The sequence below is a fragment of the Sciurus vulgaris genome (genome assembly GCF_902686455.1).
Source record: "Sciurus vulgaris genome assembly, chromosome: 1".
In the NCBI taxonomy this organism is placed as follows: domain Eukaryota; kingdom Metazoa; phylum Chordata; class Mammalia; order Rodentia; family Sciuridae; genus Sciurus; species Sciurus vulgaris.
Genome location: NC_136461.1, coordinates 90,178,148 through 90,250,236, shown reverse-complemented (window position 1 = coordinate 90,250,236; position 72,089 = coordinate 90,178,148). Strand labels below are relative to the sequence as shown.

The 72,089-nt window shown below is 36.5% G+C and overlaps 1 protein-coding gene across 1 annotated transcript; it reads right to left on the bottom strand.

Moving 5' to 3' along the window:
* Positions 1–32,508: 32,508 nt before the first annotated feature.
* VCAM1 (vascular cell adhesion molecule 1) lies at positions 32,509–50,326 on the bottom strand. The gene is made up of 9 exons (XM_079144883.1): positions 50,135–50,326; positions 49,330–49,605; positions 46,803–47,123; positions 45,262–45,528; positions 42,204–42,479; positions 40,024–40,344; positions 38,814–39,080; positions 37,113–37,379; positions 32,509–33,956 (listed from the first exon to the last, which is right to left on the bottom strand). Exons 1-9 carry the CDS (start codon positions 50,196–50,198, stop codon positions 33,796–33,798), a joined length of 2,220 nt encoding a protein of 739 aa, XP_079001009.1. The 5' UTR covers positions 50,199–50,326; the 3' UTR covers positions 32,509–33,795.
* Between the last annotated feature and the right edge of the window lie 21,763 nt (positions 50,327–72,089).

The window sequence follows — 72,089 nt, the reverse complement described above, 5'->3', positions numbered from 1 at the left end:
TACAAGATTTTATTTACTGTCATGTGTTCAAAAGTTCATTTCCTATGATCTTGGCATTAACATATAAATCTGTAGGCCATATGCCTTGATTCTAAATAGTTGGCCACTTTTCAGTCCTTACTTGACTATTTGCAGCATACTGAAACTGGAACCACTCTACCCTTGAAACTTCCTCTCTCTTTAGCTTCTATGAGAATGAACTTATATCTATAAATCTACATAGTTTATAGCTATAAAATTTTAACTCCCTCCTTTCTAGTGGATAACCCCTTCTCAGCTCAAATTTAAGTAGAATTTTAAACTTAACTTCCTTTTCTCATGCAATTGAATGAAGAAAGAAGCCATGTGAAAAGAACCAAAGCTTTAAGTTTCAAGTTCTCAAAGTTTTATACTAATTAAAGAGCTTCCTTTGTTTTGAGCTCAGGTGGAGTGAGTAGTGTTTAATGGGGTTGGCTGTTTCCCGACCTGCTCTGCCACATCCTGGAGTCGGGTATGGTGAGATGGTACATCTTTTTATTGACCATGTTGGCTGCAAACACAGCCAGTTCTGTGATTCCACCCACTGTATGTCTTTTCTCAATCCTGCAGTCCTGATTCCTATCCCCTTAAGGCTATGGCCACTTCCTTCCTATTTTGCACAAAGCCTTCCCTACTGGATCTCTCTCCTCTTGTATCATTACCTATCTATTCCTCACAATGCTAAATGAGTAAGGTTCCAAAGCATATCCCAGCTCAAATGTATTTGTGGGTTTCTTTTTGCCTGTTAGAATAACAACCATGCTTTTTTTAAAAAAATTATTCTCATTAGTTATACAAGACAGTAGGAATGCATATTGACACATCATAAATAAATGGAGTGCAACTTCTTGCTCTTCTGTTGTATGCAATGTAGAATCACACCAGTTGTGTAATCATATAGGCACATAGGGTATTGTCCGATTCATGAATCAGACATCCATACTTCTTAATGTTTTAAGGTATCCATTATCTGTTCCTTACTTAGCAAGTCTTGGTCATTTTAAACACCTGATAATGTCTCAGTGGATCAGGGTGAAGCTGCAAATAATACTAACTCATGTTCATGTGCATGTTTACTCATGCTGAGCACAGTTCATCCTCAATATGGTGATCACAAGATTTGACTGGAAGTAAACTTTGTCCATTATTTTACTTTCCTTTTAGTCCATTCCCCTGGTCTAGTACCCTGATTTTTTGGTTTCAAAGTTACTTCTGCACCTTTTTTTTGGAGTTCTGTTTTCTCATCATCGTGGCATTTTGTCCAGCTTTCCTGTTTGTTAACTAACCCTTTGGTGTCCTCTGGATGCCCTCCTTTGAATTAACCACTGCAGGAAGCCCTACTGGCAGTGTCCCCAGCAATTTGATTTCAACTCTGTTCTTTGTCTTTGACATCAAAGAGATGGGCCTTGGGCATTCCAAACCAGCTTTTCTGATTTATTATAAAATCACAGTAGGGATTTCCTAGAATTTTAGGTTTAAAAGTAATCCTAAACTCTGTAATGGTATAACCCTATGTTCTTTTATTATTTTCCATTCTTATAACAGTACTTAATATTTGAAGGCAAATTTCATACTTCCTTAGTCTTCTCTTTCTAATGTAAACATTTCAGTTCCTTTAATCACTGTTTCTGGCCTGATTGACTTCCTCTATATCAGTGTCATTTAATTATTGCCCTTTTTTACAATGGTTGATGGACAGAGTTTCAAACAATATTCCAATTATGTTCTCACAAGTTTGGACTAGTACAGGCTTATATTACTTGCAGTTAACTTTTGCCGAGCCCTTTCATGATGCAGGTTGAGATCTCTTAATATCCTTTTTTCCCCCTACCTGAAGTCCACATGTTAGGTTACTTCTAGCTTCAGCCTCATCTAAGATCCAAATCATAAACTGGAATCTGAGAAAGCCAGGCTTCTAAACATAAGAACAGAAGTTTGCAATAGTTCTCTGCAGGAATGTACAGATATATAATATAATGCAGTGGATATAGCCACATGCTTTGTGAGCATTTTAAGGTTATGCATGTTTCTTTCTGCATTGTAACTCCTTTTCCTTCTCCCTCATTTACCTAAACTATCTGAATGTCAGTGAGCAAGAGACTTATTAGGGGGAAAATCTTGATCCCATGTTAATTACTTTTCAGTATTATTATCAAAATAGTCCTTATCACATAACAACTGGTTGACTCACATCTCTCTACTCTAGCTGAGATTCCCTCCAATTTAAAACTTCCTTCTAGATAATTTAAAACACATCAAGGGGAGATCCAATATGGCCCAAATAGACGGAGGTCACATTCCTGGCTGCTCTGAGGAGTGAAACAAGGAAGTAGACAGGCAGCTTTACCACAGTGAGGTACTGGAAAGCTTCAGGGACACTATGAGTCCACGGGTTAGGGGAGAACTCTACTGCCTCAGATCCATACTATTAGATGGATAGACACACAAAACAACATGAAAAAGAAAGGGAACAAATCACCCCATGCGAACCAAGATATTCCAATAAGAGAATTCATTGATACCACAGTGGATGAAAGTCAGAGAGAAGGAGTTTAGAATGTACATGGTTAAATGATCTGGGAAGTAAGCGATGATGTAAGAGAGCAAATACAAGTAGCAAAAGATCACTTCAAACACAGAGATAGAGATTCTAAAAAAAAAAAAAAGGCCAGATATTCTTGAAATGAAAGAAATAATAAACCAAATTAAAAAATTCAACAGAAAGCATTACCAACAGACTAGACCACTTGGGAAGACAGAACATCAAACAATGAAGGCAAAATATATAATCTTGAAAGTAGAGTTGACCATGGAGAGAGGATGTAAAAGAACCATGAAAACAACTTCCAAGAACTATGGGATGGGCGATCCAAGATGACGGACTAGAGGGTGACTGCATCTCCTGTCACTCCAGAACCCAGGATTCAAGAAGGGGAGGCATCCAGAGACTCGGACAGGGTGAGTCTCCCCCACTGAGTGAAGTTCGGCCCGGGCACCAGGCCTGGACAGAGGCGGTTTCTCAGAGCAGGGCAGGGCAGACAGAGTCTTCCCCAGGTAGCCCTGCTCCCTCTGGCGGCGGGCTTCTTCCACACAGCCAGCTTCTCTGAGCAAGCCCCCCAGTGAGAGTCTTTCTGCACAGAACCAGCTCCAAGTCCCGGAACCAGCAGCGAGCTCCGGCCCACAGGCAGCTTCAGGAACCAGGACAGGGCAGCCAGGGACTTCCCCAAGCAGCCCTGCTCCCTCCGGAGGCAGGCTCCTTTCATGACCAACTTCTTGGAGTAGACCGCCCAGTGAGAGCCTTTCCACACAGAGCCAGCTCCCAGCCCAGGAACCAGTAGCGGGCTAGGGGCAGCTTTCTTCAGAAGCACTGCATTATCAAATTCCTCCAAGACTTCAGGCTACTGAAGGCTGGGAGGTGATACACTGGAAATCTACAGGGACACTATAAGACAATAGAGGAAATCTGCAATATCTCAGAGTCCCACTGACATCTGACCAATATGAGAAAACAAGGGAAGAAAATGTCCCAAACAAACCTAGATACTATATCAATAAAACCCAATGACAGAACAGCAGAAGAAATGTCAGAAAGGGAGTTCAGAATGTACACAATTAAAACAATCAGGGAAGCAAATGAGGAGATGAAAGAGCAAATGCAGGCATTGAATGATTGCACCAATCAACAGTTAAAGGAGCAAATACGGGAAGCAAGAGATCATTTCAATAAAGAGTTAGAGATACTGAAAGAAAACCAAACAGAAATCCTTGAAATGAAGGAAACAATAAACCAAGTTAAAAACTCGATAGAAAGCATAACCAATAGGATAGAACACCTGGAAGACAGAACCTCAGACATTGAAGACAAAATATTTAATCTTGAAAACAAAGTTGACCAAACACAGAAGATGGTAAGAAATCATGAACAGAATCTACAAGAATTATGGGATATCATGAAAAGGCCAAATTTAAGAATTATTGGGATTGAGGAAGGCTTAGAGAAACAAACCAAAGGAATGAACAATCTATTCAATGAAATAATATCAGAAAATTTCCCAAACCTGAAGAATGAAATGGAAAACCAAGTACAAGAAGCTTATAGGACTCCAAATATACAAAATTACAACAGACCCACACCAAGGCACATTATTATGAAAATATCTAACATACAAAATAAAGACAGAATTTTAAAGACTGCAAGGGAAAAGAATCAAATTACATTCAGGGGGAAACCAATAAGAATATCAGCAGATTTCTCAGCCCAGACCCTAAAAGGTAGAAAGGCCTGGAACAACATTTACCAAGCCCTGAAAGAAAACAGATGCCAACCGAGAATCTTATACCCAGCAAAACTTACTTTCAGATTTGATGACAAAATAAGATCCTTCCATGATAAACAAAAGCTAAAGGGATTTGCAAAAAGAAAGCCGGCATTACAGAACATTCTCAGCAAAATATTCTATGAGGAAGAGATGAAAAACAACGATGTAAATCAGCAACAGAAGGAACTAGCCTAAAGGAATAGCCAAATAAAGGAGAAACCAAATCATGTCAAAAAACAAAAATGAGTCAAATGACTGGGAATACAAATCATATTACAATAATAACTCTGAATGTTAATGGCCTGAACTCATCAATCAAAAGACATAGACTGGCAGATTGGATTAAAAAGAAAAATCCAACAATATGCTGCCTGCAAGAGACTCATCTCATAGAAAGAGATACCCATAGCCTAAAGATGAAAAGACGGGAAAAAACATACCATGCACATGGACACAGCAAAAAATATGGAGTATTCATCATCATTTCAGATAATATGGACTTCAAGCCAAAACTAGTCAGAAGGGATAAAGGACATTACATACTGCTTAAGGAAAGCATAAATCAGCAAGACATAACAATCATAAGTATCTATGCCCCAAACATTGGCTCATCCATGTACGTCAAACAAATCCTTCTTAATTCCACAAATCAAATAGACCACAAAACAATAATACTAGACGATTTTAACACACCTCTCTCACCACTGGATAGATCTGCCAAACAAAAATTGAATAAAGAAACCATAGATCTCAATAACACAATCAACAATTTAAGACTTAACGGACATATATAGAATATACCATCCAACAAAGAATGAATACACTTTCTTCTCAGCAGCATATGAATCCTTCTCTAAAATAGACCATATTTTATGCCACAAAGCTACTATTAGCAAATACAAGAAGATAGAGATATTACCTTGTATTCTATCAGATCATAATGGATTGAAATTAGAAATAAATGACAGAATAAAAAACAGAAACTTCTCCAATACCTGGAGATTAAATAATACGCTATTATATGATGAATGGATAACAGAAGACATCAGGAGGGAAATAAAAAAAATTCTTAGAAGTAAACGAGAACAAAGACACATCATATCAAAATCTCTGGGACACTATGAAAGCAGTACTTAGAAGAAGATTTATTTCATGGGGCACATTCAACAAAAGAAGTAGAAATCAACAAATTAATGACAACACTCAAAGCCCTAGAAAAAGAAGAGCAGACCAACACCAAAATTAGTAGAAGACAGGAAATAGTTAAAAGCAGAGCCGAAATCAACGAAATTGAAACAAAAGAAACAATCGGAAAAATTAACAAAATAAATAGTTGGTTCTTTGAAAAAATACACAAAATTGATAAACCTTTAGCCACACTAACAAAGAGAAAGAGGGAGAAAACTCAAATTACTAAAATTTGGAATGAACAAGGAAATATCACAACAGACACGAGTGAAATACAAAACATAATTAGAAGCTATTTTGAAAATCTATACTCCAACAAAACAGAAAACCTCGAAGACATCAACAAGTTTTTAGAGACATATGAATTACCTAAACTGAACAAAGAGGACATACACAACTTAAATAAATAAATTTCAAGCAATGAAATAGAAGAGGTCATCAAAAGCCTACCAACAAAGAAAAGTCCAGGAACATATGGGTTCTCAGCCGAGTTCTACAAAACCTTTAAAGAAGAGCTCATTCCAATACTGCTCAAAGTATTCCATGAAATAGAAGAGGAGGGAACCCTCCCAAACTCATTCTATGAAACCAATATCACCCTGATACCTAAACCAGACAGAGACACATGGAGGAAAGAAAATTTCAGACCAATATCCTTAATGAACATCAACGCAAAAATTCTCAACAAAATTTTAGCAAATCACATACAAAATATATTAAAAAGATAGTGCACCATGATCAAGTGGGTTTTATCCCAGGGATGCAAGTTTGGTTCAACATCCGGAAGTCAATAAATGTCATTCACCATATCAACAGACTTAAAGTTAAGAATCACATGATTATTTCACTAGATGCAGATAAAGCATTTTTATAAAATACAGCATTCCTTCATGCTCAAAACACTAGAAAAAATTGGGGTAGTGGGAACATTCCTTAACATTGTAAAGGCCATCTACACTAAACTCATGGCCAATATCATTCTCCTACATGGTGAAAAACTGAAAGCATTCCCCCTAAAACTGGAACAAGGCAGGGATTGCCCTCTTTCACCCTCTATTCAACATCATTCTTGAGACTCTAGCCAGAGCAATTAGACAACCAAAGAAATTAAAGGGATACAAATTGGAAAAGAAGAACTCAAACTATCCCTGTTCGCTGATGACATGATTATATATTTAGAGGAACCTGGAAATTCCACCAGAAAACTTTTAGAACTCCATAAGTGAATTCAGTAACGTATCAGGTTACAAGATCAATGCTCATAAATCCAATGCATTTTTATACATAAGTGATGAATCTTCAGAAAGAGAAGTTAGAAAAAACTACCTCATTCACAATAGCATAAAAAAAAAATAAAATACTTGGAATCAATCTCTCAAAAGAGGTGAAAGACCTCTACAATGAGAACTAAAGACACTAAAGAAAGAAATTAAGGAAAACCTTAGAAGATGAAAAAGATTCTCCCATGTTCTTGGATAGGCAGAATTAATATTATCAAAATGGCCATACTACCTAAATTGCTATACAAATTCAATGCAATCCAATTAAAATCCCAATGATGTACTTACAGAAATAGAGCAAGCAATATGAAATTCATCTGGAAGAATAGAAACCCAGAATAGCTAAAGCAATCCTCAGTAGAAAGAGCGAAGCATGGGGGTATCGCAATAGCAGACCTTCAACTCTACTACAAAGCAATAGTAACAAAAACGGCATGGTATTAGTACCAAAATAGACAGGTAGATCAATGGTACAGAATAGAGGGCTATGGACACAAACCCAAATAAATACAATTTTCTCATACTAGAGAAAGGGGCCAAAAATATGCATGGAGAAAAGATAGCCTCTTCAACAAATGTGATGCTGGGAAAACTGGAAATCCATATGCAACAGAATGAAATTAAACCCCTATCTCTCACCCCTGCACCAAACTTCAACTCAAAATGGATCAAGGACCTCGGAATCAGACCAGAGACCCTGCATCTTATAGAAGAAAAAGTAGGTTCCAAACCTCAACTTGTTGGCTTAGGATCAGACTTCCTTAACAGGACTCCCATAGCACAAGAAATAAAAGCAAGAAATCAATAACTGGGATTAGATTTCAAACTAAAAAGCTTTCTCTCGTCAAAGGAAACTATCAGTAATGTGAAAGAGAGAGCCTACAGAGTGGGAGAATATCTTTGCCACTCATACTTCAGATAGAGCGCTAATTTCCAGAATCTGTAAAGAACTCAAAAAAACTCTACACCAAGAATACAATAATCCAATCAACAAATGGGCTAAGGAAATGAACAGACACTTCACAGAAGAAGATGTACAAGCAATCAACAGATATATGAAAAAATGTTCAACATCTTTAGTAATAAGAGAAATGCAAATCAAACTACCCTAAGATTCCTCTCACCCTAATTAGAATGGCGATTATCAAGAACACAAGCAACAATAGGTGTTGGTGAGGATGTGGGGAAAAGGTACACTCATACTTGCTGGTGGGGTGCAAATTAGTGCAGCCACTCTGGAAAGCAGTGTGGAGATTCCTCGAAAGCTTGGAATGGAACCACCATTTGACCCAGCTATCCAACTCCTTGGCCTATACCCAAAGGACTTAAATCAGCATACTACAGAGATACAGCCACATCAATGTTCATTGCTGCTCAATTCACCATAGCCAGATTGGGGAACCAACCTAGATGCCCTTCAGTTGATGAATGGATAAAGAACTGTGGCATATATATACAATGGAATATTACTCCACCATAAAGAATGATAAAAATTATGGCGTTTGCAGGCAAATGGATGAAATGAGAAATATCATGCTAATTGTGATAAGCCAATCTCAAAAGAACTAAAGGACGAATGATCTCGCTTATAAGCGGTATGGAGGACTATAATGGGGGTGGGAGGGGTAGCGTAGGGTTATAGGGTTAGGTTTAAGGGTAGGGGTAAGGGGGGGGGCCAAGAATGGAGGAAGGAAGGACTGTATAGGGAAAGAGGGATGGGAGGGTGGGGGAAGGGAAAAAATAAACAGAATGAATCAAACACATTACCCTATGTAAATTTATGATTACACAAATGGTATGCCTTTACTCCATGTACAAACGGAGAAACAACATGTATCCCATTTGTTTACAATAAAAAAAAAAGAAAAAAAAACCATAATGGGATACCTAAGAGATTGCTTATGGTATAGTATAGTATATTATTTTTTATTTGCAAAATAAAAAGTGTTAACAAACATTAAATTATATCTGTTGCTGTGTAACCATATGATAAATGATAAGATGAACATTTGGGGTCCTGTAAGTATCTTGTATTTGATTTTCCTTTTCATTACTTTAGCTTTGGGAAATTTTTTGATATTTTTTAATGAAAAGAATGTGCATTCCTTTGGTTTGTATCTCTGTGCCTTCATCTATCCCAAAATATCTTAAATTTGATGTTTTCACATTATCCATAGTTCTTTTTTTTTAATTTATTGTAAACAATGGGATACATGGTTTGTTTCTCCGTTTGTACATGGCGTAAAGGCATACCATTTGTGTAATCATAAATTACATAGGGTAATGTTGTTTGATTCATTACTGTTATTTTTCCCCCTCCCCCCACCCCTCCCATCCCTCTTTTCCCTCTATACAGTCCTTCCTTCCTCCATTCTTGCCCCCTTCCCCTAACCCATAACTCTAACCCTAACACTAACCCTTCCCTCCACCCATTATGGTCATCATCCACTTATTAACGATATCATTCGTCCTTTGGCTTTTTGAGATTGGCTATCTCACTTAGCATGATATTCTCCAATTTCATCCATTTACCTGCAAATGCCATATTTTATTCATTCTTTATGGCTGAGTATATTCCATTGTATATATATATACCACAGTTTCTTTATCCATTCATCAATGAAGGACATCTAGGTTGGTTCCACAGTCTGGCTATTGTGACTAAGCAGCTATGAACATTGATGTGGCTGTATCTCGGTAGTATGCTGATTTTAAGTCCTTGGGTATAGGCCAAGGAAGTGGGATAGCTGGGTCAAATGGTGGTTCCATTCCAAGTTTCTAAGGAATCTCCACAGTGCTTTCCAGAGTGGCGGCACTAATTTGCAACCCCACCAGCATGTACTGAGTGTACCTTTCTCCCCACATCCTCGCCAACACCTGTTGTGCTCGTATTCTTGATAAATCGCCATTCTAATTGGGGTGAGATGGAATCTTAGGTGGTTTTGATTTGCATTTCTCTTATTACTAGAGATGTTAAACATTTTTTCCATATGTTTGTTGATTGCTTGTAATTCTTCTGTGAAGTGTCTATTCTTTTCCTTAGGCCAATTTGTCGATTGGATTATTTGTATTCTTGGTGTAGAGTTTTTTGAGTTCTTTATAGATTCTGGAGATTAGTGCTCTATCTGAAGTATGATTGGCAAAGATATTCTCCCACTCTGTAGGCTCTTTCTTCGCATTGCTGATAGTTTCCTTTGCTGAGAGAAAGCTTTTTAGTTTGAATCTATACCAGTTATTGATTCTTGCTTTTATTTCTTGTGCTATGGGAGTCCTGTTAAGGAAGTCTGGTCCTAAGCCGACATGTTGAAGATCCCCATTATGGTTTTAATGTGAAATTCTCTAACAACAAATAATGCCAGGTATTTTTGCATATGCTTATTTGCCATTTGATTATACTCTTCAGTGAAATACCTGTTTATGCATTGTGTTAATTTTTAATTGCATTTTTGCTGATTGTTTGAGTTTTTTCTCAGTCTTTGCATATTTTTGCAAACAAGTATATGTATTGCAAAAAATATTAAATAAAATTGGAAAAAAACTTCCTCCTCGGTAACTGACCCTTTTACTTGGAGCACTTTGCTACAGTCATTTAATCAGTTATTATGAAGTGCTCCACATCGCCCCAAAGATTCTGATTTCATCATGCCTACCATGTTTTTCTGTTTCAAGATGTCATTAAAATGAAAATTAATTTAATTTGGCATAACTTTCTTTCCCCTTACCAATCCTGGTAATTAATGATCCTGGTAATTATGATTTCATTTTTTATTTTAAAAGCATTAGAATCTCAACACCAGATCCATGGAAGCTCTGAAGATTCCTGTTTGGCAATCTGCCCTCCATTCACCAGGATTCTCAATGAATCAATGTTTTGTTTTATTGTTTAAGCAACTGGGATATGATTCTCTTTTCTGGGGACCACTCCCCTTCTGCAGAACACACTCTGCCTTTTACATCCTCCCTTCATTTGCTTATAGGAACCTTCTGTCTTAAACGTGCTGCTCATTGCTCTTTTCTCTGCATACCTTTGCTCCTCAGCTACAACCAGAGTTCTCCCAAGGTGGGAACCCTTAGTTGTACCTCATGGTGTCTAGTACCCTAGTAGAAATTCAGTGAAGACATTTTCTGATTGGATGAATGAGAACACATTAAAAAATTTGTTAGCTTTTTCTACCACGAATACTGTTGCAAGAAATATCTGAATAGATTTCGCCTTAAAGAAATATTCCTGGTCCCCTTTATTTCTATGGCAGGAGAGTCCCAAATAGAAGTTGTTTCTATTTTTAATAATAGATGTTGCTAGATTCCTTTCCCTAAAGACTAGAGTACAAGTTTCTCCAGTCATAGATGAGGGTGCTACTTTCCTCACAGCTTTTCCAGCAGTAAATATTAGTGTCTCATTTTAATCTTCCAGCAGACATATGTATTTAAAATAATGCCTTTTATTTTATCTCTGCCAGGCCTTAGCAATTGCAAATACTCTTTCTGAATATATTGCTTGTCTGTGCCTTTTTTACTAATGGACTTTTTATCCTTTCTTAAATTTCATTTTATGTCTTTCATTAAACTTTAATGTTTTCTTTATGACTTTACTGGTAAATTTATCCTTAATTATATTATAGTATTCTTGGTGTTGGGAGATTTTTTTTTCCTCATTTCCATTGCAAGGCCCTTCTTACTAACAACAAAGAGTTATCAATATTTGACTATTTATCTTCTATCCAACTGTTACCATGACTACCAGTATTTTATCTGATGTTCTGGGTCTTCACTCATCCATCAGCAAAGGAAGATTACTTTCATTTCACTGTTTTCAAACCAATTATGTTATGTTCTTTCTGTTTTGCATTCTGAAGAACTTTGAAGACCATGATCATTCACAATGATGGAAATGCATGTACATGCCTACTCCTTAATTTTGCTCAAAGATGTATTTCACCATATAAAGTAAAATCTATTTTGTTGGATTTTGGCAAATTATTTTTATGATATTTGTTTCTTTTCATGCTTTTTTCACTTGGAGTCACTGTTAATAATAACTATTGAATGATACTTATTTGATCATATTCTTTTCTCTTTTAAGATGTTTTATGTAATAGATTATATTGATAAATTTCCTGATTTTAAGTCAATCCTTGAATTCTTAGACTACACTATATTTATTTATAGACATTCTTTTGATACACTGCTGGAATACTACATGCCTTTTTATTTAGATATTTTTCATTTTATTAATAAGATGGTCTATAATTTTCTTTTTATATTAATTATTGGGCAGTGTAATTAAACCATTTTTTGTTAGCTTTCTAAAAATGAATTAGGAGGCTTCCATATTTTTTCATGAGTCCTGAAACAATTTCAACCGTGGTCCACAACTTGGTTGATGTTCAGAACACTGGAATCATTTAGCAACATACACCTATTTACTTCTGTGTGTATTAAGTAGTCTGGGATGGGGCCTGGATGTTGGATCACTTTAAAGTTCCCCAGGTAATTTTCACTTGCAGCCAATTGAAAGCAACCAGCTTAAATAACATTGAAATGTTCTAACATTTACAGGTATTCCTAATCTGAAAAATTAAAAACCTAAAATACTCTAATATCCAAAACATTTTGAACACTGTCATGACACCCGAAGTGGAAAATTCTACTCCTGACCTCACCAGGCAGTTCATAGTCAAAACACATATGCACTAAAACATTGCATGAAGTTTACTGCAGGGTAATATAGAAGGGTACATATGAAACATGAATTATTTCATGTTAAATTAAATGGGTTCCATTCCCAAGACATCTCATTATGTATATGCAAATATTCCAAATTTTTTTTAAAAAATCTAAAATGTGAAACTGGTTCTAAGATTTCAGACAAGTAATACTCCAACTACAGTTCAAGAGTCCTTATTTGACACATATATTGTATATCCTCCAATACTTATCATTGTATAAGCTCTTTCAAATTAATTTATTATTTAGTTAAATTTTTTTCTGAGAATTTTTTTCAAATGGCCTAATTAATGATGTGCTTTCTAAATCCCTGCTTATTCAGTAATGTCTTACTTTTGTCTGATGGGAAATGGCAGCTTGGCTAGGTATAGAATTTTGGCATTGCAGTATTTCTAGAATTTCTATAGATATGTTTTATCATTTTCTAACTTCCAATGTTACGGATAAAACTTTGATAATGGTCTATGGTTTACTTTTAATGTTCTTTTTATTTGAATGCTTATGTGATTTATCTTTTTAATCTTGATGTTCAGGAATTTTAATAATTTGTTTCCTTTTTTTTCTTGTCCTCCCAGAAATTGGTCATGCTTTGTCAATCTTCTAATTCAGATCCAGTCTATATGCTTCCATTATTTTTTTAATTATTACTGCTTTCCTCTATTTTCCTATGTAAGAAATTAGAGTGATTTCATGATATCTTTTTTTTTCTCTTTCTAGTCCTTTCCCCAGACTTGTTATCTTTTCCTCATCGTTTCCACCTCTTTTTTTGGCTTTAGTTCTGTGCTTTGAGGTATGTTTTCCCACTTGCTCATACAAGATCCTCATTGGGTCTTAACGGTGTTCAGTCTTTTCTTCAAACCTTATTTGTTTAGTTGGAAAATCATCTTTTTTCCAAGTTAGAAAATATATTTTGGTGCAGGTGCTGCAGATTAGGGGTTTTTATTATTTTTGATCAAGTATTTGTCTTCTCCAAAAGCTCTTTTTCTGGCATATTCATATTCCTCTCTCTCTCTCTCTCTCTCTCTCTCCTCTCTCTCTCTCTCTCTCTCTCTCCCACCCCCTCTAAGTGTGGATGGTTTTTTGTCCCCCCAGATTATTGGGGCCTATGTTTGTTTGGTGTAGTACTTAGTCCATGTGTGATGGTATCATACATGGTAGAAACAGAGGGAGTTCTACCCAGGTGCTAATGATGCAAAATTGCTTGGACCTTGCAAGTACCTTATGAGTTTCTATTGCACTTCCCACCCTCAAAATTATTATCTGAATTATTATTCATTTGCTTTTAGGAATTAGGGACAAATACACAAATTTCTCCTCAGGATCAATGATGATCTTGCCCTTCTCACAAAGAAGAAGTCTCTGCACCATTACCCTGGTACCCAAAAACCTCACTACACTCAGTTTCCAAATGCTCAGCAGCATGTTGTTCCAGATGTGCAAATAAACTGAGTTGTAAGAGAATAGTGACATACAGGTTAGTGTCTTTCCAAAATGCTTGAAATTCAGTGATTTAATCAATAATTTCTCAGACATTTTATACAAAAGACTCTGGAAAGCAGGGTAATGATGTGCAAGACACTTTTCCTTTTAATTGCTTAGATAAAGGAAATATATATATGCACAGGAGTAATTGTGATATAAGACAGAAAGTGATAAATACTTTTTAACAAATTTATAAACAAATGTGTTGCACACATTAACACTTCCTACTGAAAAGTTTGGGAAAGTTTTAGGGAGGAAGTACCATTTGAGATAGACCTTGATGGATGGATACACTTTAAACAGGTTAAATAACAAGAATTAAGTACCATGAGAAGCCAGAGATCTGTGATAGTCAGGCAAGGATTTCTGAAAGAGGTGCGGAGTTGAGTTGGGTTTTGGTGCCTGAATGTGATGAGCTGAGATGCCTAAAGGGGAGAAAGTGGGCCAGAGAGGAGTCACCAGTCTTGTCACAGGCCCAGAGACAGGACTAAATGGCATTTATGCAGTAGCAGTTGTGTCATAATGAGTGAAGATGCAAAAGAATGGAAGGATAGAGTTTCTTGGATAACATTGTAAGGAGTTGGAGTTTTTCATCTTTAGGCATCATCTATTCAACAAAGATTTTGACACTGACACTTTATGAATATTAGTCTGGTGGTGGAGTATGGAGCAGGGAAGTAGAGACAATAATCTAGAGACTGCTGTCTGAAGTAATTCAAGGGACAAAGGTCAGCAGGAGCAGAATGGAAGAAGAGATGCTTGAGAAATGAGGACGAGAGGGTGGGTTTGGGGGAGGGCCTAGTATTCAAATGAGGGATACAATGACTAAAAGAGTTCAAGATTTTTTTCCATTGCGAATCCTTAGTATTTTCTGAAGAATATGTATTAGTTTCCTATTGTTACTATAGCAAATAATCACAACTAAATGACTTAAAACAGCCCAAATATATATATTTGAGCTCTTCAGGTAGGAAGTCCAAAATGAGTCTACAGGACCAAATTCAAGGTGTCTGTAGGTCTGCATGCATCTGGGGGGATTCTGGAGAGGCTACCTGCATTCCTTGACTTGTGAGCCCTTCCTCCATCTTCAAAGTGCATCGCTCTGCTTCTACCATTGTGTCTCCTTATCTGACCCTATCCCTTCCGTTTCCCTCTAATAAGGACCCTTGGATTCCACTGACCCACTTCAATAAAGCAAAATAATCTTTCTATCTCAAGATCTTAACTTAATCACCTAAACTGAGTCCCTTTTCCCTCAGGGATCTGACATGTACATATTTGGAGGTCATTACTCATCCTACTCACATAAAATCTGAGCTATCATCTTTTCCAAAATGATCAAGCTCAACTAAATTCACATTAACAAGATTTTCTTTACTACCTTCTTGTCTTCAATGTTCAGTATATAGTACCACTGATTTTGTGTCAGGCTACGTCTTTTTGGGTAGCTTTAGTTCACTTCCTCTTACTCTCACCAGTTCAGGACACCATGAAGCCCTCATTTTACCTTTTAAAATAATTCATTTCATTTATTTGTTCAGTTTTTTAGTGGATTTTTTTTTATTTTACATTTTCCTTCTTGCACACTTTTTATCTCTTTCCTTCAAAGTTTCCAAATTGAAAAAGTATGATATACATAAAGATCAAACATGTGCTGTGCTTTAGGTCCAAAGCAATTTCCTCAAGAATTTGTTCATGATGGCAGATGGCTGTTTAAACATAGTAACCCATATGTTTCTTTTAAATTCAATACAAAGAAGATAAGTGTCCAGTGAACAGTCTTGGGTATTTAGCATAAGTAATCTGGGATTCTTTTGCTCTTCAGACAAACACATAGCAAAAACGTATCTGGACAATATTATCAGCCTTTCTTCCTTCCCATAACAAACTGAGGACCTAAGATAACTTTCTTTTTTAGGATTACTAACCATCTGTCCTTCAAAGATGTCTAAGCCTGTTAAAGTCTACTTTGTGTATAAGAATTAAAGGTATCACAACACATAGAATAACAGTACAGGCTCTGGAGTCAGACAAATCATGGTCAACTACAGTTCCATCTTGTACTGACTTTGGGAAAATTACATGCTCAAGTTTAATTTACTATTGGTCAGATAACAATACTTGGCTGGGTTGTTATATGCATTAAACAAAATAATTCATGCAAAGCCCTGACCTCAAGACAGTCATATATTAATTTCTCAATAAATGTTAGTTATCAGTTCTTTTCATCAGGTCCATTAAACATTTGGCCAGACATGCCAAAGATATTATTCCCCCCATCTTTTTAGCCTGAAAATCATTCCAACAGAGACAGCCCTGAAGCAATGGGGCACTGATGAAAGAAAACATTCAAGGTCCTTATTTCTCCCCCTATTGTTCATCATGCTGGTCTGAACCTTATTTATCGATTTTAAAAAGAAACAAGCTGGTTTACATTGTCATTATCCTAAGATCCTGAGGTTGGATATATTTCTCAGAAAGGGAACAAGGAAAATATCTAATCCACTAGAATTTCTGTTACTATTACTGTAGTTATGTTTTTCCTCCTCTTTATGGGAAATCTATAAAACTATTCTTTAAAAATTCCTGAAGTTTCTTTACTTCGTTGGAGAGTTTCAAAAAGTAAAACTAGTTATTCAGATTAGTCTTAGAGGAGCCTATGTTCCCTTTACATGGCAGAGAGATGGCCCCAAAAGAACATGGTAGGAAGGGTAAACCTGGAAAAGACAAGAGAATACCTTTCTTATGTCAAAGACATAAAGACACTTGTTTGAAAAATTATGATCCAATCAGTGAACTAATAAATCCGATAACTCAAATACAGTGACTAAAAATAATGCTATGGAACTCCTCCCTGGAATTCCTTAAATCCTATTTGGTCTGTTTAAGAAGAATTAGATTCCCATAGTTGTGAACTATGCTGGACCAGGAAAAAAAAGTTTATTCTTGAGGCATGAAGTAAAAAAAAATTTAGATTAGCTTGGGTAGCTGGCAAAAATCAGCACTACAACCTGGAGATCCAACCTCAATGTTTCCCTTCAGGGTGGCCTTTTTACCAAACTGAAGTCCTGCTTCTGACCCTAGCCCATGAGGGTGTGGAGTGATGGTATGCAGCCTCTTCCTGTCATCGTCCCTCTACCCAATGCCTTATTTAGAAATTCACAGGCAACTTGGTGGTAAAAGACTGTTCAAGTTCTTTCCTTTCTAGTCTCTTCAGAACAAACACATACTCATAAAGTCAAAGAAGCTCATATCTGGATCTCAAGGCCCTGGATATTTATAGGTCTTTGAGAATTCCTTTTCTCAAATTCAGGTAGGAATTTTACTTGGTTGCCATGTGAGGACCTACTCACTGTAGTCAACACATTAAAAAAAAAAAAAACTTTTCTTACCTTTACCTGAATTTGTTCCAAACTGGTAAGTGGGGAATGGTACAAATGAGAAAATTAAAATACTCAGAATGTCACTATCAATCTGATGCATCTAACTGTCTTTCCCCTTACAGAAAATTTTCATTTTGTCTTTGGTAACTTCGAGGATTTTCTCTCTATTATGAGATTCTAAAGTTTTACTACAATGCAGTTAGATCTGGGAGTTTATATGGTTATCCTTACTGGTCCCGGTATTTCTTTCCACCTTCTACAGCATTGTTATAAATATATTATTAAACTCTATGTGCTTTTCATCTTGCCCAGGCCTCCCCAAATTTCAAATCTGTTGATCGTGAACCTTCATGATTTTTTGTTAGTTTGCTTGTTTTTGTGGTGCTGAGGATAGAACCCAGGGACTTCATATGCTAGGCAGCCACTTAACTACTGAGTTACACCCTGAGCCTAACCTTCATGTTTTTGATTGAGGTTATGAATGCATTTTCAAAATTAACTCTTCTAACACTTCTAGGGATATGCTGCATGAGGGAAGGATGTAGTACCACCACAGGAAAAAGGAAGTTCAATCTGTTTGGTATATCCCTTATCAAACATTTGCATGCATAGACATATTTAAATCCTTGATACAGAAGTTCAAAGTAATAGAATGTTCCTGGCCCTCTTTGGAATTTACGTATGGAGACAAACACACTTATATAGTCATAGTCTATATAGTCTTATAGTCTAGGTTGACCATTAGATACTAAAGCAATGCAGAAAATATGATCAAATATAAAAATCAGTGTTCTTTCTTGGTGTTGCTTTGTAATAGGTAACATTTATTTTTCTGATTTCTCTTTGTCAGTATATTTCTCATCCTCTAAATCCAATCTGAGGTTGCCTCCACCTTCCACTGCCACATATAACTCTAGCCTATACTATGATATTTCACCTAGGACTCTATTCATTGGACATAGCTTAGGTTCCAGAGATTTTATTGTCTTCCTTTCCATTTACACACTCCTTGAACCTTATTTTTCAAAAGGCAGCCATCAGCTAATAGACCAAATTCATCTATACTATTTTATTTATGCTGTGACTCCAAAAGTACCTTGTAAGTGCTATTTTATTTGTTGATTTAATCCTTTATATTCTGGCTTTTCTATAAAATGTTTGAAGCAACTTATACAAATATGTTTCATAAAATATATATGTAAGGAAAAACCCACTTGATCCAAAAAAATTAAAAAATGCAAACTCGTATAGAGATGTAGCCAAGGGGAAAATAGTATTTCCACAAAACTGCCCATAAAAGAGCTCATGCATATTACAGTTAAGTTGTGAACTTGGTTAACAATCTCCTGATGGTCAATGCAATTCAGAAGGCAGTAGAATGTTTCTACTAGACTGAAAAAAAAAGCTATTGTCCACCTAGAATTCTATACCAATAGAAATATCTTTTGAAACAAAACACACACACATACACACATGCACACAAAGATTTTCTCAGGCATAAAATTGAAAGAATTAATGACAATATATACTATGAGAAATGACAGTAGAAATACTAGAAATATATACCATGAGAAATGATAAAAAGAATCTTTAAACAGAAAAAAAGCAATAATTTTGATATACACAAAATCTGAGCTCTGGAATCTAATAAAAACAATGCAAAAATGATAAATATGTGGTTAAATATTTTTCTTATTTTAAAAAATATCTTTGACACAATTGATTGCTTAAAGTACAAATAATTACAATGTATAAATAATAATGGCAATGTATTTTTGGTTATAGAACATCTGTAGAGTTAGAATGGTCTATATCACAAAGACCAGAGAGGGCAAAGGAAAACATACCCTTATAAAACTCTTCTATGAGAAGTGGTATACCATCACTTGAAAGTATGCTGTTATAAGTGAGCCATATGCTGCAAACACCAATGCAACTACTTTAAAAAAAAAATACAGAGGAATACTACAGAGTAACCTCCTCTCTCATTAATTGATATCAAAGGGAGACAGAAATACAAAGATTAGAGTAATACTATCAATCATCTTAATAAGGAGTTGTCATATGGAGGCAATAGGAGTCTTGTGGTTCCCAAGCTGTTGGTTGGTCCAATCTGACCTCTGCTAGGTGACCCTCATTCTGCTCAGTTTGGCAGAATTGTCTTGCCTAGTCTTTCTAGGCATCATGTTATTACCTATTAAGAACTATAGATTTTTCCTTTTTTTTCACGTCTAATGTTTCCCTCATTTTGTGGTCTTTTTTTTTTTTATTGTAAACAAATGGGATACATGTTGTTTCTCTGTACATGGCATAAAGGCATACCATTTGTGTAATCATAAATTTACATAGAGTAATGTTGTTTGATTCATTCTGTTATTGTTTCCCTTCCCCCTACCCCTCCCATCCTTCTTTTCCTTCTATACAGAGCTTCCTTCCTTCATACTTGCCCCCCTCCCTAACCCTAACTCTAACCCTAACACTAACCCTTCCCTCCACCCATTATGTGTCATCATCCACTTATTAGCGATACCATTCTTCCTTTGGCTTTTTGAGATTGGCTTATCTCACTTAGCATGATATTCTCCAATGTCATCCATTTGCCTGCAAATACCATAATTTTATCATTCTTTATGGCTCAGTAATATTCCATTGTATATATATATATACCACGGTTTCTTTATCCACTCATCAATTGAAGGGCATCTAGGTTGGTTCCACAGTCTGGCTATTGTGAATTGAGCAGCTATGAACATTGATGTGGCTGTATCTCTGTAGTATGCTGATTTTAAGTCCTTTGGGTATAGGCCAAGGAGTGGGATAGCTGGGTCAAATGGAGGGTCCATTCCAAGTTTTCTAAGGAATCTTCACACTGCTTTCCAGAGTGGCTGCACTAATTTGCAACCCCACCAGCAATGTATGAGTGTACCTTTCTCTCCACATCCTCGCCAACACCTATTGTTGCTCGTATTCTTGATAATCGCCATTCTAATTGGGGTGAGATGGAATCTTAGGGTGGTTTTGATTTGCATTTCTCTTATTACTAGAGATGTTGAGCATTTTTCCATATGTTTGTTGATTGCTTGTAGATCTTCTTCTGAGAAGTGTCTGTTCATTTTCTTAGCCCATTTGTTGATTGCATTATTTGTATTCTTGGTGTAGAGTTTTTTGAGTTCTTTATAGATTCTGGAGATTAGTGCTCTATCTGAAGTATGATTGGCAAAGATATTCTCCCACTCTGTAGGCTCTTTCTTCGCATTGCTGATAGTTTCCGTTGCTGAGAGAAAGCTTTTTAGTTTGAATCTATCCCAGTTATTGATTCTAGCTTTTATTTCTTGTGCTATGGGAGTCCTGTTAAGGAAGTCTGGTCCTAGACCAACAAGGTGAAGATTTGGACCTACTTTTTCTTCTATAATCTGCAGGGTCTCTGGTCTGATTCCGAGGTCCTTAATCCATTTTGAGTTTAGTTTCGTGCATGGTGAGAGATATGGGTTTAGTTTCATTCGGTTGCATATGGATTTCCAATTCTCCCAGCACCATTTGTTGAAGAGGCTATCTTTTCTCCATTGCATATTTTTGGCCCCTTTGTCTAGTATGAGAAAATTGTATTTATTTGGGTTTGTGTCCGTGTCCTCTATTTTGTACCATTGATCTACCTTTCTATTTTGGTACCAATACCATGCCGTTTTTGTTACTATTGCTTTGTAGTAGAGTTGAAGATCTGGTATTGCACCCCGTGTTTCACTCTTCCTGCTAAGGATTGCTTTAGCTATTCTGGGTTTCTTATTCTTCCAGATGAATTTCATAATTGCTTGCTCTATTTCTGTAAGGTACGTCATTGGGATTTTAATTGGAATTGCATTGAATTTGTATAGCACTTTAGGTAGTATGGCCATTTTGACAATATTAATTCTTCCTATCCAAGAACATGGAAGATCTTTCCATCTTCTAAGGTGTTCTTTAATTTCTTTCTTTAGTGTTGTATAGTTTTCATTGTAGAGGTCTTTCACCTCTTTTGTTAGATTGATTCCCAAGTATTTTATTTTTTTTTTTTATGCTATTGTGAATGGGATAGTTTTCCTAATTTCTCTTTCTGAAGATTCATCACTTATGTATAAAAATGCATTGGATTTATGAGCATTGATCTTGTAACCTGCTACTTTACTGAAATCACTTATGAGTTCTAAGAGTTTTCTGGTGGAATTTCCAGGTTCCTCTAAATATATAATCATGTCATCAGTGAACAGGGATAGTTTGAGTTCTTCTTTTCCAATTCATATCCCTTTAATTTCTTTGGTTTGTCTAATTTCTCTGGCTACAATCTCAAGAATGATGTTGAATAGAAGTGGTGAAAGAGGGCATCCCTGCCTTGTTCCAGTTTTTAGGGGGAATGCTTTCAGTTTTTCACCATTTAGAATGATATTAGCCATGGGCTTAGCATAAATGGCCTTTACAATGTTAAGGAATGTTCCCACTATCCCTATTTTTTTCTAGTGTTTTGAGCATGAAGGGGTGCTGTATTTTATCAAATGCTTTTTCTGCATCTAGTGAAATAATCATGTGATTCTTAACTTTAAGTCTATTGATATGGTGAATGACATTTATTGATTTCCTGATGTTGAACCAACTTTGCATCCCTGGGATGAAACCCACTTGATCATGGTGCACTATCTTTCTAATATGTTTTTGTATGCGATTTGCTAAAATTTTGTTGAGAATTTTTGCGTCGATGTTCATTAAAGATATTGGTCTGAAATTTTCTTTCCTTGATGAGTCTCTGTCTGGTTTAGGTATCAGGGTGATATTGGCTTCATAGAATGAGTTTGGGAGGGTTCTCTCCTCTTCTATTTTATGGAATACTTTGAGAAGTATTGGAATGAGCTCTTCTTTAAAGGTTTTGTAGAACCCGGCTGAGAACCCATCTGGTCCCGGACTTTTATTTGTTGGTAGGCTTTTGATGACTTCTTCTATTTCAGTACTTGAAATTGGTCTATTTAAATTGTGTATGTCCTCCTTGTTCAGTTTAGGCAATTCATATGTCTCTAGAAACCTGTTGATGTCTTCGAGGTTTTCTGTTTTGTTGGAGTATAGATTTTCCAAATAGCTTCTAATTATGTTTTGTATTTCACTTGTGTCTGTTGTGATATTTCCTTGTTCATTCTGAATTTTAGTGATTTGGGTTTTCTCTCGTCTTCTCATTGTTAGTGTGGCTAAAGGTTTATCAATTTTGTTTATTTTTTCGAAGAACCAGCTATTTATTTTGTCAATTTTTTGTATTGTTTCTTTGGTTTCAATTTCATTGATTTCAGCTCTCAGTTTAACTATTTCCTGTCTTCTACTACTTTTGGTGCTGGTCTGTTCTTCTTTTTCTAGGGCTTTGAGCTGTAGTGTTATGTCGTTTATTTGTTGAGTTTTACTTCTTCTATTAAATGCGCTCCATGAAATAAATTTCCCTCTAAGTACTGCTTTCATAGTGTCCCAGAGATTTTGATATGATGTTTCTTTGTTCTCATTTACCTCTAAGAATTTTTTAATTTCCTTCCTAATATCTTCTGTTATCCATTCATCAAATAATAGCATATTGTTTAATCTCCAGATGTTGGGATAGTTTCTGTGTTTTACTCTTTCATTTATTTCTAACTTCAATCCATTATGATCTGATAGAATACATGCTAGTGTCTCTATCTTCTTGTATTTGCTAACATTAGCTTTGTGGCATAATATATGGTCTATTTTAGAGAAGGATCCATGTGCTACTGAGAAGAAAGTGTATTCACTCTTGGTTGGATGGTATATTCTATAAATGTCCGTTAAGTCTAAATTATTGATTGTGTTATTGAGATCTATGGTTTCTTTGTTCAATTTTTGTCTGGAAGATCTGTCCAGTGGTGAGAGAGGCGTGTTAAAATCACCTAGTATTATTGTGTTATGGTCTATTTGGTTTCTGAAATTGAGAAGGATTTGTTTGACATACATGGGTGAGCCACTGTTTGGGGCATAGATGTTTATGATTGTTATATCTTGCTGATTTATGCTTCCCTTAAGCAGTATGAAATGACCTTCTTTATCCCTTCTGACTAACTTTGGCTTGAAGTCCACATTATCTGAAATGAGGATGGATACTCCAGCTTTTTTGCTGAGTCCATGTGCATGGTATGTTTTTCCCCATCCTTTCACCTTTAGTCTATGGGTATCTTTTTCTATGAGGTGAGTCTCTTGCAGGCAACATATTGTTGGATCTTTCTTTTTAATCCAATCTGCCAGTCTATGTCTTTTGATTGATGAATTCAGGCCATTAACATTCAGGGTTATTATTGAGATATGATTTGGTTTCCCGGTCATTTGGTTCATTTTTTAAACCCAATGACAGCATGGCAGAAGAAATGACAGAGAAGGAGTTCAGATTGTACATAATTAAAATGATCAGGGAAGCAAACGATGAGATGAAAGAGCAAATGCAGGCATTGAATGATCGCACCAATCAACAGTTAAAAGAGCAAATACAGGAAGCAAAAGATCATTTCAATAAAGAGTTAGAGATATTGAAAAAAAAACCAAACAGAAATCCTTGACATGAAGGAAACAATAAACCAAATTAAGAACTCCATAGAAAGCATATCCTGTAGGATAGAACACCTGGAAGACAGAACCTCAGACATTGAAGACAAAATATTTAACCTTGAAAACAAAGTTGAACAAACAGAGAAGATGGTAAGAAATCATGAACAGAATCTACAAGAACTATGGGATATCATGAAAAGGCCAAATTTAAGAATTATCGGGATTGAGGAAGGCTTAGAGAAACAAACCAAAGGAATGAACAATCTATTCAATGAAATAATATCAGAAAATTTCCCAAATCTGAAGAATAAAATGGAAAATCAAGTTCAAGAGGCTTATAGGACTCCAAATACACAAAATTACAACAGACCCACACCAAGGCACATTATAATGAAAATGCCTAACATACAAAATAAAGACAGAATTTTAAAGGCTGTGAGAGAAAAGAACCAAATTACATTCAGGGGGAAACCAATACGGATATCAGCAGATTTTTCAATCATACCCTAAAAGCTAGAAGGGCCTGGAACAACATTTTTCAAGCCCTGAAAGAAAATGGATGCCAACCAAGAATCTTATACCCAGCAAAACTTACCTTCAAATTTGTCGATGAAATAAAATCCTTCCATGATAAACAAAAGCTAAAAGAATTTACAAAAAGGAAGCCAGCATTACAGAACATTCTCAGCAAAATATTCCATGAGGAAGAGATGAAAAACAAAGAAGCAAATCAGCAAAGGGAGGAATTATCCTAAAGGAATTGTCAAATAAAGGAGGAGCCAAGTTGTGTCAAACAAATAAATATATAACATTTTGTGGTCTTCTAATCCCAGTTTCAGGCGCTTCTGGCCCACTCACTCCCCAGTCCTCTTTTCCAGTGCTGCACCACTGCTCAGAAAACACAGAACCCAAGTCTTCTCCAGGAGCTTAAACTGCTGGGGGACTGGATAAGACCTAATGTTTTCCTAGTTCTTTCAAATGCATGTGAATGATTCTGCCACATTACCCTCCCCTAGAAACAACACCTGACCTCAAAATAAAGCATGACAAGGCTCTTTGGGTCTAGTATTTTGCCATTCCTTTCTCTTTCTTGGCTCTTCCTTCCAACCCAGAAGAGTTTCTCCTCATCTGTGTGTCAGGGGCTTTCCTTAACATCATTCATCTTCTCCATACTATAGTTTATTGCATTAAATCCCTAAGGTTTTGCTATGGTAGTGAAGTTTCTGGAATGTAGAAATGTCTATGTAGTTAGCTTTCCAAAACCATTACCTTCCTATGAATTCAAATAAGCCTGGCTTGAAGTTTCAAACTGAATAGTGGTTCTTTTTCATTTGCAAGCTCTCTGCCTCCATGGGGGAAAAAATACAAGAATGATAAGTGGAGAATTTGTAGGGAAAATAGAAAATTAGATATTATCAGAAATGAAAATACACTCACTTCATATTTCAAAATTATCCCCATCATATCCATTGAAAGAATATTACTGACTTTGGTAGGAAGATTCTGAAACCAGATGAGAGTTTATTGCATAATGACTGGGAAATAGTTAACTCTATGGCTGTCCCTACTAGAATCTTGCTGTCAAAAGAAAGGTAGAATGGGCCATCACAAGAAAGGGGTGTGGGATTGATGTATTTTTTAAGATGGAAGAGATTGGGGTCTTATAAGTGCTAGTAGAGGTAGAAGGCTGAAGATGGGGTAAAGTGTATGAATGAGAGGACAAGTTTTCAGAAAAGGTGAGAAAGATGGTAGCAACTTAAAGGAGAAATGATTGGTTGAATAGCTGAGAAATTTGCAGAATTTTAAGTTTCAATAAATACTTTCAGAGGATGAAAACCTATTGAACACTTAAAGACTTAGTTTTATGAGGCCAGTGTTTCCCAAATGCAGACATAAGGGTCACCATGGATATTTATCAGAAATTTATATATCCAAGTCCCACATAAGAGATTCCATTGCAGCAGGTCTGGGATAGGGCTCAGCACTCTATGTTTTAACTGTGTACCATATGAAATCCTCACAGTGAGGAGAGGATGGGAAATACTGCTAGGTCACTGCTAAATGGCCACAGAATATGCAAGTGTGCAATATTAAGGGTTAATTGGAAAGTGACTTATGCCCCTTAAATAAGAGGAACCCAAGCAAATAAGGAGAAGCAGAGCCTTACGAGATTATCACAAGGCAAAATGAACTCATTAGTTCACTTTTCTGCCTGGGAGTGTGAAGTTATTTTCACAGTGATGTAAAAGTTCCCATAAACCTTGGCACAAGGACAATAGAACCCAGAATGAAAAGCCACTCCTGCTTCTTTTTCAGTGGCCTTCACATGGATACAGCCATGCACTGCATAATGATATTCATCCACAAGTGGTTCTCTTAGAATATACAATGAAGCCGAAAACTTCCTATTGCCTGGGAATGTCTTAGCTGTGCTAAGTCATCACCCAAAGCATTCTTCATGTGAAGCATGCTTGTGGTGATGCTGGTGTACACAAACCCACTGAGCTAACAATCATATAAAGAATAGTACTTACAGTTGTGTACAGTATGTGATATTTGATAATGACAAATGACTGCAACTAGTTTACTATACTACCCGTACTGTACTTTTGGTATGTAATCCTTATTAAAAAAAAAAAAAAGTTAACTGTAAAACAGCCTTAGACAGGCCCTGTCCATCCTTCAGGAGGGATTCCGGAAGGAGGCAACGTCTTTGGAGGAGCGAGACAGCTGCATGTGTCATTGTTCTTGAAGACCTTCCAGTGGGATGAGACATGGAGCCAAAGACAGTGATCCTGATGATCCTGACCTGGTTAGGCCTAGGCTCATGTGTCGGTTTGTATCTTAGTTTCTAACAAGACAGTTTATAAAGTTAAAAATATTTAAATAGAAAAATTCTTATAAAAAAGGATATAAAGAAAAATATTTTTGTACATTTCTACAATGTGTTTAATCCAAGTGTTATTACAAAAAGCTTAAAAATATTACAAGTACCTGAAGTACAAAAGTTCTAGTGAGCTAAGGTTAATTTATTATTGAAGAGAAATTGTTATCAATTTAGTGTTGCTTAAATGTACAGGGTTCATAAAGTCTGCCGTAGTGTGCTGTGATGTCCTAGGAGTATGAACTGACCACTCACTCACCCAGGCAACTTTCAGTCCTGCAAGTTCCATTCATGGTAAATGCCTTATACAAGTGTGCCACTTTTTATCTTCTATATCATATTTTTACTGCATCTTTTCTATTTTTGGATATACTAAGATACACAAACAATATATGATAATACTATATCCCAATACTTTATGATACAATTGCCTATGGTACAGTATTTGGTACAATAACATGCTGTACTGGTAGTAACCCAGGAGCAGTAAGCAATACCACCCTACCTAGGTGTACAATAGGCTATCCCATCTATAATTGTGTAAGTAACCATGTGGCACTTGCATAATGACAAAATCAACTTACCTTATGACCCACATCTTAGAATCTGTAACTCCATCATTAAATGGTGATTAACTATTTTCCTAAAGTTCTAAGTACCAACTATGACCTCAAGCCAAAGTAATAAAGTTCACTTTTAATCATGCATGCCACGTTCAACATTTAATTGCGCTTGTTGGATTTTCGGCACAATAGGATTCAAGGTCCTGATAATTGAGTGAATTTTAATTACATGTAAGTTGGATTAAAGAAAAGTAGTCATTAAAATTTCTTAATTACAGATTCTGATTTTAAAAATCCTTTTACACAGTCTGAAACTTTCATTTGAGAAAGTTAGTTGAAAATGTTCGTAATACAATTCAATTTAAGAATGATTCACAATGCCTCCCTCAACCCATAAAATCAGTGTTGTCTATTCTTTTTCAAGACTGAAACGTTACTTTTCATGGAATCAACTTGTTTTACTGCTTCACAATACTCCCAGGAATCCCTGCCAGGGAAGAAAGAACTGAAAACAATAAAATGCTCCCTCCCTGCAGCATTGTCCTTCACTAAATAGCCCAGACATTTGGTTCCATTCAATTTGTTAGACTCTTCTCAATTGAGCCTTACAGATTAGACTCTTTAGAGAGAAACTATGCTCATCAATAGCAGCAAACCATGAAAAACCACTGCACACATTTTTTTCAGAAGTGAAACTTGTACAATCATTGGACTAAAATGAAAGTGGCTTCAAAATAATCTTAATTGTATATACAAGAAAACTGAAGCTCCTTAATAGATGAGTGCCCAACTATTACCTTCCCCAGTAATTTTAGTACTCACTTCAATTGCTATTAACATTTTCTCCAAATGTGCCATTAGCAGAGCAAATGAGGCATATCTGGGGATTCCATATGGGAAGCAGATAAAAGAAAACTTTCTCTACTAGACCATTATTTTAACCTGCATTTCCTCAAGAAGTTTTTGTGGTCTGTGCAGTTTTTCTTTATTTGTAAGCACAGGAGATCATATATATAGATAGATGTAAATATAGATATACATAGATATAGAATTTTTTACATAATTAACCCAGAGCAGAAGTAGCAATGGTAATGGTTACATTAAGTAGACTGCCGTGTATTTTTCAATCTGTTAATTAGGCATGACTTGACTATCACAGTATCAGAGTAGGAGATGGCAAACTTGTCAATCTCATAAATTCAGGTTAAGACACTTGTAGTCAAGGTCCAGTACAACCAAAACTCTGCATCAATATTTGAATCCTTTTCTAGGGAAATCAGACTATAAAACTTAGCATGAGACAGTTTACTAATAAAGTAATTTTGTTTTTCCCCCAAATAAACCATTTATATTTTTCCACCAGAATATTAGCAAATGAATGAGATAGTTCAAATCTGTAGACAATGTGAAGAATATCTACTGCAGAGGAAAACCCTGGCAGGTGTCTCCTATGCTTCACTCTGATGCCAGCCAGCCAGAGAAAATAGTAGTAACCAATACAAATCACACCTATTTCAGGGACAAGGAGAGTCAGGGAAAAATTCTTCCCGTAGATCTATCAAGTGTGGGTGCATGATATGCCTATCTTCTTTTACCTATCTTTAACCTAATTTCTGCTTTCTCTTTAAAGAGTCTCTTAACTAAGACCACAAAGAGGAGGTGGGAATTTCTCTGTTCTTTAGTGAAGAATGATTCACTATTTTTCTCCCCACACTATCATGAACCTTCTAGAAGCAGAGAATCCAACTCTGTTCCTAAGGGGAACTTCTAGTGCTTTGGGCTATTGACAATGACAGGGTTGGAAAATCTCTAGGCATGCACAGGCATTTTCTGGAAAATGAATAGGGTTTATTAGAAGACCCCTCTAGATAGCCATGAGGACCACTGTCTTGACTTCTCTGCAAGGGCGATATGGGCTCTAGAGGCTGTAAAACACAGTCTCTCTGCAGGTCGGTTCAGCTTCCAGGAGTCCTCCTGATGATTACCAGTGGCTCCAGGTCGAACCATCTCCTTCACTGAGGCCTCCTCAGCCGGATTATTCCTTTTAGTTCAGGGTAGGCCCCATTTCCTATAAGGTCTAATCATAACACTTTTCTTCCTATTACCTTAAGGTATGAAAGATGGGGAGTGAGGTGGGCAAGATAACTGCTTCTCTCTTAATTCTTTTCCCAGTACAAAAACTCCATGCCCTCTTTTCCGCTAGACCTTTGTTTTCCCCAAATTTGCTTTGTCATATGTACATCTTATTAAAATCACCAACACCAAGGTCAAGCAACAGAACAAAAACAGAGTCCAAGATGTTCTCTTGTGCTCCCTCCAGTCACTGTCACACAAATAACTAATACTCTGATTTCTAACACCACATATCGCTTTTGCTGACATTTGAGTTATAACAAACTCAGGTTGGGAATGAAACCCAGGGCCTTATCCAGTCTAGGCAAGTGCTCTACCACTGAACTACATTCCCAGCCCTTTTTATTTTATTTTGAGACAGGGTCTCACTAAGTGATTTCAAACTTGCAGTCCTCTTGCCTCAGCTTTCCAAGTAGGTGAGATTGCAGACAAGCACCACCACTACTGGCTTGGCATCTATTCCTTTATAAATGGTTTCTTTTAGTCAATATTATTTTTGTAAGATTCATCTATGTTGTTGCATATAGTCAAAATTCAGGTTAATAAGTTTTAAAAAGTACATTAACCATTCTATTTGCATTTCTTACATGAACCTAAAGTCACTATGCAGCAATGTGGATACTTGTAATAAAAAGAGAAAGGATTGAAATACTCAAGGAAATAAGGAACCAAAATGAATATTCAAGATTTTATTATCTAAACGGGTCAATTTTTAAAACTATCAGTTTAATTTTTGATAGCATATTCACAGTGTACATAATTTTGTTCTGGTCATTGAATGTACATATATGATATCATGTAGGTTATTTTAACATATTTTATGCTTTTACAGCCTTATATAGGTATGACTGACATACAATAAACTGCACATCTTAAAGTTTACAATCTGATGAGTTCAACATATATAAAATCCACAAAACTATCACAATTAATATTATAAATATATTCATCACCCCATAAAGTTTCTTCATATTTCTTTGCAATTCATGGTCCTCCCTAACTTGCATCCTTTCTCAAAACAATCATTAATCTGTTGCTTTCTGTCACTATAAATTATTTTGCATTTTATAGAATTTTACATGAGTGACATATGGACAAATTAAAGACAATTATAATGTATATATAGTATATATTCTTTTGTCTGGCTTCTTTCATTCATTGTAAGGACTGTGAGATTTATTCATATTGTTGCATGTACCGGTGATTCACTACTTGTTGATGCTGTGTTGTACTCCATTCCATGACTATACCACAGTTTGTTTTATTCATTCATTTGTGGATACTCTTGGGTGGTTTCCAGAAGCTGTTACTACTAATAACAATCTAGTGATATCTTCTCCAGCTGTTTTTCAGTGGGTGTGTACTTGTTCATTCTAGACTCCCTGACTGCTAGGGCCCTCGTTAGCTTTTTCTGGACTTTGAAGGAGGAATAGAAAAATTCAAAATTGTAAGTGGAAACATCAAAGATGCTGTGTTGGTGATTGATTGAAGACAAAGGGTGAACATAAATACAATTATAAACTTGAAAACACTAAATAACCAACAACCTATTGGCATTTGTAGTGCCCTTTACTCAACAAGAGGATACACATTGTTTACAACTACACATAGAATATTCACCAAGTTAGGCCCTATTATAACAATAAAATAACTCTCAGTAAATTCAATAAGATTGAAACCATAAAAAGTATGTTCCCTGACTGAAATGGAATTAAAATAAATAACAGAAGGATAGCTGGATGGAAAGTTCCCAAATCCATGGAACACACTTTTAAATAAACCATATTTTGAAGAAGAAATTATAAGGGAATTCAGAAAATTATTTGAATTTCCTGAGAACGAAATACAACATATTAAAATCTGTGACATGCAGCCAATACAGTACCTACAGGAGAATTTACCTCTCAGCAGGCTTATATTAAAAAAGAGGAAAGTTCTTTAAAATTATTAAGTAAGCGCTCCACCCTAAATAATCTAGTAAAAGAATAATAAATTTCATCCGAAGTGAACAGAAAAAAATGAACTAATGAGCTAATAAAAATGAAATTAATAGCACAAAAAGCAATAAACAGTAGATAAATATCAAGGAAACCCGAAGCTATTTCTTTGAAAAAATTTACAAAACAGATATAACTGCTAGCCAAACTGACCAAGGAAAAAACAAATAACATTAGGAACAAAAAAGGGTATATAACTAAAGATTTGTCTGTTATTCAAATAATATTAATATTATATGAAATTTCAAAGGATTATCATGACCAAAAATTTTTAAAGAAGTGTAAAATTGGAGGCCACATAGTCCCTGATTTCAAAACTTATAACAATGCTATAAAGAACATGACAGTGTCATATTGGCATATGGAGAGACATATCAACCCACAGAACAAAATACAAAGTTCAGAAATAGCCACACACAAATATGGTCAATAAGTTCTTAACAAAAAGGTAATTCAACAAGAAAGAAACAAGAAGTCTTTTAAACAAATAGTGCTAAAATATTGGATATTCAGATGCAAAAAAATAAATTTCTGCCATGACTCCACAATATATACAAAGATTTATTCAAGTTGGGTCATAGACATAAATATAAAACTAAAAGTATGCTGTTTCTAGGGGAAAGATGAGAAAATCCTTGTGTTCCTGGAGTAGATAAAGCCTCTGTTATAAAAAATAGAAACACAAGTCATTCACTCACTGGGAGAAAGTAGATGCAAAGTGTGTATTTGATAAAGGATTTCTATTTGGATACATAAAATATAATAAAAGAAGGAAGGAGGAAATGAAGGTAGGAAAGGTAACACAAGGCTGAAAATAGCCTAAATATTCATCAACAATAGAATGAACAAATAAATGGTGGCAGAGTCTTATCATGAAATACTATAGAATAATAAAAATGAATTACCTATACACAACAAAATGGGTGAATTAGACAAAAACATAATTTTTTAGTGAAATAAAATCACAAGGCAAATATATCATTTGATTGTATTTATTTAAATTTCAAAACCTGGCTAAGCTAAATCATGAGCTACCTAGGGATATTTAAATAGATATAAATCTCCAGAGAAAGCAAAAGAACGATCAGTATATAATTCATGATATTTATTGCTTACTGCTCAGTGAGAGGAGATAGTTTCCATAAGTATGTGGCATATAAGAGGCCCTGAAAAATAGTACCACTCTCTCTCTCTCTTACTCTTGGTGGTATGTGTGTAAATGTTCATTTATTGTCCATTAATGTGTGCATATTCACCTGCCCTCACTCTTCATGTACAGCATTTATGTTGCTAGCTTAAAAATTACAGATTCCTAGGATCCAAAACCAGGTATCTCAATTCACTAGATTAGAACAGCACCAAGCAGTTTGCATTTTTAACAAGTTCCCATGGTTATTTTGATAAACGGAGTCTGAGGACCACATTTTGAGTATTTCTATTGTTTACATAGTTTGAGGTCTTCCCCCTTATAACTTGGCATTTGAAAAAGAAATACAGCATAAAGGAGGCATTTATAATAAATAAACAGACAACCCTTCCAATTCCAGGAATTACCACTTTACTATACAAAAAACTAAACACTTACAAAAGAGAATCAAAAGAAGTTGCATTTTAAAAAACTACATTAGAAAGTTACACAAGCATCTGATGAACAAATATCATAAACATCTCCGTACCATGCCAGTACCATATAGAGACACCCAGAGGTTGAGGTCTTTAGTACCTGAAAGTCGACCCAGTGCCCTCTTTGTCATTTGCCTATAAAAATATAACACACGGGCTTCTTTATAAAACATGAAATCACTGTCAATAAACTTCATAGGAATAAAATTTTGTTAAAGAAATAAAATATAAGAAAGATGACACAGGACAGCTGCCAGTCAATAGTAAATATTAAATTTTCCCAAAATGCATTGTTATAACAGTCAGTCCAAGCAACACTGCTTAACTATTTTCATGATCTGAATATAGAGTGTTGCTATTTGAAGCAAACTTGAGATGACATAATTTATTTTACATATGTACAAATTATGTTATTGTATGTACACATCAGGAAAGGTCTGGAGTTATCTCATCTCCATGCCAATGACTTTTCAAGCAAAAGGTTTTCTGTTGGCCTCTTGCTCACAGCAAGGGGCACAGGTGGCCATTTCTTTCTGTTTTCAGTACATCCCAGGAAGTCTGAACTCCAAGCTTGTTGTTTTTGTCGTGGAATGACTTGGACTTATAAATTGTGTCTCTGGTTGAACATTTCAAATATTAACTACACTTTCGATTTCTGTGCTTCTACAAGACTGTATGACCCTTTCATGTTGGCTTTTCTTGCAAAGTAAATGATCATTCCAATGGCAGGTATTATTAAGGAGGATGCACAATAGAGCACGAGAAGTTCAGGAGAAAAATAGTCCTTGTCATTGTCTCTTCCTGGAAAATAACCAATTGGATGTAATTAATGCCTAGTTCAAAAAGAAATCGTCTAATAACAATGCATGTCTTATTGTGACAGTACAACTAGTTCACCAGAGAGGAAATCAAAGCAGTGAAGGGAATATCATCGGGACCCCAAATGCATATTCCCCTGAATTATCCAAATAGTCGGTGGGTAGTGGGTGCTATGATCATGAAGGATCTAAAGCTGTTGACTTTCACAAATTTGGATTTAAAAAGATTCAATTTGAGATGTAAAATAGAAGAGAGGGTCCTTTACAATAGCAGGAATTAGGAAGCAGGTTTTTGTTTGGGGAAACAGAGGATCTGCCAAAGTACTGGGACTCTGATCACCACCAACTTCAATGATTAACCAGTTCTCCAAGACGATCCTCAAGACATTTAAAGTAACTATCACAGTCAAATACCATGAATAGGACAATAAGAGGAAGAATTCTTGCTGATTTTTTTTGGATTTATAGATATAAACCTTGTTATGGAAAGGCCTTCTCTGATATCTCCCCTAATCTAAATTAAGAACCTCAACCTACCCTCAAAACCCAACCACCACACTTCCCCTTCATAGCTCAATCACAGTTGGTAATTAAGCATTCATCCACAAGATTATCTGTCAAATGTGGTTTTCTCTTTTAACTGTAAACCTCTTAAAGGTAGATATGTCTACCTTCTGGTGCACCACTAGAATAGCTACACTTCACTCTCCATTTGGCATAACTGGTGCCCCACCCAAAATATTTTTGAACTAAAGTTTTTTTTCTAAATCCTATCATTTTGCCATTTGGTTGTAAATGAAGTACAGATGATGGTATTCAAAAAATTTAAAAATTTGTACTTTTTTTAATCTATTAAAAATCATCTGACAGATACAATACCACTTAACATCTGAACCTCCAAGAACACCTGAAGAACATCATGGCATCTCCTGGGGACTTTCTTATTTCTACTCAGCTTGCAAAACATGGTATAATCTCACAATAAAGTTTCACTAAGTGGCATATATGTTGGCTAGTTCCAGCAGGAATTAGTGACCTGACTTTGGTCATCACTGAATTCCTTCTAGAGCTTTCTAAACACTGAAAGTCACCCAAGTAGAAAAGAACCATTAGCATCAGATGATGAGAAATGAATGCTTGCAAATTACTGAAGAAAAACACTTCACCTTGAACATGATGATAATTGCCACATTTTTCTACTTTTCCTTGCTAGCTTTGAGCTAGTCAAAGTGTAAGGGTACTATTTTAAATGGGCTATTTATCATCATAAATGTGGTTAGGCATCAATGTTGATGACATGATGGGCAAAGGTATTTGTGTTCCTATTGTTTTCCTTTCAATGTGGTAAATAACCCTTTATCTTTTGCCTCTCAGTTTTTCCCTCAGGCATCTGCAGAAAAACTCAAATTTTCTGCTAACTCAGTTGCTAGGTCAAGCTTCTGATAAAATTTTCTATTAATTGCATCAACACTAAAAGTTTTTAAGAGTGCTGACCATTTCTATTAATGGAATACATTCAAGCCAAAACTAAAGAATTTAAAAATCAAGCTAAAGGCAAAGTAAAACTATTCCAAAATATCTAGAAAAAAAGTCAACTTTTGTCTTCATTCATTTCCAGCTGTTTTAAACCATATTCAATTTGGAGGCATGCATTTCCAGCTGAGTGCTTAATAGCCTTTGTTTACTTAAATAATAAGAAAACAGGGGCAAAAATATAAGTGATTAATAAGGCAACTAGAAAAGAGAAACTTTAAGGTGTCTTTTTAAAAGAACAGTTAATTACAAGCATAATCACAGAAATGTTAAGAGTCCACTTTCCTGAAACTAAGCTAAATTAAAGGTGGCCAGAGACATGAAGGTTTAAAGAAATAGGAATGAATTGATGACAACCTACTTATAACTGAGATTTCACAATGTGTTCAGATGCATCCCCAACCTCATTGGAAGCACTGATTACATATACCCCTGCATCATTTGAGTGACATAATACAAGATAAATGTTCCTTCATTTACCTTGATTGATCACAACTTCATTGATCAGATTAACTCTTTTCAGGATAATCATGGCAGGTGAATGACTAAAAGTTTTACACGTAATTGTGTTATTTTCCTCTTTTTTAATATTTCTAGATGGATGTATTGACATTGTCGTGTTTTGAGGAGATATTGTAAAGACAGAAAAAATTCATGTAAGACTTGTAATCTTGAGAAATTTGACCAGATTAATAAAAAGTTTTTTACCCATTTTCTGACTTAGGTTCAAACTTCCTCAAGTTTGACAAGTGGTTGCTAACTCTAATGGCCAAGTGCCAGACCTCCTAAGAATTAACTTTTGTTTGCACCTCTGTTCACTCCAAGGTCAAGTATATTCAGTAGGGGTTCATTAGTGTGCAAGAAGTGTAAGACTGACACATTCTTGCTTACATCAATAAGATCAATGCATCCTACCCACTGTGCACTCACAGGAGGGGATAGGAGATTAAGGGGCCCTGAAGTTTCTCTGAGAGACCATTGCTTCTACCTCTCTGTATATATCAGAACAGGTAGGATGACTAGGGTAGGGATTTTTAAGGAGGCTGTTTTATATCTAGAGTTTTTGTGTTGCTGTTGTTGTTCAAGATCAAGATTGTTATTGCCAATTATTGTCCTGAAAAGAGTCAATCCAGAAAATAGGCAGTTAATCCATGTTCAGAAAATAACATTCCCTTTTGGTAGAAAGGAAGAGAATCTGGATAGATTTTTTTTTTTTTTTTTTTTTTTTTTAGTGTGCCAATCATACGTCTACAGTTTCCTCATAACTTCCAGTGAAAGGTTTTGAAAACACGATTAAACACTTAACAAATGTAAGACCTCAGAGACCAATGATGAATTAATTGTCAACTTTGAAATAAGCAAACGAGAATTCTACATTCCAGTGATTAATGTCAACTTCCTGGTTAAGCTGCATAGGATAGAACAGCTGTGCTTGATTATTTCAAGAAACATCAAGAAAGAACCACACTCAACACAGAATTCAGCCTCATTCTTCCAACTCATTCATCTAATCCTAGAAAGTTGTTACCATCCATGCCACCCCTTAACAGCTACCAAAATAAATAAGTGGATAAACAAACAAACGAACAAAAAACAAAAGGCCAACCTTTAACATCCAGCGTTAAACTTCTTAATTGTGAGCCCACTTCATTTTTAGATTCACATTCATATACTCCTGCATCTTCCAATTGCACCTTGCGGATGGTGTATGCGCCATCTATAGACTTCAGCACTGTGTCTCCTGTCTCTGCTTTCTTCTTCAGGATTATCCAAGTTTCTGGAACATTTCCACACGTGCAGGAAATAATGACAGTGTCTCCCTCCTTGACACTCTCAGAAGGAAACACTGTAAGTTGTATGTCTTTTGGAGCAACTGAAAAGATAATTTAAAAGGAAACTCTGAGTGAAGTATAAGTTAATTTGATATTAATTTAAGAACATCAACCATATTTGCCAAGGACCTATTTGTGTTTGCAGGAAATGTTAAAAAAGGCAGGTAAAGAAGTCAAGCATTTGCTGAACTGTTGTAAACAATCATGCCTCAAACAAGAGAAGATGCATCTTATGCTTCTTTCACATCACAACACAATTCTTTACCCAGCCTAGCACAAAGAATGGGTTGATAAAAGTAAATAGCTGTAGAATTCAAACGTAAAATTTAAAAACAAAACATGTCACACTGTTAACAAAAATTTCCTTGAAGAACAAAGGCTTTTCATGTTTCTGAGTCTTGAGCTGGTTCCTCCCAGATCAAGAAATTTAGCTTTACAAAGGTGACTTGTTATACTGTCCTTAACAATAGAACTACCATTTATCAAGTTAGAGGCTCTGGGCTGAATACTTGATGTGCAACATCTTATGAATACACCAACGCTTAAGGAAGTATCCTATCACCTTTTTTTATAAGTGAGATTCCTGTTAAGGTCATCATTTTGTGACTTCATTCGAGTCTCTTTTCTCATCCATGGCTACAATGCCATGGCATTATCACGTGGATTTTCTTTAAGATTGCACATTGCACTTTCAAGTTTCTTCCTTAAAAATACAAATCTCATTGTGAAGAGACAGCAAGAAATCTCTAATACCTTTAGTGGGAATAATCTCAAGGGGTACAAGAAGAAATGACAGCCCTGGCGAAGAAAACAACAGATGTGCAAAAGTCAGGGTATGGGAGGCAACCCAAATTTTTCACTTTATGATGCTCATAACTGCCAATGGCATCTGTGTGCCAAGTAGAAATAGTTTTGTTCTCAGTTTTGGAGGTTCAACCTGGAGAGAAAAGGCCTGTATTTGATGATTTGATCCATTCCAGTGGTTCCATGCCACCAGGCTGATGAACCAACCAGAGGGCACAGTCTGTTATTCTTAATCTTAGAATTTACAAAAGGTGCTTCTTAGGCTTTTAAGCAAATACAGTCATCTTGTGAGATCATCCCTCAGGACCAGATGCAGTCAAAGATGGTGGCTTTACTCCTAAATAATTTCCAAATACATCTGCCTCTTTCTATCCTTATTTCAACATTGTAATTACTGTGTAATAAGCATCACTGGGACTTCCAGCATAGTTCCTGGAACTAGCACTTCACTTAAGGATAAAAGAATTTTGGGGTCAGTGACTTGGAATGGTTCATGAGAAAGTACCTTTTTAAGAGACTTCCATGCACAGGAAATATTATGAACTCTTTAAAAACCACCAATACATTTTGTAAGTAAAAGAAATCTTTTTTCGAAAAGGACCATGTTCCTAATCACTCACAACAAAAAAAGAAATACTAGCACAAATAATTCAAAATCACACTCTGCTCACCTTGGATAATTAATTCAACCTCTTTTCTGCTTATTCCAGCCTGGTTTATCCCTTCACACACATAAATGCCAGAATCTTCCACTGTTGTAGAAATTAAGGTGAGAGTTGTGTTCTCAGATAGTTGCTGTAGATCCCCATTACTTAGCTGTCTGCTCCACAGGATCATGGGAGTTGGAAAGCCATCACTGAAGCAGGTCATATTCACAGAACTGCCTTCCTCCAGGATGGAGGAGGGACTGACCAAGACAGTGGTCTCCTTTGGAGCAACTGAAAATGTAGAGACACTTGTTAGCTTGACATTTATTCTCTGACTTCCAGAGGGTTTCAGTAACATTGCAAAACTGATCTATGGATTCAGCGAATTATAATGATTTATAAACCTTGATAACTAGTACAGGATGTTTCTGTCCCCATTTATTGTAGCAGATAAGGAATGATAAGGTAGAACATGGACAAAGCATGGATATTTTCTAGTGAAAGTAAGCTCCACAGAAACTCTCTTACTTCCAAAGCATGAATGGTCAATAATTGTGTGATTGTCATTTATGATACATTAGACATTACCCATGATCATGACTTACTTAAATCTATTCCTGTGAAAAAGTGGAGTCTATTTTTCTACCCCTTGATTCTGGACTGGCCTTGTCACTCACTTTGACCAAAGGAACATGGATGAAGAAACACTGTAGGACTCCCAAACCCAGGACTTTAAGAGGCACATGGATGAAGAAAGACTGTAGGACTCACAAACCCAGGCCTTTAAGAGGCAACTATCATTATTCCCTTCTTGACTCTGTGCTATGGCAAGTCAACTTGGGCTTCCTTCCCTAAGGATGATACCAAATGAAGAAGGGAGGCACAGGCCCCCAGATAGCACATATCTGGACGTGGACATGACCTCTTCATGAGTGAGGCCATCTGGGACCAGCCGACCCTGCTGACATGACTAAAAACACATGAGTGACCCCACATTGAGCAGAATAAATGCCCAACTGGCCCATTTCCTAATGCCAACTCAAAGATTCATAAACAAGTGGTTATTATTTTACATTTAGGTGGGATAGTTGGTTATGATCATCTTTGTTTTGAATTTTCTTATCTGTTATTTTTCCACAGAGTTTTTAACTATTAACTTTATGTTAACTATTACCTGACAAACATGATAAAGAAATCCATACTAACCTGTGGATACATTCACGTAAGAACTTACCATTGACATAAAGTGTCTGTGTACTCTGCCTTTGTTTGGGTTCAGATTCCATTTCACCAGTATGTAACTTAGCCCGACAAACAAGAACTTTTCCAGTATCCTCGGTGGTGGGGATGAAGGTTATTTCCAAACTTTTGGTCTCTAGGGATTTCTTATCCATTTTATCCAAAAAGTGTTTATTCATCAGAGTAGTCTCCCCATTAAGTAATTCAATCTCCAAATGGTCGAAAGGGTACACATTAGGAACCTTGCAGCTTACAGTGATGGGGTTCCCATTCACAAGTAGACCACTCATCTCAATTTCTGGATCTCTAGGGAATGCTGCAAATATCATATAGAAGTGATGTTTATATGTGTTATTCAATGTAAAATAAAGTTAAATTCTGTTGAATGCAAAGGTCTTAAAATGACAGCTTTAACTCAGCTGGGATAGAATTATCAATACATAAAAATGAAATTAAGTATAAATACAAAATTATAACATTAATCATAATGTTGGAAACAAAAATACTTAGTACATTAAGTTATCAAGTAATAAATATTTTTACTTCTTACTTTTCTCTTTTAATGATGCTATCTTACTGAGCACATAGTCTGTTGTTATTTAAGGACATATCAGCTTCTATCATCTTGTTAACTATTTCCTTTAGCTGTTTTAAATATTTGTCATGATATACTGAATACTTGTTATGAACTAATCCTTCAACATTTATTATCTCAGTCTTTAAAGCAGCAATGGGTATTACTGAACTTATTTTATTGTTAAGAAAATTGAAATTCAGGCTAGCTTTTTAATTACACATCATACCTAGTATGTCACTGAGCTGAGCTCAAAATTTCCGTTTCTCTGACCTCACAATCTAGGCTAAGTTTCACAGGTCTACATAGCTTCTCAATGTCAAATAAGACCCACAGGGATGTTCTCAAATTAGACAGCTTACCATCTAATGACTATTTAGACAGCAAGTTTAAAACATTTCTCATATAACAGTTGAAATTAAGAACTGTCTTAACTGTATTATTTAGAATCTAACCTGTGTAACATATAATATGTACATCAATGAAAATGAGATAAAAATATTTATCAAACATAAGAGTGACTCTAATTTTTTTCTTTCAGCAAAATGATTCAGTTGTTAAAATGAAACATTTTCAAGTATTTCCATATTGCAATAGGACTCCACCCCTGGTTCTCATTTCTGCTGGGAATGTGCTACATCAGCAAATCCTGGACTCTGGGTAATATGATAAAGCAATAAAATTGACCCTTCTTTTGGGAGATTTAAGTCCCTTTACAGACAAAATCTCATTCTGAATAAAACCCCAAAGGATAACACAAGTTGGGGCAAATTTCCTGGTTTAAAAAAAAAAAAAAAAAAAAAAAAAAACCTTTAAAATAAATTCTCCTGAGTTTGCTGAATGAAACAAAGCAGAGTAACTCTCATGAAAAAATAACTTTGTGGTCACTTTGTATATTTTGTTCCTCATTCATTATAGACTGAGAAACTCCAGAAATGCCAAGTTCATAGAGATTTGAGGTTGTAAGGGATATTTATTAAAGTGTCAAGAAGAGTAATAAAAAGTTTAACATACACTTGTTAAAGTTTTGCTTAAAGTTTTAATTGGTATTAAGACTTGGTGTTGCCTCCTGCTTCTGCTTCAGCAGAAATCTGAGTTACTGGCACTGACCAGTCTACTCCCCATCTTCCTTTGTGCCTTTTCACTGTTTCCCACTTCCTCATTTCTTTTTCCATCCTGCAGGTCAGCTTTCCAAATATTCCTTTAAAACTATAAGCTCAGATCTGACCCTCAATTTAAAGAGCTGAGCAGAGGTCACTCCCACCCAGTTATCTGAAGGTGCATTGGCCCCCACACCCTCACCACTTCCGTACATTCCACAAACACATAGAAGGGATGGGAAGCAGGGCCATGGGGTGTGACCATCTGTGTGATGAGACAGTACCACAAAACACACTGAGGATTGTGCCTGCTGTGTCCATATGTAATATATACTTAAGATTTAGGCCATTTGCATCACATTAAACTATTTTGTTTCGGAGATTTAGAAAGCATTCACAATGCTACGTTCCCTTTCTAAACAAATAGATCTCATTGCACAGCACAGATTCACATCCTTTTTCATCCAATGGGACTAAACAACAATTCTAAAAACCACTTACAGTAGAGGTCCACCCTGATTCTTTTTTCCAGTTTCCTCCGTCCACAGGTAACAGTGCACAGGTAAGAGTGCTCGTTCTCAAAACCCACAGGGCTCAGGGTCAGCATGGACTCCATTCCCTCACTCCTCACCTTCCCGCTCAGAGGACTGTCTATCTGGGTTCTCCAAGAGAAAGATGGGGACTCACAACCTGTGACGCGGCACGTCAGCACAACTGAGTCCCCTATCTGAGCAGCGACCTGAGGTCCAGGGAAGATGTCAACAGTAAATGATTTCTCTGCAGAGGGGGAGGGGGGAAAAGAAGAATAAGACACAGAGCAAATGAGACTCTTTTCTTCTTTCATCACATTCCACGTATGATCTTTACTTTTCCTGATTTCCTTTAGTCACTATCTGTACCAAGAAGAAATCACTCCCTTCCATCAGGAAAAAGACCACATGTTTTAGAATGAATTCATGATAGTCTCTCAAATCAGACTTAGAATAAATATAGATAAAAATGTGTTGAGAAAGTTTGGTGTCTTTTCATGGCAATAATCTAACCTCTGCTCAGTTGTTTGTGATTGCTGTAAGAGTGAACAATAGGTCAAATAATTTCAGTGGTTCCTGTGTGTCAAGTACATGTACACCAGTATCTCATTTAATCTCCACAACAATATTGTGAACTTGTGCTACTTTCTTCTCTGCCTTCTCATTTTCCTTCTGCTTCTACTCTTTTTATTCCTCTTCTTTTTCCTCTTTCTCTTTCTTCAGGAGGAAATTTAGGCTCAGAAATGTTAAATAACTTTACCCAGCTTGCAAGTGGCAAAACTAGGACTTGATGCAAGTTAGGTGTGACTTAAGATTCCAGCTTTTCTGTTGCTAGAACAACTAAATCAAGACATCTTCATGCAGAGATAAAATAAGATCTAAAAGAGGTACTACCCAAAAAAAGTCCTCTAATTAGACATAATCTCCATAACGGGTCTGTGTCCAAGGCTTCTGTTCCATCAGCATGAAGTCATACCTTTGAAAGTCACATAGAATCAAGTTGAAAGTAAAAATTTAAATATTAAAGTGATAGCGTGAGTCACTCTACAATGTATTTGATGCAATCTAAACATTTTTTTAAATAAATCGAGGGGCCAAAAGCAGAGGTGAGGGCAAACTCCTTAATTTCAAATGTCTAGGAAAGCTCTTAGGCTGCCAGTGCTATCTGGGCTGGTACACACAGGCTTTGATGGAATAATGCTACTTTGGGAGAAACAGAATTCCCCCTGAAGAAACTGGAAGTGGTTGGGCAACTCTGAAAGTGACAGATGAGACTCCACAGAAAATCAGTAAAAATCTTCCTCACAAATAGTGGGCTAGAGATGGACGAAAGAAATTGCAACACATAAAAAATCCCAATATACTACATTTTACATGGTTTTCATCTGTGTCAGGAGAAGTTACTTTTCTCAGTTTGTTTGTATAAACGTGACATCTTAATATTTTCCAAAGAACGTTCTCCTTAAATTATTTCAACAAACTAATATAAGTATTAGATTTTGAAAGATCATTCAGAACAATGACCAAAGTTTCTGAATTCCTCATATGCCAGTGTGAGAATGAGGAACTTTAATAGCAGATTCACTTCCTGCCTAGGAACAGTTGTGGCTACATATATTATTACTATGTGAACTTGTGGCTCCTGGGAAGTAACTCTCTTAGGTAGACAAAAGGTCCACTGAAAGTTCAATTCTATCCTCAATAGTTAAGGCTGTTAGTATCATATGTGAAGCAAAATACAAAACAACTCTCCCAACCCCATAACACATCCTTCACACATTGAAATGGAATCCGGATTATTATGGGTTGGAACTATTTCAGGATGGATATTTAGCTTTATATACTTTCATTAGTACAATATTTTTTCTGGTCACTTGAGAATGAGTTAGTATACTGATTTTTTAAATCATCTAAGCTCAAATTCCATGTTTTCATTTTTTAAAAATTTGTGTTGTCAGTATTTGAAATTTATTCATTCATTCAAGGAACATTTACTGAACATCCATTATGTGTCAGGTACTATGGTTGTCACTCAAACAAAACACACATGCACAAACACAAAGAGTCCCTGACTTAAAGAAACTTCCAGTTTAATGGACAGACCTACTTAAGTAGATCCATTATTTTGATTCTTACTAAAGTATATGACTGTCTTTCCTTCCTAGTTTGTAAACTCCCTTAGGGCAATAGCTACATCTTTTCATGCCTGTATCCCCAGCATCAGTCAGAATAAAGATTCTTGAGTAAAGGCTCTTAATTAATAGGTGTTGAACTGAACAGAAGTACATACATGGCTATAAGAAGTATTGAGTCTATACTAAGGAAGGCGCCACTAGCTGTGCCTGACACAATCTGGAATTTGGAGGCTTACATAAGTTTTGTCATGAAAGATAGCTAAGACTTTGCCAGGTGGAGGAAGGGGAAAGCCCATTCCAGGAAGGAGAACAGCATGAGCAGAGACACAGAATCATCAACAAAGCTGCAAAGGCAGTTTCTGACCGGATTATGAAGTTATATGTGACTATTTTAAGAAATGTAGTTGAAGTCATAGAATATAAGTCCAAGTGAAAGAAGAAGATAAACTAAGGCATGTCAAGAGGGTTGATGAAGAGTTTAGATCCTAGGGATCATTCTGAGGTAGAGAATTGGTGATACAAACTGGGAGCATGATTTCGGGAATAATCAGCATATGCATAATATGCTTGTGTATCAAGAGTGAGAAGAAAAGATCACCAGGTGTGCTAAATTGAAAATAAGAAAGTCCACAGGTTGGGAGAAAGACAGAAGGCCATGGAATGAGGCATGGGAGAGATGTTGTGTTACAAAGGGTCAGAAAACAGAGCCAGTGAAGCTCTGGAAGGAAAGATGCCAAAAAGTGAGTGCAACAAATACATATTCACACTATAGTACATGACAATCAGACAGATCACCAACAAAATGCAGGGAAGCAATCTCAGCACCAAAGCTTATTGTTGTTGCTTAAATCTCAATACAACATCCTTATCATTCCTTTTCCACATTCCACTCACCTTCAACAATTAATTCCACCTCTTTTCGACTTCTTCCAATCGTATTAACTCCTTCACATACATAAGTTCCAGAATCTTCCACCCTCATAGCAATTAAGGTGAGAGTCTCATTACCAGAAAGGAGTTGTAGATTTTCCTTATCTAATTTCTTGTTCCAAAAAATCTCCGGAGTTGGCAGACCCTCACTGGAACATGTCATTGTCACAGAGTCACCTTCTTGCAGCCTTGTGGAGGGATGCACAGAGATAACTGTATTCTTGGGTGAGACTGAAAAAAACAGGGCATAATATTAGCAATCCCAAACCATCTTCTCAATCCAAAATGAATGATGGACTTCTTTCACAGGTTGTTATCCTGTGCTTCTGTTGGACTGACAAACTTAGTCTCCTAAAATAGCATAAAGAACTGCTGAGCCTCTAAAAAATAGTCAATCTAATTTCTGACTAACTTGAATACATTTTTATAAAATGTTTTGTGTTTTCAGATTGCCATAGATATTCAAAAGTTAAGAAGGGTCCTTAGATTCATGCAGCTCAATCTCCCACCTAAGGGTCGGAGCCCCATCTAAATCTCCTCGCCAAGAGCTCATCCTAATCAGCCTCAGCATTTACTGAAAAAGAAAACTCATTGCCTTATCAAACAACCTATTTGATTTTTGAGTGTAATTTAATTAGAAAAAATTTTCCCTACTGAGATGAAATCTCCTTCATCATAACTGGCTTTTACACATTGGTTATAGTTCAGCCCTCTGATGTTATAGAACAAACTAAATCCTTCTTTCACACACAACTGTCTTTCAAATACTTAATTAAAACTCTCCAAGTTTTGCATTCTCTAAGGAAAATGCCTCCTATATTGACTGTTCTTCTCACAACATTATTAGAAGACTTTCCAAGTCATTCTTTTTGGCTTAAATATGTTATTGTTGGCAACAGATCTTTTAAATATAGTGCCCAAAGCAGAACACAGTGTTTTAGTCTAAAACAGAACACAATGCAATCATTATATGCACTCCTAGGACAGTAAGACTGCCTCAAATCCCCTGGCAGTCTCAGGAAAATGGGAGGCAATCGAACCCATCACCTTCCTTTCCCTCACACAATGCATATGTGTACATGTAAGCATACACACACACACACACACACACACACACACTCAGAGAATAAGCACTTACCCTCTCAAGGTTCTATCCCTACGCAACTAATATTTCAAGGCATACTATAAAACATGATTAAAAACATTTTAACATATAAGTCTATTTCCTACTTCCTAATCAGTAATAGTATTTTCTCCTTTTAATAGGGAAATAAATGAAGTAACCCTAAATCATGAAAGTAATTTAAGCCTGAAATTAAGTTCAAGTCTTCTCAATCCAAATCCATGTTCTTTTCACTGGATTATACTATTGGGAAGATTCAGGTTCTCAGTAAATAAAAATGGAGTAAAAACCACAAAAAAATTTCTTGTTAGCCTAGTTTTGAAATTTATTGCTATATACATTCAAGACTGAATTCCCATACAAACTGGACCATATGACTTACTGTAGACTTGCAGTTCTTCGATAGTCTCTCTTTCTTTGGGCGCAGAATCAGTTTTATCAATGTGTAATTTAGCTCGACAAACAAGAGTTTTTCCAGTATCCTCCTTGACAGGAGTAAAAGTCTCTTCCAAACTCTTGGTTTCCAAGGACTTCTTATCCGTATCTTCCAGAAAGTCCTGATTCTTCATGAGATAATCACCTTTCAGCAAATCCATCTCCAGCCTGTCAAACGGGTATACATCAGGGATAAAGCACCTGACTGTGACCTGCTTCCCAACCTCCAGAGGGCCACTGAAATGAATTTCTGGATCCTTAGGAAAAGCTGCAAAGACAAATGGATACATGAGTAGGCCTTCTGCTCACACTTATAAGATCTCTTATGTTTTAACACCATGCAAGTCAAATCTAATGTTTTTTGTTCATACAGTCTTAATACAGCAGAACTAATTGTTTAAATTTTTTATGATTTTTGGGTGGGCTCAAAAAGCAAGAATCAGAATCAAACTTTTATTAGAGAATTCTTCTGTTCTGATCTTTTATATATTAAATATTGTATGTTATTAAAGGAAAGTAGAAAAAATTAATGCTTATTGAAACTTACATGTATCTGTCGCTGTGCTATAGAATTAAAATAAATGGTTTATCCTCACAATAGCCCTAAGAGATAGAGACCACATTTCACAGATTAGAAAACTTGGACTTAGTGTATTTGCATAACTTGCCTGAGGTCACACAGCTAATAAATGACGAAACTGGGGTTTAAATATTTAGAATTTCTATTCTTTGTATTGCTACTGCAGATAATTCTCTTATTTTAGTAAAGGCAAATATAGCTCCAGCTTACAGATAAGTAATCTAAAGCTCAGAATGTCATTGCAAAGAGTAATTATTCTACAAGATATGCTAAGAAATGGAGAGAATGGCTTTCAGTATTTAGTTTCTGAAAATGGTGTCTCTGACAAGAATTCATCCACCAGGAAGGATACTTGTGCAGTCTGAATTTTGGATTTGCTTCCTGAAATGCCTAACTCAATGTCCCAACCCACACCCCACTGACTCTTCTAGTGCAAGGAGCACACCATTCATTGCCTCCTTTGCCAGGACTACCTTTTCCATTATATTCTATCATGAGGATCATGAAGACAACAAATTAGTGGACTCAGGATCTGTGTAGTAAGAAGAATACAAAGGTCCCAAATCCAAAGAATATTGCAATCAAACGTGGAATGGAGTCAGGACTATTAAACATAATGAGAAACAGACATTCTTGGGGAAAAACCTCAGGCAAGATAATTAAAGCCAGAAGTTTCTTTGTTTCTCTTTTTAAATCTTCAACTATTTGGTGCTTGTGGACAAAAGACAAAGGAACTGGAAGTGCTTTGTTATCTGAAAACATGGCATTTGTACTTTTTCAACCAATTATTTTTGTCCCTTACATTTTATAAAATATGTACTTATTAATCCATTCAGTTTTACAACAGGTAATATAAGAACTTGCTACTTTTCCCTCTATTTACATAAGGGGACCTTTGAAGGCACTCAGGAGGCTGCACAGACATAAACTATGCGTGAACAACCAGCATAATTGAAAGCAGTTGTCCAGAAACAGTTTCTTGGGAAGTTGTAGCAACACATGGGTTTTGTTGAAATTTCAGTCAAGATTACTGGGCAAAGGTGAACGCCAGCACAGTAGAAAGGAACCAGTGTAATTCATGAAGATAATCAAATGAGGTATTTGTGAAGAAATGACCATATATGTGAGTACAGTGTTTTAGAGAGGCCATCAGTAACCAAAGGCAAATTAGACTTATGTAAGGTCAGCTTTTACAAGCCTTTTGCCTCTTGCTAACTTTGCTGAATTGAGAGTAGAGTGGGATACTTTTTTGGTAGGCTGGTAAACTAGGAGTATGCATTCACATTTATGAGGCAAATCTAATTAATTATACAAATGCCACTGAAGTTGAGTACCAGGACTTTATGGTAACAAAAAAACTCTTGAATATGAACATAACATCAAATGAATGAAATGTTAGCAGATATTTTCTATCATGTCTAAGGACAAAATTTTAGCTGAAGGTTATTACTAAATTATAGACCTTCTACTTAATATTTAAACTGATTTTGAGCACCAATTGCATAAAAATAAATGAAAGGAAAATCCCTGTAGGATGGACTTCATAAATCATTTAGATGCATGAGCAAGTAAACATGTAAGGATATAATTGAATGGAAATTTTTAAAAATAAAATGAACAAGAATCTTAGATATGTTCATTTTATAGCTAAGGAAATCAGAGCCAAAGAACTTGTGTTTTATGCCTGATTGCCATGTTTGTGGCAGAGATGGAAACAGAAGCCAAAATTTGTATTCATCATTTCTAGTGACTGGTCTCAGGGGTCCCTGACTTTCTCAATGCTGTATGTTTTATGGCCAGGAGTCAGGACATTAATATCTTTTAAAGACCTTTTCTTGAAAAGCTATTTTAAAGCAAAATTGAGAGAAAACCAAAGATTTCTTAAAGCACTCACAGTAGATCTCCACCTGGATTTCTTTTTCCAGTTTCTCAGATCCACAAGTTGCTGTGCACAGGTAAGAGTGTTCGTTCTCAAAACTAACAGGATCCATGGTCAATGTGGACTTGGTGCCTTCGTTCCTCACCTTCCCATTTAACGGACTGTCTATCTGGGTTCTCCAAGAGAAAGTCGGGGACTCACAGCCTATAGTGCTGCAAGTCAAGGAGATGGAGTCACCAATCTGAGCAAGAGTCCTGGATTCAGGGGAGGTCTCGATTTTAAATGCTTGAGCTACAAAAACAAAAAAGAGAAAAACCAACATACCACTGATTTGTTTAGTACTCTACTCCTTCTTCTCTGTTATAGTATAATGTTCAAAACATGATCGCATGGATCTTTTTCCTGCTTCCAACTAACCACAAGACTATCATAAAGCACCGAAGTCACCACTGTAGATTTTGTTGGAATTATCTTTACTCAGGACTCTCAGTTCCGACCTTGAGGCCCATTTATCAAAGTTGTTTTGTTATTTGCTAAATTTGACTTCGTTAACAAGTAGGAAATTAAAGTGATAGTCCTACTACAGATAAAACCAAATTACTTTAGAAGAAAGACATCAAAAAACATCAATTTGCAGCTGTCACTATGACCATATAAGGACAAATAGTAAAACTCAGTAGCACATTAAAAGTTAGATTCAATTAAGTTTCCCCACTGTTTAAAATTCTAGTGCCTTCCTTCACTACCAGAGCAAAACTGAGTGAAGCCAAAACCAAGGCTAAAATGGAATGCTAACATTTGAAACAGATCAAGAACTTACAAGCTGCAAACACCATCCAAAATATATTCGAGGCTCCAAAGATCACGACCATTTTCCCAAACATTTAAGTTGCTGCTCTGATGAGAAAATAATGGTACCCAAAGTCGTATTCCTGTCACACCTGAAAGAGCCTGGAAAGAGTCTTCTGCTCCTAAAGCCAGTGAGGCTCAGTGTGAGTGAAATAGAAAGTCTGCTCTTTATAAAGGGTCTTGTTGCAGAGGCGGAGGGAAATCCCTTCAAGGGGAAACCCGGGGCAGAGCCAGGGAGAAAAGTTGAACTGACATGCAGCCAAGTCCCAGCATTAACCCCTTCAGTTGCTCTCAGTGTTCAAATGACTGTCACAGGAAAACAAGTCCCTTTCAGGATTTAAAATGCAGGATATCTTTATTGGAAAGATAAAAGACAGTGTTCATTGCAGAACAAAGCTGTCTGAGTCCAACTGGGGAGGGGGTGTCATATTCCACTTTGTGAACTGGAGGAATAACTACTGTCAATGTGAACTGATTTTCTCCATTATAAAATACATGTGCAACTCTAAAATAAAGATTAAATGTTCTCATACAAGAAAAAGGAAAAGGTTTTTTCTTGTGATGCCTCATTTTTTTTTTAAAAAAGACATAACTTCTTAATTTTAAACTTTTAATTTATTTAAAAAAACTTCTTTTGGCAAAAAAGGTCAGTCTTCTGAAACAACTTTCTTGAGCAGAAAGGAATGTAACTGCATATTGATGCCAAAATATAGGAAATCATTTTCCTCTTTTGTGTCGGAAAAGTTACCAACCCTCTGCTTCAACTGCTGGAGAAATACAAGTCTTTTGCAGACTTAAATACAAATTCATGAGGTCCTTCTGATAAGTCTTGTGTGGTGAATCTCTTTGGCTGTGTGATTTAGCCACAAACCTAGTTAAAACATGAAAAATAATTTGTTTTATTATAGGAGAGGATAATAACCAATTTTATATTCTTTTTTTCCTCCCAGTAAAATTACTTTTTTAAAAGTCTCAACTGGCTATTCCAGCATTGCATACACATAGTCCAAGTCATTGTAGAATGCTTGCCCATCAAAAAGAAACTGCAATAGCCACTTTCTTGTATTGAACATGCATATGCAGGTCTATCTCCCCCATTGGATTATCAGTTCCTTTCATAGCTACAACCAGTCCTTGCTCATCATTGGATTTACTTTTATGGTATCTAATGCATGGTTTTGCATTTGGTGGACACACACACACAAAAATTGCAATAATAAATATTGCAAATTTGGAAAAGAAATTTCCAAAATATTAACAATAATACATAAGTACTACATGAGAAGGCTTTTAAATCCTGAAAGAAAACTGTGGAGTTTCCAGACTCATAAATAGCACTGTACTATGTGTGACAAACGCTATAACTGAGGTTTGGAATCCACAACTGTCCTCACATGACTAGAGAGGCTTCTAGGCCTCCTTTTGGCTCCCCTAAGAGGCAAGGAGATAAAAAGTCATGGAGTAGTCTATTTTAGGACTATGGTGATATGTAAATGTAACTTAACCTACCAAAGGTCTAGGAATCAGAAAAGTGGATGTAGACAAAATTAGCTGTTTAACAAATAACCTAGAGGTTATAATAGTGTTATAAAGATTATTAGCATCAGTTAAGTTTACTACTCAACTTCATTGAAGGATCAAGAGTGTGAGGAAGTTTTAATACACTTCCTAGAAACTCAAAGCCAAATGACTGATAGGATTCCAAATAGGGTTGTCATGACCAAGTCCTGATACTTTACTTCAGTTCTGAGTTTGGATTCCAAGCTTGAAACTTTGGAAAAGTGCCTACTCTGTTTATCAAACTCCTAGTGGTGTCCCCAAATATTTGGTCATGTTCTTTATTATAACTTTGAGTTGCATGATCTCTCAGGTTCTACCTGCTGCTTCTGGGTTGAGTTGATCCCGCCCTCTTCTATGACCTACTTACCACTAGAACATCCTGGGGGAACACCTTGCATGCTACAGTTAACTGCTAACACATCCGTCTTTCCTATATTTTTTCACCTCAGCATCTAGCCCAGAATTAGGCACATATTAAAATTTGTGGAATGAATGAATGAAGAGTGTTGTAGTATAAAGTTGACTGATTGATTAACTTGTGTTAATAGTATTACTGGGTTTTGTCTTTGAACTTGTTCAGTTTAACAGTTTTATCACTAACACGGGGTAGATGATTATCGAATTTGTTCATAACGTGAGACTAGAAAGATAATTAACTTAAAAGATGACAGAATCAAGATAAGGAAGATCTCAAAGGATGTAATTATGGTCCAGATGATTAAGTACAATTTAACAAGAATGAATTAAATTCCAACAGGTAAGTGTAAAATATCCAATTCTCAAGTATAGTATAGGAAAGATTTGATTTGATCATAATCCACAGAAAGAGGGTCTGGTGGTTTCAGTTACTCATAAAATGAACATGAGTCAATATCCATGGATTAAAAGGTTGAATTACTATGAGAACCCACACCAGGTGTGATGAGCACTTACTGCACTTACAGTAATTCAACCTTCTAATTGTGGGAGGCCATGGTCTCTGAGTGTCAGAGCACTCACCAGACCACTATGGGAGCAGGGTTTCTGATTTTGGGTGGCATTTTTTAAAAGAGAGACTAACAAAATGGTACCTGAGAAGAGTAATGGGGATTATGGGCAGCTCCATATCTCCACCAAATAGGAGCTACTGAAGGAATAGGACACATTTTGTCTGGAGAGGAAGCGCCTACAAAGCAATGTGATAAATGATTAACAAGAAGGGAATTTACTTCTTGTTCTATGTTAAACCAAAAGTTAAAAGAAGGACTCATGAGGCAGTTAATTATTTGTTCTTGGAGGACCAGAAATATGTGTGTCCTGCTTACCATTAGAGCTTCTGCACTTAGCATAGTGACCAGTAGATAGTAGGAGCTCAATAAAGCACTTTTAAGTGAATAAATGATAATAATTTGTGTGGTAGGGAATATCCAATATGGTAGGAAAAGTGACAAAGCATTTTGGTAGATTGGACAATGTCGAATTCTTCCTCATTTGAGAATCACTGCTCTAGATAGATTCAAATGATCTACGTCTGTGACTCTATTTACCTCTATGTAACAGAAATTTCACAGTGAGATTAAATAAATTCCTAAGAGTCTTCAATTCAAGACAATTGTTTGAAGGAAAAGTTTGGTTCAATTATTTGAAAGAAAACTATGAGGGCCCAGATTGGTTCTAGTTCTGGTTCTGCCGTTTCCATCCTGTGACTAACCCTCCTGATCCTAATATGGCTGTCCCCTTGTCAAGCATCATCTGTATTTCAGGCAGGAAACAAGGGGGAAAGTGAAGAGTAAGAAAAGTCAAAGCCAGTGGAATTGTCCCCTTTAAGGAGCTTCTCAAGAAATTCCACCTGGTGTCATCCATTAATATCTCATTGAAAAGGAAGGAGATTGACTATTTTAACTGAATACATTGTTGCCTCCAAATAAATCAGGATCCTTTTCATAAGAAAAAATGAGTAGGCAGGCAATCAGCAGGGTCTATCACAATTTCACAACTCAGTTCAATTCGTAGAATGTTGGTTGAGAAACTACTAGACAGACACTGGGCCAGCACTGGGAACATGAAGATATGGACATAGTTCCTGTACCACAATGAAGACATATGCGATATCAGTAAAGAACTTTAGCATACTTCAACTTGTGACTCAGAAGGCAGACTTTTTATCTGTCTTTAATCAGGAAATGAAATGTATTTTAGCAAGCTGATATAAGTTTGAGCTGAAAGGCCAACTACAGGAAGGATTTTTGTATGGTAAATAGTCTATTGTTCACTAAATTTATTGTGACTTCCTGGAATTTTGAGAAATATTGGTTATCATTAAGAGTAAAAAATTCTACTTAACAGAGACCATTACGCAAAGTGAAACAGGCCAGACTCAGAAAATCAAGAGTGTAATATTTTCCTTCATATGTGGAAGCTAGACCAAAATAAGGAAAAAAGGTACAGTGGGCGGGGGCAGAATCAGATATCATAAAGATATAGAAGAAGGAGACCCAAAGGGAAAGAGAAAGGTCAGGAAAGGGGAGAGAATGTCAGGTGAATTTAACAAAATCATAGTAAGCACATATATAAATATACCAGGAATTCCATCTTTATGTGTATATAGAAAGCACGAATCAAAAATAAATAGCCAGGCACAGTGGCACATGCCTGTAATCCCAGCGGCTTGGGAGGCTGAGGCAGGAAGATAGTGAGTTCAAAGCCAGCCTCAGCAAAAGCGAGGTGCTAAGCGACTCAGGGAGACCCTGTCTCTAAATAAAATACAAACTAGGGCTGGCGATGTGGCTCAGTGGTTAAGCACCCTTGATTTCAATCCCCAGTATCAAAAATAAATAGATAGATAGATACATACATACATACATACATAGATACATAGATAAATTGAAAGGAAGATCAACAGAGTGGAGGAAGGAGACTAAGGAAGAGGAAGGAGGGGAGTTAAAGGATGAGAACAGGGACTGAAATGGAGTAAATCAAACTCCATGCATGTATGATTTTTCAAAATGAACTCAACTACTATTTATAACTATAATACTCTAATAAAATAAATAAATAATTCTATTTAATAAAACTCATACGAGTGCTTTATTGAATTTTAAAATAGCACTGAATTAGTCATAAAATAATAATAGGAAGAAGACTGTCAATATAAAAATTATTTCTCCTTATCTTTTATAAATTTATTGGAATTCAGAAGTTAATCATTTATGCTTTGACTATCCCATATGTTTAAGTGCAGCATTTCAAGAAGCAAAGATGCTTTTGTGATTTCATTTCTCCTTTTCGGAATGACCTTCCATCCTCTCTGCTAATCGCCATCTCTGAACTTCTTTAAAAACATCTTGCCTTCAAAATTCAACTCAAAATGGACCAAGGACCTAGGAATTAGACCAGAGACCCTGCACCAAAGAGAAGAAAAAGTAGGCCCAAATTTTTGTCATGTCAGCTTAGAATAAGACTTCCTTAACAAGACTCTCAAAGTGCAAGAAATAAAAATCAAGAATCAATAAATGAGATGGATTCAAACTAAAAAGCTTTTTCTCAGCAAAGGAAACGATCAGTAATGTGAAAGAGAGCCTACAGAATGGGAGGAAATCTTTACCACATGTACTTCAGATAGAGCACAAATCTCCAGAATTTATAAAGAACTCAAAAAACTTAGCACCAAAAATACAAATAATGCAATCAATAAGTGGGCTAAAGAACTGAACAGACACTTCACAGAAGAAGATATACAATTTATCAACAAATATATGAAAAAATGTTCGACATCTCTAGCAATTAGAGAAATTCAAATCAAAACTAAGATTTCATCTCACTCCAATTAGAATGGCAATTATCAAGAATACAAGCAACAATAAATGTTGGTAAGGATGTGGGGGAAAATGTACACTCATACATTGCTGGTGGTATTGCAAATTGGTACAACCCCTATGGAAAGCAATATGGAGATTCCTTAGAAAACTTGGAATGGAACCACAGTTGACCCAGTTTTCCCACTTCTCAGATTATACTCAAAGTATGCAAAATCAGCATATTTCAGCAATGCAGCCACATACACAGTAGCTAAATTGTGGAACCAACCTAGATGCCCTTCAATAGATGAATGGATAAAGAAACTGTGGTATAAAAACACAGTGAAATATTACTCAGTCTTAAAGAATAAAATTATGGCATTTTCAGGTAAATGGATGAAGCTGGAAATATCGTGCTAAGCAAGATCAGCCAATCCCAAAAAAACCAAAGGCCAAATGTTTTTTTCTGATAAGTGGATGTTGATACATGACAGGGGAAGTGGGGAGAATGGAGGAACTTTAGATTACACAGAGGGGAATGAGAGGAAAGGAAGGGGCAAGGGGTGGGAAAATGGTGGAAGGAGACAGACATCATTACCCTATGTACATATATGATTGCACACATGGTGTGACTCTACATCGTGTACAACCGGAGAAATGAAAAGTTGTACTCCATTTGTTTACAATGAATCGAAATGCATTCTGCTGTCATATAAAACTAAATAGAACAAACAAAAAACCATCACGCCTTGAAATTGTTCTATTACTTACTATTTCTAGCATGTGCTTTATTTTCTCAACAGATTTTTCTTCTTTGGGCATACAAGTCTTGCTCACTTTTCCTTATTACCGAATCTGATACTCTCTCATCCCCAAATGGCTGTGAAGTTGCATGATTTCTGAGGCAACGATTCGGGACATTTCTTTTAGTTACTAATAATCCCTCACATTTGTGTAACTCTTCTTTTGGGGGTAGAAGAGTACTGGGAATTGAACTCAGACACTTCATACGGCTCTTCAGGTAAACAGTTACACAAATGTGTAACTCTTGAGGTTACTGCCTGTGAGCCTCAGAGCAAACCTGTGAATGAAGTAAGGTGGGTACTTTTGTCTTCAGCATTGGTCAGGAAACAGAGAAGTTTGGTTACTTGAGAAAGATCACACAGATAGGGAAAAGCAGGAATTGAGTCTTAAACACAGGTCTTCTCACTCCCTACAGACTACATCAAAGCACTGAGTCTACCAGAGGGGCACACCCTCCCTTAAGGCATTAATGTCCCTTAAGAGACCCAGAAGCCCATGAGATCTAATTCTGACCTGACGTACTAATGTGACAGAAGACCTAGGCGTGTGCACCCACTTCTTGAGTTAATGATTTTAAGTTTCTTAATACCAATTTGGGGCCAATTTTGAGTTTTAAATTCCACAACAATTTAGGCTAAGCATTCAGAATCTGCAGTAGGAATTCAGCAAGGAAAGGGGTGAGCAGATGGTATGGGGACACTCGTCTAGATTCACTCTAGGGGCCTGGCTATAACGCCAAAGGATGAATTCTCTTTAGGCTCTTGTTAGAGCTTTAAAGTAAAATTAATGGAGGCCCTCAGTCTGAAAACAGACCTCTTTTCTGTGTTCCTGTAGTTGCATCCAGTCAGCTGGAGTGGGATTTCCTTGGAAGAGAGCTAAGCCCCATTCCACCACACCCTCTGACCCCAGTGAACCCAACTCCATTTTTTATTTGTACACGAGCAACCCTAAGGAGGAGGTGAAAATATTCAGTCCCCTCCCACTCTAAAAGATTACAAAATATCTGTTTACATTAGTGAGAAGAGACTTAGAGAAGACATTTTATGAGGTTGCAGTAGACAGGGCTAAGTAAATACATGAGAAAGAAAAAAGGAGCAAATACCAGGAGAAAAAATCATTTTAAACCAAATGTGTCACAAATGGCTCATGTAATTTTGGAATGATCTCATAATGTACTATGGTCAGAGTTTGGTATATAAAAAAAAGTTTAAGATATTATCCTGCCATTTGACTATTTAACAGACATATTTCCCAAAAGCATAATGCCTTTGGAAATCTCCTTCTGAAATGTGATATTTTTATTTACATGATAAGTTAGAGTTCCAATTTTCATAAGAAATACTTAAAATTTTCTTTTGGGAACCTAGAGGTTGTTCAAGTAGTGCTTAGCATTGCACTACTCAACTAAGAAGTTTTGACATTGCAGTGTACCATGAAAAGCATCGAAGAAATAGTCAAAAGAATGAAAAACTGCATTCTTTTGTCATTCTATAGATGAAGGGGTAATCTGAGGCAAGAGTCTTCCCTCTGGGTGCCAAGTTTTTCATCTGCAAAGCAGAAGGGAGTAGGCTAGCTAGTCTCTAAGTCCTTCCTCTTCCTTATTATAATTTCTGGTCTAATAATAAGTAACAAAAGAACTACAGCCAAATTGGTCAAATACCAATGGGTCAGGCATTATGAATCCAGGGAAACTAATACAGGTCCTCTTACAAGGTCTATGTTCTTTAAAAAACTTCATGAAAATTCTATTTCATGTCTTTGGGTCATTGTCATTAGTTGTTGATACTTTTGACAGATTTGTTCCCTCACCTGACATCAGGTTCTAGTTCTTGTGTTTACTCTGTATGTTCCAATGTTTCTAGTTGACTCCCTGGACATGGATATGTCTATCTCCCCTTTACACTAAGAATGGTGTCAAAATAAATGTGTACAAAGTATATATATTTATTAAGTATGGGGGGGTGTTGTTAGTGAACTGAAAAATAAAATATGGATGACGTGAAATAAATATCTAAAGAAGTCACACACCTGAAGTATTCACTGGCTTTGTTCTAGTCAGGTTTAGCTGCAGCAGGACAGGGTCCACATCAGGAAATGCTGGATTAACCAAAGTTGGGGGCTTACCAGGTGAGGTCAGTGGAAGAAGAGGGCATAGAAGATGAAGATGAGTCTGGATTATGGTATATAGAGACAATAAGATACCATCAGAGAACTGTTAAATTGGGATTGCAGTATAGCAAGTGAATTGTTAAAATGTTAAGAGGTGATGGTCAGAAAATGAGAATCTTAATATCAAGATTTCAGTTAGGGATATTATGATGAAAATGAGTTTTGGAGAATGATCATAGGAGGGAAAGATTGAAGTTTGCAGGAGCAACGACTACTACAAGAAAGAAGTCAAGGAACTCAAAGGCCAAGTGCATGGGGGAATCCAATTTTCCAAGATAAAGATAAGCATGGTGAAGAGGAATGAATCAGAGTCATCGAAGTCATCAGGAAGATAAAGGAGATAGGTTTGGGGTAGTAGTGGAAAGGAGCAAAGTTTTAGAAGTACAAATGAGAAGGAGCAGCCTCAGGCTTACTTCCAGGATCTGTGGCATGTGGGGTCATCATCTGACAGGGCTCTGGTGCAGCATTATCCAACCCAGCCATTAGAATAAAAAGATGAAGCAAAGGCCTAATGAAAATAAGTATTATCAAGGATTTGCAAATGACCCACCTAAAATTATAGTGTGTGCAATGAAATGGAAGATTCAGAATTAGAATAAGAAATGTACAGAGGCATATTGATAATGAGTGCAGAAGTTTGAACTTCTCGAGAGAGGTGTAAGAAAAGATGGGGTTAGTCCTGATGATCAGTTAGAGGAAGATCTAAGGTCAGCACTTATTACCACCATCTTTTGGGTCTATTTCATAGGCAATTTGTAGAGGTAAGAGAGATCAGGGAAGAGTGGTCTTTCCAGAAAACCAGTGAACTTTGGAAGAAGAGAATGGAGGAAGATGATCTTAACAGGAGTAATGGAATCTTAATAGGCTTTCCTTATAGTCTACAACAGAACCATTAATATTACTGAATCAGAGAGATAGACAGACTTAAAAGAGTGTAAACAAATACTAATGATGCAAATACCAAGTCCTGACAAGCAAAGAATGTCCCCATAAAACTTGCTATCCAATACAATTCAAACATTGGCTGTTCAAAGATTACTGAATTGTAAAAGGACCTATAAAGATATCTCATATTTGTAACATGCTTTGTAATTAAAAAAATTCTTCAAAGTGTTCTCTTTTTGTCTTGTGAGAGCCTCCTAACAGGCCTCCCTTCTAGGAAGTACACAAGGTGACTATTTTTTTCCTCTCCTTTAGAAGGAGGAGGAAACTGAGGGTCAGAGCGGTAACTGACCTGCTCAAAGGCACATAACTAGGTAATAGGAAAACCAGGACTAGAAGTTAAGTTTCCTGATGCTCTGTTGATTGTTCTTTCCACTCTAGTACAGTGCCTACTTTCAAAGCAGTCTCAATTCAGCTCAACCCCAGACTTTTTTGGTCTTCCTGTGCCGGTAGACGTACAGGAAAGCCTTGCAGATAATTAAGGCATCACCCTGTCTTGGGATATGTTATCATCAGATGAAAAATATTTTTACCATCTTTTCCTGTGAGTTCACAAAAAAAAAAAAAAACTTTCCACTTCCAAATTATACTTAAAATTCACAGCCCTGTTAAGCAAGTATATCTGCAAAAGCGTAATATCATGAAGTAAGTCAAAGGCATTCAAAAATTTCCCACTTTCCATCTCTGTATATTTTTGTTGGCTCAGAACATAAGCTATGGAAATTCCAAGATTCCATTTTAAAAATTATAAATGCTGGCTTGTGATTTGTCACATTATAGCTAAAATAGGACTTAAGGAGAATATCCTGTTTTTGAAGACTCTGTGCCAGGATAAATAGGATAAATAATAAGTGATTAAAACATTTAAAAAGGAAATTGTAACACAAATATTGCATTGTCCTTATAAATATTACAAGTACTTTCTAAAAATTCCCCAGAGAGGTTTTTAAAGAATCCCAAAGGGAAATTAGTAAGTGAATGGGGAGAAATTCTGAATATACAAATGAAAGTGAACAGTTCAACCTAAAACAATTCCTCCAATTGAGGGATTTAGGCACCATGAATCAGTGCCTCCATTACCTCCATCAGGGGTTGAGGCCTTGGCTTCAGTAGATGATGCTTTTCATGAGCCAGCAAGCACTGTGCCCAACATCTTCCATTCTCATATAATTCTGCAGGACAAAATAATGGAGTCTAGCAATTTTGTTTTCCTCACAGGGCTGAGTCTTTTTAAAATATTTTTTAGTTGTCAATGGATATTTATTTATTTATATGTTGTGCTGAGGATTGAACCCATGGCCTCACACATACCAGGCAAGTGCTCTACCACTAATTCACAACTCCAGCCCCTGAATCTTTTAAAGAAAGACTACAACACATTTTTTTTCCAGATTAGCAAACTGAACAAAATTTAGAAGTCATTGCTCAATGCAACTCATTTTCAAAGCAGTGAATGCAGAAAGAATACCAAGAGGGTCTATTGTATAAAAGCCCAAGACCATCTATGAAATGGGAAGACATCTGAAAATCATCTAGTCCTATGGTTCTCAACCAGAGGGTGGTGATCAGATGTGAGGGTTATCGCCAATAATTTTATTATTAGTAAGAATGTGCTGTTGTTTGGAAAAGATTTCTTTAAAAAAATTAATTGAATTGGATTTTGAATGATTTTTGTGACAATGTTATCATTTTAATTTGCATTTGGAAGTGCTTTCTTGACTGGGAATAAAGAGGTGGAGTTAGAGCCCAAATTCCGTAAATTGCTGATAACCTTGGGTCTGTCTTCTCTATGACCCAGTGAGTGAGCTAACTGACATTCTGTAAATTATTATATTGGTTGCAGTTAGAAAAAATGGCTTCAATTATATTAATTTTGTACCTCTACAAAATGTTTGTGGGTTTCACCCAAATCTTGATGTTTGAATATGAAAAATATCCATATTATAAAGGGTGGGTACTGAAAAATTTGAGCCCCTGTGAGGAAGCCCAGCCCCAACAGTTGCGAGTACATCAGGGACTGCTTGGACCACACAGCAGCAGCAGAGCTGGGCTGCAGCCCGCGGACCCAGGTAGCTGTCTTTCCATTTATCTCTGGAAACACCAGGAACCTGACACATCACAATTAAGTTTGAGTAGTTCTTTGAATATCAGCAGGGTAAAGAATGCATGATCATTTTGAAGAAAAGGATATAAAAAGTAATTCTTTGAAGAGCAGAAATGTAAAGAGTAAAAAGCAGGTAATAAATTGTACAAGGTAATATTTGATTTATTGTAGAAAAGGAAAACAGCATCTATGATATTTCAGAGTAATATCTTGCAGCCATAACACCTTTTCTTTGTGGCTCTCAATAAACCTATTATTTTGTTCTCACTTGGTCCCTGGGAGATAGGCCCATTTTACATAATGTAACAGTAAAGAGGATGATTTATGGTTTTCCAGTGTCACATAGATGGAGGCAATTAAATGGAAGAAATCTTTTTTTGAACAACCTCAGGCAACTTACTCTCCCTAAGTTTTGATTTTTCTTTTCTGTGAAATGGGGATAAAACTAACACCCATCTGATCAGATTGTTTCAAGGGCTATATGTATAACACATGTCAAATTAGTTGCACATTTCATAGTAAACAGAAAATACTCAATTAATATTAGCTACACCTGAGAAAAGGGGAGCAAAACTAATCCATTTCTGAACTCTGATTTATGGCATTCCACTGAAAACTGATGGTGTGTGCACCATCCAAAATGCATCTATCCTTTCATCATTTGGGGCAGGTTGTATGAACTGGAAATTCTACAGTTTTGAGTGAAGATGAGGGGAAGAATGGAGAAATCGAGTGACTGTATGTGAGTCTGGCCTACTCTCATTTTCTGTTGCTGTTTTCCTCATTTGTGCAGTGATTACTACCAGAAGAGTTTCTGGAAGCAAAACGGAAGGTCATGATGTCATCTCAAAACTTCCCAGCACAGATTGTAACCTGAAGACAAAGTCAACCTGAAGACATTCAGATTGCTGCCTCAGTGATGAGCAAATGATGCTCTCTACATGTGGTTCTCCATGTGTGGTGTCCAGCACCAGCTGGGACTTAGAAATTCTCAAGACCCACACCAAGTCTCCTGGACCAGTCACCCTGGGGCTTGGGCCCAGCAATCTGTGTGATTTTGATGTGTCTAAAGTAGGAAAGCAACAGTTCTCTGAAGAGTCCTCCCATGAGAACCCCCTTTTGTTCCTAGGTTATCTAACACCAGGAACAGAGACATTCCTGTGATCCAACCTGCTGTTCAGACCACAGGTCCCATGCATGTTACTAGTCTTGCTACAGAGAAGAATGAATCATGAAAAGAAGTATTAAGGCTGACCCCCCACGCCAAGGTCGGACACCATCACTGAGCCTGCCCGCGTGCACCCCTACTGCTGAGGGGCACTGCACTTGCCTCTGTGCTGACTCAGCACACCCTCGCTGGGGCTCCCCAGCTTCTATGGAGGCTGGTGCAGGCATTTTGAATTACTCCTGAGGGCGTGGCCATCATCATCGGAAGGGCGGCTCCCTTCCTGAGACACCTACAGGAGACTGGAAGCCCTTTGACAGGACTCAGAATTCAAGAAGAGGAGGTATTGAGAGACTCGGGACCAACTCAGAGCAGCTGGGTGAGTCTGTCCGACTGAGTGAGAGGCTCCCTGGACGGGTCAATAGTCCCGGAATGCAGGGAACTTCATGGAGTAGAGTTGCCCAGTGAGACTCACCCACTGGAGCTGAGAACACAGACAACCGGGAGTATTGTAGAGGAGGATTGCCCAGCAAGAGGCTTGGGCACAGAGCAAGGGTCCCAGGCCTGGGCAGTAGGTCCAGTCCCCAGGGAATATCGCAGAGGAGGGCTGCCTAGCGAGACTCTCAATCACAGGTCTGGCCTAGGATGTAGCTCCAGACCCCTGGGAATGTTGCAGAGGAGGGCTGCCCAGCCCAGGTGGTAGTTCTGGACCGAAGGGAACTTCTCAGAGGACAGCTGCCCAGTGAGACGCCCCCACCAGGTGAGTCTTCCCCACCGAGAAAGGCTTTCCCACCAGGGCGGTAGAACCAGAGACACAGGCCCAGACCAGCCATGCCCCAGCCTGCGGTCTAGTCCCCCTTTTGACTGACCATCAGTCAAAAAGTGGAGGTGCCTCTGCCCACCAGCAGGAAATATACCCCACCTGAAGTCTACCATCCCTAGACGGGCAGCTTCCTTGTGTATCACTGCATTATCAAGTTCCTCCAAGACTTCAGGCTACTGAAGGCTAGGAGGTGAGTTATTGGGAATCCACAGGGACACTGTAAGTCAACAGGGGAAATCTGTAATATCTCAGAGTTTCACTACTAGAGGGGTAGATACCTGACCAATATGAGGAAACAACGGAAGAAAATGTCCCAAACAAACCTAGATGCTACATCAATAAAATCCAATGACAGCATGGCAGAAGAAATGTCAGAAAGGGAGTTCAGAATGTACATAATGAAAATGATCAGAGAAGCAAATGATGAGATGAAAGAGCAAATGCAGGCTTTGAATGATCGCACCAATCAACAGCTAAAAGAGCAAATGTGGGAAGCAAAAGATCCTTTCAATAAAGAGTTAGAGACACTGAAAAAAAACAGACAGAAATCCTTGAAATGAAGGAAACAATAAACCAAATTAAAAACTCCATAGAAAGCATAACCAAAAGGATAGAACACCTGGAAGACAGAACCTCAGACATTGAAGACAAAATATTTAATTTTGAAAACAAAGTTGACCAAACAGAAAAGAAGGTAAGAAATCATGAACAGAATCTACAAGAATTATGGGACATCATGAAAAGGCCAAATTTAAGAATTACTGAGATTGAGGAAGGCTTAGAGAAACAAACCAAAGGAATGAACAATCTATTCAATGAAATAATATCAGAAAATTTCCCAAATCTGAAGAATGAAATGGAAAACCAAGTACAAGAGGCTTATAGGACTCCAAATATACAAAATTACAACAGACCCACACCAAGGCACATTATAATGAAAATACCTAACATACAAAATAAAGACAAAATTTTAAAGGCTGAGAGAGAAAATAATTAAATTACATTCAGGGGGAAACCAATAAGAATATCAGCAGATTTTTCAACCCAGACTCTAAAAGCTAGAAAGGCCTGGAACAACATTTTTCAAGCTCTGAAGGAAAACAGATGCCAACCAAGAATCTTATACCCAGCAAAACTTATTTTCAGATTTGATGACAAAATAAAATCCTTCCATGATAAACAAAAGTTAAAAAAAATTTACAAAAAGAAAGCTGGCATTACAGAACATTCTCAGCAAAATATTCCATGAGGAAGAGATGAAATACAACGATGCAAATCAGCAAAGGGAGGAACTACCCTAAGAGAAGAGCCAAATAAAGGAGAAATCAAGTTGTGTCAAAAAACAAAAATGAGTCAAATGACTGGGAATACAAATCATGTCTCAATAATAACCCTGAATATTAATGACCTGAACTCATCAATCAAAAGACATAGACTGGCAGATTGGATTAAAAAGAAAGATCCAACAATATGCTGCCAGCAAGAGACTCATCTCATAGAAAGAGATAGCCACAGACTAAAGGTGAAAGGATGGGGAAAAACACACTATGCACATGGACTCAGCAAAAAAGCCAGAGTATCCATTCTCATTTCAGATAATGTGGACTTCAAGCCAAAGTTAGTCAGAAGGGATAAAGAAGGACATTTCATACTGCTTAAGGGAAGCATAAATCAGCAAGACATAACAATCAGAAATATCTATGCCCCAAACAGTGACTCATCCATGTATGTCAAACAAATCCTTCTCAATTCCAGGAATCAAATAGACCATAACACAATAATACTAGGTGATTTTAATACACCTCTCTCACCACTGGACAGATCTTCCAAACAAAAATTGATCAAAGAAGCCATAGATCTCAATAACACAATCAATAATTTAGACTTAATGAACATTTATAGAATATACCATCCAACAAAGAGTGAATACACTTTCTTCTCAGCAGCACATGGATCCTTCTCTAAAATAGACCATTTTCTATTTCATAAAGCTAATGTTAGCAAATACAAGAAGATATACTACCTTGTATTCTATCAGATAATAATGGATTGAAATTAGAAATAAATGACAGAATATAAAACAGAAACTACTACAACACCTGGAGATTAAATAATATGCTATTGTATGATGAATGGATAATAGAAGACAGCTGGAGGGAAATAAAAAAATTCTTAGAGGTAAATGAGAAAAAAGATACAACATACCAAAATCTCTGGGACACTATGAAAGTAGTACTTAGAGGAAAATTTATTTCATGGAGCGCATTCAATAAAAGAAGAAAAAAATCAACAAACCACCTAACACTACAACTCAAAGCCCTAGAAAAAGAAGAACAGACCAACACCAAAAGTGTAGAAGACAGGAAACAGTTAAACTCAGAGCTGAAATCAACAAAATTGAAACAAAAGAAACAATCAGAAAAATGGCAAAATAAATAGTTGATTCTTTGAAAAAATAAACAAAATTGACAAACCCTTAGCCACACTAACAAAGAGAAGACGAAAGAAAACTCAAATTACTAAAATTCGGAATGAACAAGGAAATATCACAACAGACATGAGTGAAATACAAAACATAATTAGAAGCTATTTTGAATATCTATACTCCAAAAAAATACAAAATCTTGAAGACATCAACAGGTTTCTAAAGACATATGAATTACCTAAACTGAGCGAGGAGGACATACACAATTTAAATAGACCAATTTCAAGTAATGAAATAGAAGAGGTCATCAAAAGCCTACCAACAAAGAAAAGTCCAGGACCAGATGGGTTCTCAGCCGAGTTCTACAAAACCTTTAAAGAAGAGCTCATTCCAATACTTCTCAAAGTATTCCATGAAATAGAAGAGGAGGAACCCTCCCAAACTCATTCTATGAAGCCAATATTACCCTGATACCTAAACCAGACAGAGACACATCGAGGAAAGAAATTTCAGACCAATATCCTTAATGGACATTGATGCAAAAATTCTCAACAAAATATTAGCAAACCACATACAAAAATATATTAAAAAAATAGTGCACCACGATCCAGTGGATTTTATCCCAGGGATGCAAGGTTGGTTTAACATCCAGAAATCAATAAATGTCATTCACCACATCAACAGAGTTAAAGTCAAGAATCACATGATTATTTTGATAGATGCAGAAAAAGCATTTTTATAAAACACAGCATCCCTTCATGCTCAAAACACTAGAAAAAATGGGGATAGTGGGAACATTCCTTAACATTGTAAAGGCCATTTATGCTAAGCCCATGGCCAATATCATTCTAAATGGTGAAAAACTGAAAACATCCCCCCTAAAAACTGGAACAAGGCAGGGATGCCCTCTTTTACCACTTCTATTCAACACTGTCCTTGAAACTCTAGCCAGAGCAATTAGACAAACCAAAAAAATTAAAGGGATACGAATTGGAAAAGAAGAACTCAAACTATCCCTATTTGCTTATGACATGATTATATATTTAGAGGAACTGAGAAATTCCACCAGAAAACTTTAAGAACTCATAAGTGAATTCAGTAAAGTAGCAGGTTACAAGATCAATGCTCATAAATCCAATGCATTTTTCTACATAAGTGATGAATCTTCAGAAAGAGAAATTAGGAAAACTACCTCATTCACAATAACCTCAAAAAAAAAATAAAATACTTGGGAATCAATCTAACAAAAGAGGTGAAAGACCTCTACAATGAGAACTACAGAACACTAAAAAAAGAAATTAAAGAAAACCTTAGAAGATGGAAAGATCTCCCATGTTCTTGGATAGGAAGAATTAATATTGTCAAAATGGCCATACTACCTAAAGTGCTATACAGATGCAATATAATTCCAATTAAAATCCCAAAGACATACCTCACAGAAATAGAGCAAGCAATCATGAAATTCATCTGGAAGAATAAGAAACCCAGAATCGCTAAAGCAATCCTTAGCAGGAAGAGCGAAGTAGGGGATATCACAATACGAGACCTTCAACTATACTACAAAGCAATAGTAACTAAAATGGCATGGTATTGTTACCAAAATAGGTTGATCAATGGTACAGAATAGAGGACATGGACACAAACCCAAATAAATACAATTTTCTCATACTAGACAAAGGTGCCAAAAATATGCAATGGAGAAAAGATAGCCTCTTCAACAAATGGTGCTGGGAAAACTGGAAATCCATATGAAACAGAATGAAACTAAACCCCTATCTCTCACCCTGCACAAACTCAACTCGAAATGGATCAAGGACCTTGGAATCAAACCAGAGACCCTGCATCTTATAGAAGAAAAAGTAGGTCCAAATCTTCAACATGTTGGCTTAGAATCAGACTTCCTTAACAGGACTCCCAAAGCACAAGAAATAAAAGCAAGAATCAACAACTGGGCTAGATTCAAACTAAAAAGCTTTCTTTCAGCAAAGGAAACTATCATAAATGTGAAGAGAGAACCTGCAGAGTGGGAGAAAATCTTTGCCACATACTTCAGATAGAGCACTAATTTCCAGAATCTACAAAGAACTCAAAAAACTCTACACCAAGAATACAAATAACCCAATCAACAAATGGGTTAAGGAAATGAACAGACACTTCACAAAAGATCTACAAGCAAGCAACAGATACATGAAAAAATGTTCAACATCTGTAGTAATAAGAGAATAATCAAAACTACCCTAAGATTCCATCTCACCCCCCATTAGAATGGCAATTATCAAGAATACTAGCAACAATAGGTGTTGGCAAGGATGTGGGGAAAAAGGTACACTCACACATTGCTGGTGGGGCTGAAAATTAGTATAGCCACTCTGGAAAACACTATGGAGATACCTTAGAAAACTTGGAATGGAACCACCATTTGACCCAGCTATCCCACTCCTTGGCCTATACCCAAAGGACTTAAAATCAGCATATTACAGTGGTACAGCCACATCAATGTTCATAGCTGCTCAATAACCAGATTGTGGAACCAACCTAGATGCCCTTCAACTGGTGAATGGATAAAGAAACCGTGATACATATATTCAATGGAATATTACTCAGCCATAAATAATAATAAAATTATGGCATTTGCAGGCAAATGGATGAAATTGGAGAATATCATGCTAAGTGAGTAAGCCAATCTCAAAAAACCAAAGGATGAATGATCTCACTGAAAAATGGATGATGACACATAATGGGGGTGGGAGGGGGGCAAGAATGGAGGAAGGAGGGACTCTGTAGAGGGAAAAGAGGGGTGGGAGGGGTGGGGGGAAGGAAAAAATAGCAGAATGAATCAAAAACTATTACCCTATGTAAATGTATGATTACGCAAATGGTATGCCTCTACTTCATGTACAGAGAAACAAGACGTATCCCATTGGTTTACAATAAAAATTAATTTAAAAAAAAGAAGTATTAAATTAACAATCAGAAATCAATTGCATTCCTATACACCACTGATGAATCAGATGAAAGAGATATTAGGAAAGCTATATCATTCACCATAGCCTCAAAAAATAAAATACTTTGGAATCAATCTAACAGAAGATGTAAAAGACTTCTTCAGTGAAAACTATAGAACACTAAAGAAAGAAATTGAAGAAGACCTTAGTAGATGGAAAGACCTCCCATGTCTTGGATGGGCAGAATTAATATTAATATGGCCATACTACTAAAAAACACTACACAGATTTAATGCAATTCCTATTAAAATTCCAATGATGTTCTTCATAAAAACAGAAAAGCTGTCACAAAATTCATTTGGAAAAATAAGAGGCCCGGAATAGCCAAAGAAATCCTCAGTGAGAAAAGGGAAGCAGGAGACTTCACTATACCATACCTTAACTTATACTACAGCGTTATAACAACAAAAACAGCATGGTTTTGGCACCAAAATGGATATGGAGTCCAATGGAACAGAATAGAAGACACAGAGACAGACCCACATGAATACAGTTTTCTCATACTAGACAAAGGTGCCATAAACATACATTGGAGAAAAGATAGCCTCTTTCACAAATGGTCCTGGGAAAACTGGAAATCCATGCATAGTAGAATAAAATTGAAGCCCTATCTCTCACCCTGCACAAAACTCAACTCAAAGTAGATGAAGGACGTAGGCATACACCAGTGACCCTGCGCCTACTGGAAGAAAATGTAGGCGCAACTCTCTATCTTGTCAGCTTAAGAACTGACTTCCTCAACAAGACTCCTAAAGTGCAAGGAGTAAAATCAAGAATTAATAAGTCAATGGTATCAAACTAAAATGTTTCTTTACAACAAAGGAAACAATCGAGAATATGAAGACAGAGCCTACAGAATGGGAAAAAATCTTTGCCACCTGCACCTCAGATAGAGCATTAATCTCCGGGTTATACAAGGAATTCAAAAAACTTAACATTAAAACTACAAATAACCCAATCATTAAATGGGCAAAGGAACTGAACAAGTACTTCACAGAAGAAGAAATATGATTGTTCAATTAGATGAAAAAATGTTAAACATCTCTAGCACTTAGAGAAATGCAAATTAAAACTACACTGAGATTCCATCTCACTCCAGTCAGAGTGGCAATTAGCAAGTAACAATAAATTTTGGGAAGGATGTGGGGGAAAAGGTACACTCACACATTGCTGGTGAGACTGCAAATTGGTGCAACCACTATGGAAAACAATATGGAGATTCCTCAGAAAACTTAGAATGGAACCAACTTTTGACCCAGTCATCCCACTCTTAGGTTTATACCCAAAGGACTTAAAATCAGCATACTACAGTGACGCAGCCACCTCAATGTTTATAGCAGCACAGTTCACAATATCTAAACTATGGAACCAACCTAGATGCCCTTCAACAGATGAATGGATAAATAAAATGAGGTATATATCCACAATGAAATATTACTCAGCCATAAATAATGAGGTATATATCCACAATGAAATATTACTCAGTCATAAAGAAGAATGAAATTATGGCATTTGTTGGTAAATGGATGGAACAGGAGACTGTCATGCTAATTGAAATAAGCCAGTCCCCCAAAAAACAAAGGCCCAGTGTTCTCTCTGATATATGAGTTCTTACACAGTAAGTGTGGATGGGGAAGAATAGACCATTGGATTAGACAAAGAGGAATGAAGGGAAGGGAGGGAGGAAAGGAATAGGAAAAACAGAATGAATTGGATATAACCTTCATATATTCATGTATGAATACATGACCAGTGAAACTCTACATCACATACAACCACAAGAATGGGATCTAATTAGAATAAGTTATACTCCATGTGTGTATAATATGTCAAAATACACTCTACTGTCATGTATATCTAAACAGCAAAATTTTTTTAAAAAGAAAAGAAGTATCAAGACAAAATGGTAGTTCACATTCTTGATTCAAATTTTTAGAACATGAGAGCAATCAGAAGATAGTAATTCCAGTGACTTGGGAGGCTGAGACAGGAGGATTGTGAGTTCAAAGTCAGCCTCAGCAAAAGTGATGCACTAAGCAATTCAGTGAGACCCTGTCTCTAAAGAAAGCACAAAATAGGGCTGGGGATGTGGCTCAGTGGTTGGGTGCCCCTGAATTCAATCACCAGTACTCCCCCAAAAAGAAGAAGATAGTATTATAAGGTCCCATTGTATTTTGCTTTTTCCCCTAGGTTTAATAACCTAATGATTTTAGAACTGGACAATATATTGGCATTTTCCTAGTCCCTCCAAACATGTAAGACTATTTGTTGCAAAAAAGGGCAACTAGAACCCAGGCTTCTGCCTAAAATTAGCTCACTTCTTTTTCCTTAGACGAATGTACTTTTCTAATCTTTGGAAAATAAAAATATTGTGGGGATTGAGGGAATCCAAGAAAATTTTTCTTCTAAAATTTTATTCAGGCCTATCACTCCATCCAGTTTCCTAACACTTGTTTTATTAGCTCTGTAAAGACATTTGCTGAAGTAACTGCTGACATTGCCCTTGTCCATGGAGGCAGATCGTCCAAAGAGCCTGGAGGAAATTGTCCTAAAAGTCAGAATGACGTGGGGTGGGAAGTGTATGTTCCAAAAAACCTCTGGGGGCAGGGATCTAGAATCTGCTAGATAAAGACTTACAGAGTTTAAAGCCTCCCACTCCTCAAACACACATACCAGCTTCCCAGGAGGCTGAAGAAAACTCTTCTCCCTCTTCCCAAATTGAGATCAGTCTTCGTTCTTGATGAAGTAAGTTTCCATCATGAATTATAATAGGATGCATTCTCCCTTGTGAGAAGATTCTTTGATTCAGCATCACAACTCAAAACGCTTGTAAAAGACATAACTGTCCATGTGAGAATGCTTGGAATGACGGTATCAGGCGTTCCCAAGGACCGACAACCTCATGTTGATAACAGAGGTGTTACAATTTGGACACGGTCTGCCATGTGACCGTATCAGAAGAATGTAAGGGCTTTGTCCAGAATAACATTAAAAATAAACAAGGCAGTTCATATATAATGATTGCATGAATTTTAAAAATGTGATTGCACTAGTTCTCAGATTAGTAATCATAAAACATTCATAAAATATTTTTCAGTAATCTATCATAAAGTGGCTTTATTTTATTTTATTTTCTATCAGATTCAAACCTAG

What these genes read in the sequence shown, in the direction of transcription:
- VCAM1 (XM_079144883.1), bottom strand. Translation starts at nt 50,198, where the DNA reads ATGTTTGGGAAAATGGTCGTGATCTTTGGAGCCTCGAATATATTTTGG. An exon ending in CGAAGAACTGCAAGTCTACA is followed by an intron (nt 45,529 to 46,802) that starts GTAAGTCATATG and finishes TGTTTTTTTCAG; the next exon opens with TCTCACCCAAGAATACAGTT. An exon ending in TTTAACGCTGGATGTTAAAG is followed by an intron (nt 33,957 to 37,112) that starts GTTGGCCTTTTG and finishes GTTATTTTCCAG; the next exon opens with GAAGAGACAATGACAAGGAC.